This window comes from Vigna unguiculata, chromosome 3 (genome assembly GCF_037176805.1).
Source record: "Vigna unguiculata cultivar grain cowpea cultivar isolate G323 ecotype 2 chromosome 3, ASM3717680v1, whole genome shotgun sequence".
In the NCBI taxonomy this organism is placed as follows: Eukaryota; Viridiplantae; Streptophyta; class Magnoliopsida; order Fabales; family Fabaceae; genus Vigna; species Vigna unguiculata.
Window position 1 is genome coordinate 30248773 of NC_140794.1, and position 72089 is coordinate 30320861.

Sequence of the window (72089 nt, forward strand, 5' to 3'; positions counted from 1 at the left end):
TGCGTATCTAGTTTCGTTCTCCTTGTGAACTGCTGTCTGTGGTGGCTGCTGTCGTGCGACGTGATTTCCAGCGCGTTTCTGTGGTGGCAGCGTGAGAAGAAGAAAGGCTGGCCGGCGTGGAGGATGGTGATGATGGGGTCACTGGTTGTAGGATGAAGATGAGCGTGGTGGCTGCAGTTGCGGACGGTGGTCGCGCAAATGACAAGGATGGTCGCGCCGCTGCTTCTTTCTTGCGAGCGTGATGAAGGATGGAGCAATTGAAGTGAGCTGCCATGGCTGCGTGAAGGTGCAGGTCTGTTCCGGCGAGAGTGGCGAAATGAAATAGAGGAATGGAGCTGCAGGTTGTTCACTGCGTTTGCATGGTGGTGTGGCTGCTAGGGTTTCTAGGAGAAGAGGCTAGGGTTGAAGACAATGACGTGGTAGCCTTCCATTGGACAGCTTGTTAGTGCAAGGATTGTTGCCACGTGTTAGCATATGGTTGGCCTGATTTGAAAGTTGGAGATTGCCACATGGCATGATTTGAGTGAGTTGGGTTTAAGTGTTAGGAGGGGTGTAAATAGACATATTAGGGAGTGCAGAATAGGTTTTTGGTGAGACCCATTTAGAAAGAGGGGAATGTATAAGTAATGTATGGGGTACAAAAGTGATTTTACCCTTATTTAAAAGGTGTTTGTAATTTCAATCAATTTATTTTCCCACATTTAAATAAGCTTAATCTTAACTTCAGCTACATCAACAAACGTTAAAATATCCAAAAATAATTTATGCAGCTAAAAATCACTTTTTAAGACATTTTTATCACACAAGTTCAAATAGCCTAATTATCAGAATTGTCAATTACATCACTCTTTAAGCACACAAATTCAATTAAATACCCAGAATTAAACACTAAATAAGGGCAAAAATACGCACTCATCAAGCACGCCATTACAAGGCTACGCTAGAAGCCATGACAACCTTGAAGATGAATGGATGTGTGCCGCCACTTGCTATGCAAGATAAGGCTTAAAAATGTTCAACCCTTTTACATGTCTAAGAGCACCCATTATATAGAAGAGTTTGTGGGCCTCTAAGCAAATAAAAGACACCTAAGGATGTCTCTACAAAAACCTAACCCTAGAAACTAGGTCAAATAAGGTTACAAAAATGAGAGACAAAAGAGTTAACTATGGTGTGTGCAAGGCTAATTTCGTTCTAGCATAAAAGGAGACAAAGAATGTGGCCAAAGTGTGCTAAAAACAAAGGAGACCAAATGGTGGAGCTCCAAAGGTGCGGGAAGAACTCCATGGGCAGAGGAAATGGGATGAAGGAATGAAGGCAAGTTGGAAGGCACTTGTAAGCAATGGAAAGTGAGAGAGGTGATAGGATTTCTTAATCTATGCTAGCCTAAGGAAGGTGGCTAGAGGTAGAGAGAGAAAATCTCTAGAAAGGGGTGACTCTCAAAGGCAATAAAGGGAGGAGTGCTCTCAACTCAAGTTACATTTATTGCCTAAAATTTCAAGAGTGTCTACAAATGAGTGAAATTTTGGCTTTTATATGAAGCCATTTACATATGAGAAAGGAGAGCCATTGGATGGAGTGGGCCTTGATCTTGGCCCTTAGATCAAGCTTGGAGAAGGAGGCAAGATCACGCCCCTTGGATCTTGGCTTGAAGAACAAGAAGGATTCTTAGCCTTTAGATGTGATGACCAACCTTAGTCAAACCATGAAGCAAAGGAGCCTCCTCGTCTTGATAATCTCGGCCCTTGTATGAAGAGAATTGGGCCGAGCCCAATTTGAAACCCATCCTATGTTCCTTTCATGTCTTATGTATTATTGGAAAGCAAAGCCCAAACAATGGCCCAATTTAAATCTACACTACTAGATTTACACGCACTTCTTCAAGTCTTTGTGATCTCTTTGGTCCATGTAAAGAATGTGAGAAGCCTATTGAATTTGTGATCATCTAATGGGAGGCCCTTTTGAATCTTCTTCATCATTGATCTTGTAATTGGGCCTTTTAATGGGTTTGGGCTTGAAGGTGCAATTACGCTTGGTGGGGTCACATCACCAAAGGTACATAGGTACACTTGCTTCATGCCTTTTACTTTATGCTTTATGGCTTTGCTTTACTCTCTCCTCCACATCATTTATGCTCCCTAATCATCATCCGCCACCTAGCATTGCTTTCTTACTCTTAATTAACCTACAAAGCAAATAAACATAGATTAGCATGTTGGCTTAATTCAAGTCAACTATAGTTAACAAGTCAAACCTAGTCAAAGGTCAACTAGTCAACTAAATTTGAATCAACTAAGTCAACTTTGGGAATCAAAAATAACAAACACAAATGAAAGGGATGAAGGATTAGTGAACTTCCTTTCTAAACATGCTTAGTCTTCTTAAGCATGTGCCTCCATCCTTGGTTGGGGTCAATTCTTCATCATAAATTATTCGTGTAAAGATGAGTATTGTGGTTGGGGGTGTTTGGGGGGTCGCAAAGGGTGCAAGAGTGATATGTTAGAACCTAGATTGCTAAGCACAGCTTGGCGGAGCCTGGACTTTCGCTAGGCGACACCTTAGTGCAGTAGGATACCTTGAGTTTCATTTGTGATGTGCGTTATTGGGTGTTTGACTGGTAAATTCATAACTGTATGATTAAAATTGAGCAAGTAGAAGAATGTGGCATAATAAGGACTAAAAGAGGTTAAAATAAGTAAAAGTTGTGATGTGTGATGTGGGGTAGTGGTTCTTTTCAAATGTTAGGTTGCGTGTAATAAGTTATAATTCAGATTGTATGTTAATTGGGTAATAAGCGTGAGATTGATTTATATGATAGGGTATGGTTGGTGCATTTTTCTAGACATGGTCCTTGTGGTGGTGGTGGTCATATTATTAAAGTACATGTGTAATATTGTCTAAAATGTGGTGGCATGAGTTATATAAATATTAGACGGAGACTTGGAGTCTGTTGAGTGCATGTGGCATGTTTAAAGTAGTAAATGAAGGAGAGAATATGGCATGATAATAACTGAGTTGATCGCGTGATTGAATATGTGCATTGTAATCAAGTTATAGAACTTGAACTAGAAATCATACTTGTGCTATAATTTTATGTATTGTATGATTGGGGGTCCCTTGGGACCTGTTTAAGTGCCAAAAACCAGTAGCATTGTGCTACTAGTATGGTGCCTGACGACGTGGAGCCAGCCGCCAGGCGGTAGGGTCTCAAAAACAGTGGTAGTGGCCACTGCCTGCGAGTGGCGCCTGGCGGCAAAGTTGGGTCCGCCAGGCGGTGACGGAGCGGCAAGGCTTTTGTAAGGCGCTTGGCGCCTGGTGGTGTGAGATGCCCGCCAGGGGGTCTAGAACTAGGTTTCGCCTAGCGACACGAGAGGCGCGCCTGGCGGTTTTGGTGTAGAGTTGGTGCGCGCAGAGGATTTCTACAAAGCTTTCGGTGATATTCATGATGCGATGCTTTGGCTGGGGCCCAATTACAAGTGTATCTTGTTTTGGGGTAACACGTGACCACTCTAGGTTGTGGCCTGGTGGTTTAGGAAGTCCAGTGGAGTGTGCGAGATCGTGGCTCATACGGCGAGGTTTCAGATGATTGCTCTCTTCAACGCATCTGATAGAGTTTTGGTAGTCTGGGAACAACTACAAACTCCTCTTCATTTTGGGGAACTCCACTTGGTGTCACGGTGCGAGTCTGTGGCAAATTTATTCCCAAGTGTAGACTATCAGGTGGTGGCCTATAGTCGAAGGGGCGAGTAGAAACTCATGCAGCAAAGATTGATCAGTGGACTCACCAAAGGGTGTAGAATCAATAGACTCTAACGAAAGAGTTGAAAGCCGAGGAACTGAGTAAAAGGGGAATTTGCTTACACGTTTTATAGTTTTAAGATGCTTTACTTAATGTAATGTCTTAATTGTTTACTTTCATGAGCTCTATGAGATCCAGGAAATTTATGAAAAATTAATAATTAATGGAATAAAGAAATGAGGGGTTGAGACTACCTTAGGAGAATTCTTTGATAAAACCTAGACAAGAAATAATGGGAACCTAAGCGGTTTGGAGCACTTAACTACGTTGAAAGGACTTGGGTTCAAGTCCCGAGCAGGCCATTAGTAAATTTAATTAATTCTGTTTTATTTGGCAATTATATTGTGAATGTAGCGGCATAACTTAGGTGTATGTGAATGGGTAAATTGACATGAGTAACGTGATGGCTTGTTGGTTTGCATATGTTGATGGATTGGAAAGTTGTGGGTTCAAATCTTGACTAGAGTAAGTAGGCCATTTATATTTTTATATTTTGGCTAAGTGATGGAAAAATCTAGAAACTGTAGAAATCCCCTGAGAAACCAGAGAGGTAGCAGTTGGTGTGCAGTAATAAAAAATAATGGTCATAAAACCTTGAATTTAAATTAATTTCGTTATATTATGTGTATTATTTATTTTGGGCTGAAGTTGGGGGGAGAGAGAGAAGAGTGAGTGGGGAAAACAAAGAGTCATAGTGTGTGTGTCAAGTGAGGGCTGAGAATTGCAATCCAGAGAGGGAAATTGGAGTGGAGGCAAGGAGGGGAGCTTTGGGAATAAGGAAGAATTCATTGGAAATTGTTTGAAGCTAAGAAACCGGGTAAGGGGAGCTGCACCTAATTGATTAATTGATTAATGTGTGAATAATTCATGTTTTGGTTGTATGTTGAATGCATGAGAGCCTTTTTCTTTAATTTTTGATGTGAAAATCATGAGATTCACATATAACTGTGTGTTATCGGGATCGCGTGATTAAACTGTACACGAATGAAATCTGAAAGCATAATTGTGGTCTTTATGTGCAATTGGGGGATTGGGTTGAATTAGTGGTGCAGCCTGGTTCTTTCCGCATAAACTGATGTGGTGTTAAAAAAAACATATATGTGATCTATTTCGTTTTGTATGTTCTTACATTTTCGTTGGTGGCACTGTAAGGGTAGAATTAAATAAATAAGTTCTTTTCTTTAGTAGGTTTAAGACAATGGTTATTTTGATGGGACACTTTCACCTAACCCTTGGTGCTCTCTCCAATTTTACGTGTGGTGACTTATGACTTGCAAACCTTTTTGGTTTCAAATAAAGTAATCAAGCAAAATCATTTTAGTACACCAAAGTGGGGTCTATGAATTTTCCCATGGAAAGTGTCAGTACGTGTGGATTCCTTTTGTGGTCATGAATCCAAGTTCTTTCTTTTATTCTAGCTGCGGGTCCCATTAGTGTTTAAGATGCATTAAAGTAGTATTATATTGTCCTTGGTATTTGTGTGGTTTATACCTTTTACAATGCATATACAATTTACGTGATGGATGGATTACGTGATTTCAAAATGGAAGTCATGGTTCACTTTGATTAAAAATGGTATATTATAAGTATTATTATTATAAGAATAATATGATTGAGTGGTAAATGATTGAGTGCAGGAGAGTAGTTTTCTGTGTGGACAAAATAGATTATAGAATAGTTCTATTTTGGTTGTTGTTTGGTTTGCTGCATGATACGAAATTATTATTTTTATTTTATGACCATTGGAAGAATTGATTTTGCTTAGATGAGTTGCAGCTTGAAAAGGAAGTTCCTTGCTTTGTTTCCGCTGCATTATTTTTATATGAGATAGTTAAAAAAAATGCTTTCAAAGTGTTAATCTTAGTTAATTATTTTTTTGGTTATTTTGATATTTAAGGTGTTTGAGTCCTTTAATTATTATGAAATCAGTGATGAGTAATTTTTGGAATCCTGACAGTAATATAGTTAGGTTGGATAAGTAAACCAAAATGAAAGTTATATTAAAGTTTACGTGTAATATAATTTGTATAAAGTTAAATATATCATAGTGTACAAGAGTTAAAAGTTAGATGATCTAGTGGAGTAAGAATATTTTTGGGTGTCTTAAGTTTTGGTTTACGGGTAATGGATTCTTCTTCCAAGGTGCAGTAAATGTTTTTCTTATATTATTTTATAATCGTATAATGTTGATAAAATATTATATGAATATAAAGGTTAAAAGATTAATTTATTATTTTAGTGGTTGCGATTATAAATTTAATTATTACATGCATTTTTTCTTTAATGGGGTATTTAAATATAGACAATATAATATAAAATTTTGAATTATTATATTATTTTAAGATAATATAATAATATTAGGTGATTACGGTATTGTGGGCTAAGTAGTTGCAGCCCAATTTTTGTCTGGCGGCGCTTAGGCAGTGTCAGGCGATAGTGTAGGAGTAGGGGTCCGTTGAAAATGGATTTGCATGGATGGGCTTGATGGCTTGGTCAGGGACATGCTGGATTAGTTACGAGCGGGGAGGTTCGTAACAAAGATTTGAGATGCGTGATTGATGCGGGCGGGAAGGTCCGTATCTGTTGTACTCTTGTGTGGGGATACGAGCAGGTAGGTTCGTATGTTCCGTGCTCACACTTGAGGCTACTATTGATGAAGGATTCCAACCATAGATGGAGACAAATGCTTAAGAAGACTAAGCATGTTTAGAAAGGAAGTTCACTAATCCTTCATCCCTTTCATTTGTGTTTGCTATTTTTGATTCCCTAAGTTGACTTAGTTGAATCAACTTTAGTTGACTTGTTAACCTTTGACTAGGTTTGACTTGTTGACTATAGCTGACTTGACTTAAGCCAACATGCTAATCTATGTTTATTTGCTTTGTAGGTTAATTAGGAGTAAGAAAGCAATGTTAGGTGGCACATGGTGATTGGGGAGCATAAATGATGTGGAGGAGAGAGTAAAGCAAAGGCATAAAGCATAAAGTAAAAGGCATGAAGCAAGTACCTATGTACCTTTGGTCTCCTTTGTTTTTAGCACACTTTGGCCACTTTTTGGAGACATATGAGACACATTCTTTGTCTCCTTTTGTGCTAGAACGAAATTAGCCTTGCACACACCATAGTTAGCTCTTTTGTCTCTCATTTTTGTAACCTTATTTGAACTAGTTTCTAGAAGCTAGTGTTAGGTTTTTGTAGAGACATCCTTAGGTATCTTTTATTTGTTTAGAGGCCCCTAAACTCTTCTATATAAGGGGTGCTCCTACACATGTAAAAGGGTTGAACATTTTGAAGTAAAAACACTCTTGTGTCTCAACCATTTGTGAGAGTTTCCTCCCTTGGGAGTGAAACTTTTAAGCCTTATCTTGCATAGCAAGTGGCGGCACACATCCACTCATCTTCAAGGTTGTCATGGCTTCTAGCCTAGCCTTGTAGTGGCGTGCTTCTCACATTTTTACCATTTCTTTCCTTTTCATTTTATGTTTTCTTCTTCCTTTAATTGTTCTTGGTTTTCTATGGTTTATGTGCTTTCCATTTCCTTTTCATTTTGAATCAATCCATCATCTTCTTCTCTTGAGCTTTGTGAAAGGAACCTTCACATCTAGATAGCTTGCTATCTTAATGTCCAGTGGGGATTTCACTTAGCTTTCTTAATCAACTCACACCATATTCAATATTCTTAAAAAGGAACAAGATAATCCTTCATCATTTGGTATCAGAGCCTGGTTATCTTGAATATGGTGTTTTTCGTGTGCTAACCTTGTCTTGTTGTAGCTATCTTGGTATGGTTCAAATCCACTTCCATGACACACAAAAACAGTGCTGGCAGAAAACGTGACGATTTTAAAACATTAAACTGCACCAGCTCAGCGCTCCAAAAATTACGTTTTTGGTGTCAAGAGAAAGCTCTTTGAGTCTAGTTTCCAGAAAAAAAAGAAGCAACGCATTTGGAGTTCTATGGAGAAAGTTATGATCAAATTAGTGAGCAAAGGTTAGATCTGCCAAGAATACGTGAATCAGCGTTTTCAGGTTTTGTTGGGGCAGTTTGACTACGGTTTTTGCACCTCTTTAAGCTCCTAAATGTGGTTGGGTAACATGTCTTTGGATGCTTAGTCTTTGAGCCTCAAATCCATGAGTTTAAATGCATGATAGCTACATGTTTGTGTCTTTGTGTATGTCATGTTGAGTCTTTAAATGTGTCTAACTTTTGCTTGAGTCATATGTCATATGCTTCTTTGAGTTTTCTTATTCTTGTTTCTAAGTATTTGAGCTATTGCATGAGATCTATGCCTTTTGTTGTAGCATGCTCCTTGAGATTGATTTTGACCTAATTTTTAAGGAACTAAGTGTTCAAGACACCTTAAAATATCCTTCTCATCATCTTAAGTACCTAGTTTTGAAAAGAAAAATTATTTTCATGACCAAAAACAGTTTGGCCAAGAGCTAATGTGTTGCTTGGTGAATCCATTTGGCCATTGTTACTAGGTGTTATGCTACCAAATTTTATACTTGGATTTTGGGTGATATTAGCAAATTAGTTCCATGCTTTAACTTGGTTATGATCTTTCTTGGTGTATGCATAATTTGAGGTATAATCTTGGCTTGTTCAAATGCTTTCCATAGAGTCTTTAAAAGTGTTTTTCATTGCTTTAGTCTTGTTCAAGTTTTGTCTTTAAAACAAAATTTCCTTAGAAGTTAAACTTTCTTGTTTTTGTGTTTTTCTTGCTTGTCACTAGGTGTTCTTTGTTGTGTCTTAATAGTTTTCTTTTCTTGAAACTCTTGGGATGTTGTGGCCGAATCACTTGTCTTGCATTTGAAAGGTTTTGAACAAGTTTTTAAAAGTGTTTGCTTCACTCCTTTGGTGGATTTTGAGTGCTAGCCTTGCCTTGTTACTTTGGGAGAGTGATCTAAACACTTGGGTTACAATTTGGGTTGGATTTGGTCTCGGTTTTCATGTTATCTAACCTCTAATCCATTTATTTTGTCTCGAATTTGAGTGTTTTTGTTGTAGGAATCATGGCAAGTTCATCAAATGCACCTACACCAAACAAAAACAATACATTGATGAGATTGGTTCGGGATTTGGAGTTGTCTAGGAAGGAGGCCTTTGAACAATTGAGAAAAGACAAGGAGCAAAGTGACCTAAGAATCCAAGAGCACATTCAAAGGCTTGAAGCTAGGGAGAAAGAAAGAGAGCCTAGGAAAAGAGGGCATTCTAGACGCAACCCATCACAAGAGAAGCAAACTCTAAAGATTCCTAAGTTCTATGGTGGAAGTGATCCCAAAATCTTCCTTGATTGGGAAGCTAAAGTTGATCAAATTTTCAATGAAAATCATATAAAGGATCAAGCACAAGTTGATCTAGTAGTTTTAGGATTTTTGGAGTATGCCAATACTTGGTGGCATAAAGTTTGTAAGAATTATGACCAAGGGCCACCTGCGGCTTCTTGGATGGACATTAAAACTCTTATGCGCGCTAGATTTGTTCCTCCCTCCTATAGGAAGGAACTTCTTTTGAAGCTCCAAAGGCTTCACCAAGGTTCTATGAGTGTGAGTGAGTACTTTAAAGAATTAGAGTCTCAAATGCGTAGGGTTGAAATAAAAGAAACTAACAAAGAGAAAATAAAAAGATTTGTGAGTGGTCTTAGGAGAGACATACAAGACCAAGTAGAGTTGTATGAGTACTCCACTCTTGAAAATGTTTTCACACTTGCCCTTGGGATTGAAATTCAATTGAAAAGAAAAAGAAGGGCAAGGAAGAGTTACTCACCCAACCACTACTTTAGTCACTCATGGAAGGGAAAGGATAAAAAGAAACATGATAAGTTCCCTTCTAACTCTCATCAAGAACCACCAAGTAAAATTAAGTCACCAAGTGATCACATTCACCATTCCACTTCTCAAAGATCAAGTTCCATTAAATGTTTTAAATGTTTGGGTTATAATCACATTGCTTTAAATTGCCAAACCAAAAGGACCATGTTCTTAAAGAAGAGTAATGATGTTGAAAGTGAACACTCATCTCCCCATTCTCTTTCAAAAGAATCTTCTTCCTCTAGTAAAACTAAAATTTTTGAGAAAGACCCTATGTTATTAAGGCGCATGATAGGTCAAGATCAAAGTGAGCTTGAGCCAACTCAAAGAGAAAATAGTTTTCAATCTAGATGCAAAATTAACAAATGGGTTTGCTCTCTAATTATTGATGGAGGAAGTAGTACCAATGTAGCTAGCACAAGGTTGGTGGAAAAGCTTTGCTTAGAGACCATTCCTCATGCTAAGCCCTACAAGCTTGCTTGGATAAGTAAAGAGGGAGAAATAGATGTCAATAAACAAGTCCTAATTAACTTCTCTATAGGAAGCTACAAAGATGAGGTGCTATGTGATGTTGTTCCCATGGAGGTCACACATATCTTACTAGGTAGGCCATGGCAATTTGATAAACAAACTTTACATGATGGCCATACCAACCAATACATTTTCTTCATAAATGGGAAAAAGACCACTTTACTACCTCTATCACCTCAAGAAGTTAATAAGGATAGAAATATAATAAGAAAAGATAAAGAAGAAAAAGAAAACGGGCAAGCTTTCACCAAGGTGTTACTTGCCTACAAAAAAATTCTTCCAAAGCAAGATGTACATCACACTTCCTTCTCTTCCCAAGCCAAAAAGGAAGGCCCAAAGCAAAAGCAAAAGAGGAAGAATAGTTTAGAAAATAAAGATGGCCTAACCAAAGCTAGGGGTAATACCCATAGAAAGGATGGAACAAGAGCTCATAAAAGGGAGATGCAAATCCTCCCCCAAATCAAGTCAAGATCCATCTACAAAGGCTTAAAGAATTTGTGGACAAATTCTCTCCAAGGAGGGGAGGATGATGAAGGATTGACCCCAACCATAGATGGAGGCAAATGCTTAAGAAGACTAAGCATGTTTAGAAAGGAAGTTCACTAATCCTTCATCCCTTTCATTTGTGTTTGCTATTTTTGATTCCCTAAGTTGACTTAGTTGAATCAACTTTAGTTGACTTGTTAACCTTTGACTAGGTTTGACTTGTTGACTATAGTTGACTTGACTTAAGCCAACATGCTAATCTATGTTTATTTGCTTTGTAGGTTAATTAGGAGTAAGAAAGCAATGTTAGGTGGCGCATGGTGATTGGGGAGCATAAATGATGTGGAGGAGAGAGTAAAGCAAAGGCATAAAGCATAAATTAAAAGGCATGAAGCAAGTGTACCTATGCACCTTTGGTCTCCTTTGTTTTTAGCACACTTTGGCCACTTTTTGGAGACATATGAGACACATTCTTTGTCTCCTTTTGTGCTAGAACGAAATTAGCCTTGCACACACCATAGTTAGCTCTTTTGTCTCTCATTTTTGTAACCTTATTTGAACTAGTTTCTAGAAGCTAGGGTTAGGTTTTTGTAGAGACATCCTTAGGTATCTTTTATTTGTTTAGAGGCCCCTAAACTCTTCTATATAAGGGGTGCTCCTAGACATGTAAAAGGGTTGAACATTTTGAAGTAAAAACACTCTTGTGTCTCAACCATTTGAGAGTTTCCTCCCTTGGGAGTGAAACTTTTAAGCCTTATCTTGCATAGCAAGTGGCGGCACACATCCACTCATCTTCAAGGTTGTCATGGCTTCTAGCCTAGCTGATGAGGCCATCGGCGTCATTGATCGGCGGCAACGTGCTCCGTTCGTTGGAGAATGGCCTCCAAACGTCGAATGTTCGGTGGAATCGACGAGGAAAACGCAGCGGAAGATCGGATTGGAAGTTAACGCTCGATTCTCTCAAGCTTCTCACTGGAATGGTATACCCGACGAGGTGAAACCTAATTTAGGGTTTAGGGTTTGAGCAAAGATGAAAGGTGGGAGTACTCTCAACCAATATTCTCATTCATCCAAGCTGTTTTTACAATCAATGGATTGCCCCTTTATAGAAGAGAGGCAACCGAAAGAAAAGGGAAGGAAAGAAACGATGGTTGCAGTCTAACAGAAGGTCCTAACGGCGAATAAGAGAAACCCTAATGGAGCTCTAGGTCTGGAACCGTGACTGGACGGAACATATGCAAAATGAAGAGCAGCTCCTTCATCAACCCTAACGGCTTGGGACAAGTGCAGGTGGAAGGCGTGAGGCTCGTGTGTTGGTGAACATTGAAAACCCTAATTAGAGTAGCTCGCGTGATGTGTGATGATGAAAGAATGTTGGGTGAGAAATGCTGGAACCCTAGCTGTGAATGTGGTGAAGACCGAACCCAATTGTCTGATGAAATTGGGCTGGCAAAAATCCATTAGACAGAACCCCGAAGCTCACGAACTAGGCTGGTCTTCCATAAGTAATTTCAGAAGCCCCAAATCACATTAAAGGCACGCTGTAACAGATATCCTGAACTTTCCACTTGATCACAGTAAAATCCTGGACAATTGGGCTCGGCCCAATTTGAGTGATGCGGAAGTTTGATCAGCTTAAGGTTTCTCGCGTTGCTGATTTTGGAGACGCCTAACAGCAGCTCTCACTGATGCGTGATTCTGAAATGGTGCAGATTGGGCTTCGGCCCAATGACGCTGAGCATTAGAATTGGTTGCTCTAGATCAGCGTTGGTGTTCAGATGAAACAATTTTGAAGATGCGTAATTGTTGGTGTAAAGGAAAGTTGGGCCGCAGGCCTAATGTCAACTCTTCATTAATTGGCAGCGTAGAAAAATAGGCTGCATTTAGCAAACAAACCCAATTAGAGACCTTTATTTAATTAAAATAAAAGAAAATAAAAGAAATTAAAAAGAAATTAAAAGGAATAGGCCTAGGCGTTGGCCCAATGCTATAAGCCTTATTGGGATCACATCATCCCCTCCCCCTTTAAAAGGATCTGTCCTCAGATCTAGAGGGTTATTAAAGGCTCACAGCAACCAAAATAATGGTACCACCAGGATCAAAAACAAATCTGCAATAGTCATCAAATAAAAGTGAATTAAAATTATAATGACCATGGAGTAAAATTGAGTGGGGACTATGTGAAAATAGGCTTATAAATTTTGAAAAAGTTGGTGTTAGGCCCACTTCACAAAAAGAATTTTTGACACTTTGACTAAGATGATTTTTGAAAAGAATTTTAGAGTCAAAGTGTGTTGGTACACAAGATGTTGAGGAGGATGAAATAAGGAAATGAGATGGAGAACAAAAATTTTGAGAAGAAAACAAAACAAAAGATTTAATGAAAAAGTGAGTAAAGTTTAAAGTTGGGAAAACTCCCTTTGAAAATGGGATCTTCATGTAAGGAATTAGTGAAGAATTGATCACCAAATCCCTAACACAGAGTTCTTTTTGCTCTTTTGAAATGCACTTTAACTCTACCACTTGTGATTGTATTTCAAGATTACTCTCTTGTTTCATTTTCTCTCTTTCCTCTAATTCTTTCCTCTCATTCTCTTCTTTTGCTTTTCTTAGACTCTCCTCTTTAGCCTTTTCTTCTTCCTCTCTTGTTTTCTTCTCATTTATCTCTTTGTCCTCTTGTTCTCTTTTAGCACAAAGCTTCTCAAGCTCTTCTTTTTCTCGCTTCTTTTCAAATTCTCGAAGCTTTTGATGGTTAGCTTGCTCTCTCTTGTATTTTTCTCTCTTTCGTTGTTTACTCAAGAGCAAGTCTAAATTGTGCTTAAAGTCTTTTTCTAGTCTAGAAAACTGAGCAATATTTTGGATGAATGCATCCCCAATGTCAATGAAGTCTTCTATCCTAGCTTGTTGTGCTTTAGTGATCCTAAATGAAGGGGGTATGAAATGTTTCCACATGCATGTTTTTAATTCATAAAATGTATTGATGTATGATGTTCTCCCCTTTTGCACTAGATATTGCCTCTCTTGCCACCAATCAAATGCACTTCCTACAAATCTAGATGTAACATGCCTAAGAATATCTATATGACTATATTTACTGAACAAAGGTTGCACCAATTTTTCAGTATCCCACATCCAATCTTTAAATGATATTGGTCCTATATCTTCCCCAAAGAATGGAATGTCACTATGAATGGTATGATGCAACTCATGACTACTATGTCTACCTAAATGCACACTATTATGCCTACCTAAATGCACACGGCTAGAAGAAGAAAAACTCATTTTGAAACACTTTTGACAAAAACAAAAGTTGATGAATTTCTAAAGAGAAAGTAGTGGAAAAGAATTCTAGACAAACTCCCGGGAAAGGGAGGTGAGTCACATGGACAAGCTTAGAACCCAAGCCTTTCCTAGCCAGAGATCTCTAAAATGCTTTCACAAAATTTCTCAATAAAAATACAAATGAAACAGATGGGTGAAAAACAAATTGACAACGTGTGTGAAAAGAGTGAAAACTTAAAGACCAAAAGAAGGTCAACTAGGTGTAAAACAAATGGCACCTAGATATCACGGCGACCTAAAACAGAAATTGCAAACACACAAATCCTGGGCATTAAAACATAAAACAAAAAACATAAAGGCGAAAAACTTAAACTAGACGAAAAATCCTAAGTGAAAATTCAAGTGGCCGTTGGAACCCCTTGAACATCACACTAAACGCTTAAACTATTACAAACTTGCTAAGGATGGGATTGCGCTAAAGCATTTTCCCACCTAAGCCAAATGAAAGGAAAACACTGAAATCTGAAAGAAAATTTACACAAAATCCCGTGACATCAAAAAAATAGCAAAATCTAAAATAACAATATGCTATGTCTCTCTCTCGGCTAGCCTCCAAAATATATCACCCTCAAGTGTGTGTACTCCTCCTTGAAGGTCCCAACTCACTCCTTTTTCCTCTCGGTGGCCACTCAAACTGTTTTTCCTCACCACAGCTGCACCTTGCAGAAAAGTATCACCTACAAGGCTACCAAAAATAGTGAGTTCAAGCCAAATGAACCAAGAGCAAATGAGCAGTCAGCCACTTTTGAGAGTAAAAAGTAGAAAACAATAAAAGTTCAAATTTGAGACAAGGACAACATCAAGTGATAGATATAATGACAAACCCAAAGGATAGCCAACAAAGACAAGCAAGAAAACAAGCTATGAAAGAAAGGAGGCACACAAAAGAGAACCTAAGGAATAGATCTAGATTAAGATGAACAAAACCAAAAGCAAACAAAGACTCAAAATAAGTTGAATCAAGAGCATGTGCACATGAAATTGAACATAGTAGTAGGAACTTTGTGAACTGTACAATACAACTTGTATTTTGCTGAAACAAATAATGTTCTCAAATTCAATAAAGATTGTAACAATATCTTTCAGATGTTCTTTTTTTTTTCATCATAATCTTTTTCTTTTCATTGGACTTCTTTTTCTTTTTCTTTTCAGCTCTCAAAAACGTGTAGAACAGTGCACAACAGTATCAAAATTCTACCACCAAATCAATGAACAAATGCACATGGCAGACTGCAAGGATCCAACTCAAAAACAATTTGAAAGACACACACAAGGACAAATAGAAAAAGACTCAGCCAGGCAGAACAAAACAAAATCAATATGCAGCAGATTTGAATCAATCATCAACATAGATTACAGAAGGTGCAGCAGTGTATTTCATTTGACAATCTCAAAATCTAAACATGTGGAATTATAGAAAGTAACAGCAACTCAACGCAAGAACACCAGAATTGTGGAATCAAGTAATGAATCAGGCCATAACAGAGGCACTCAAAAGTAAATGAAACTTGATACCACTACTGCATTGAATTGGACCAGACAAACAGAAAAAACTAAAGCAGTTTTAATATCAATAAGCTTACAAAACAGCAGCTGCAAAGCAAATCCAGACCAGACAATGGGCTGCACTAAACAAGGTCAATAGTGTAATAACACAGACAGATGCAACAGATTTTTAAAACACTGATGTTGGCCAAAGTAGTCATAGACTACGAGAATCATAGCAGCACAGAGTAGCTACTGCAGAGAAACAAAGAAATCAATCTGGAAAACTCACAACTAAGGCCACGGTCAGTGCACACATATGTGATCCAAATGAATAAATTTGCCAATACAATCAAGGCAAAAATGAAGTTGCAGAAACATGTCAAAAACACCAGACACTAGGCTAATCACAGAGACAAGAATAGTGATATAGCAAACAAACGAAAAAAAATAGAGGCAGTTTTAAACTGGAATCAAGTAGCAGATACTGTGAAAATATTTATAAAACTGCTCCAAAAGCGATTAACTGGCCAGGCACTGATTCAAGAAACCAGACTGCACAAAAACAAGGTGCTAACATAACCTATGCTTTCAGCTAAACCAGAACCTCATGAGTACTCTGAACACATCCAGATTTGAATAACTCAGATGCAGTTTGGTAGCAACAATCATTGGCCAACACTTAGTTCAATATCAGACGAACATCAAATTGAATCAAGAGACAGCTTAGAAACAAATAAATTGGCAGCAGAAAACACATAGAAACAGGATTTGCAGATTGTTTGTTCATGATCTAAGAACAAATCAGAATTCAACAAAACATACACTAACAGAAACTAATGATTTAAACACAAAAAAGGAACTGAAAGAGATACGAATCAGTGAACAAAAACACATTGTAGGGACAACAACTATGGACTCAGTGACATAAAAGAACTAAACAATTCCTAAGACAAAACACAGATTCTAAAATTGTAAAGCTAGGTAATAAAAATTGAAATTAAAACGTAACAAACATGCATTAAGCGGCAGATTGAGAGAGCTAAGCATGAAATCATCACAGTATTGATTCAGAAAAATGAGAACAATTATTTTGAATCAATTTCAGCAAGGAAAAACACAACATCACCACGACACAGATTCAATCAGAGAAGCAATCAGATAACACTCAAACAGCGCATGAACAAGACCGAAAATCAAACAGAAACGAAGAAATAGCTGAGATGAGACGAAGAATACGTAACTCACGGTGGTCCAAGAACGAGTGGCTCTGAATACCACTTGATGAGGCCATCGCCGCCATTGATCGGCGGCAACGTGCTCCGTTCGTTGGAGAATGGCCTCCAAACGTCGAATGTTCGGTGCAATCGACGAGGAAAACGCAGCGGAAGATCGGATTGGAAGTTAACGCTCGATTCTCTCAAGCTTCTCACTAGAATGGTATACCCGACGAGGTGAAACCTAATCTAGGGTTTAGGGTTTGAGCAAAGATGAAAGGTGGGAGTACTCTCAACCAATATTCTCATTCATCCAAGCTGATTTTACAATCAATGGATTGCCCCTTTATAGAAGAGAGGCAACCGAAAGAAAAGGGAAGGAAAGAAACGATGGTTGCCATCTAACAGAAGGTCCTAACGACGAATAAGAGAAACCCTAATGGAGCTCTAGGTCTGGAACCGTGACCGGACGGAACATAAGCAAAATGAAGAGCAGCTCCTTCATCAACCCTAACGGCTTGGGACAAGTGCAGGTGGAAGGCGTGAGGCTCGTGTGTTGGTGAACATTGAAAACCCTAATCAGAGTAGCTCGCGTGATGTGTGATGATGAAAGAATGTTAGGTGAGAAATGCTGGAACCCTAGCTGTGAATGTGGTGAAGACCGAACCCAATTGTCTGATGAAATTGGGCTGGCAAAAATCCATTAGACAGAGCCCCGAAGCTCACGAACTAGGCTGGTCTTCCATAAGTAATTTCAGAAGCCCCAAATCACATTAAAGGCACGCTGTAACAGATATCCTGAACTTTCCACTTGATCACAATAAAATCCTGGACAATTGGGCTCGACCCAATTTGAGTGATGCGGAAGTTTGATCAGCTTAAGGTTTCTCGTGTTGCTGATTTTGGAGACGCCTAACAGCAGCTCTCATTGATGCGTGATTCTGAAATGGTGCAGATTGGGCTTCGGCCCAATGATGCTGAGCATTAGAAATGGTTGCTCTAGATCAGCGTTGGTGTTCAGATGAAACAATTTTGAAGATGCGTAATTGTTGGTGTAAAGGAAAGTTGGGCCGCAGGCCCAATGTCAACTCTTCATTAATTGGCAGCGTAGAAAAATAGGCTGCATTTAGCAAACAAACCCAATTAGAGACATTTATTTAATTAAAATAAAAGAAAATAAAAGAAATTAAAAAGGAATTAAAAGGAATAGGCCTAGGCGTTGGCCCAATGCTATAAGCCTTATTGGGATCACATCATCAGCCTTGTAGTGGCGTGCTTCTCACATTTTTACCATTTCTTTCCTTTCCATTTTATGTTGTCTTCTTCCTTTAATTGTTCTTGGTTTTCTATGGTTTATGTGCTTTCCATTTCCTTTTCATTTTGAATCAATCCATCATCTTCTTCTCTTGAGCTTTGTGAAAGGAACCTTCACATCTAGATAGTTTGCTATCTTAATGTCCAGTGGGGATTTCACTTAGCTTTCTTAATCAACTCACACCATATTCAATATTCTTAAAAAGGAACAAGATAATCCTTCATCAACTATGAGCGGGGAGGTTCATAGTAGGTGTTCATGCATGTTGGACTATGAGCGGGCAGGTTCATAGAGTTGGACTACGGGCGGGGAGGTCCGTAGAGTTGGACCACGAGCGGGTAGGTTCGTGGGAGCATGATAATCCCTAAGGACCAAGGTTGTGGATGGATCTTTCTCATATAGGTTATGAGATTGGAAGTATATTGTGATAACAAGATTGGGTAAGGGACAGTTTTTATTATCTTATGATTATATTGTTTTCTTCTCAGCTCACCCTTTCTTGTTTGTGTGTTTGTGTTTGGCGATGATCACGTGACTTGTTACGTGGGAGCAGATGTGAATTCAGGTGGTAATGCTGATGCTTAGCGATAGAGCGGGGCTACTGATGGGGGATTTTCATTATATTATGTTTTCCTACATTTTGTAATAGACATTATGATGTTTTATCTATTATGGACATGTAATAAAGATGGGATAGTATGAATGGATTATAGCGAGAAAAGTTTTAAATTTTCCCGCGCTTGGGAACTTATTATAATGTCTGAATTTCTTAAAGAAAATTTTATGAGAATAAGCTTTATCTAGTAATATCCATCTGGGGTGTTACAAGCTTACCCTATTTGTGTGTGTGTGGCGATGATCATGTAACTTGTTACATGGGAGCAGAGATTGATGCAGGTGAGCACGTGGATGCTTAGCGACGGAGCGGGGATAGCTTGAGAGTTTACATATTTTATGTTTTTGGAAATAAATTGTAATCTTTTATTACTCAAATTTTGGATATTTTAATAAGGTTTATAATTATGGTTGTTGGATATAATAAAAGTTTTAAATTTCTCGCGTTTTTGGAAAATGATGTTATATTAAATGACGAGTAATTAATGTTTTCTTTATTTTATTATTTAAACCCGTAATATCTTGACAGGATGCTACATTCTGCACCAAAATAATAATGAAACAACAACATTTTTAAACCAGCAACAAGACCATAATTAAAAAAATAGCAACAACAAAAACACTAAGTTCTATAGGTGACCAATGGATTTTTCCACAACCTATGGTCTTAGCTCTAGAATACAAAATGCTTGAGGATTTTTCCACAACTTGTGAATTTTGCTTGAAAATACAAAATGCGAACGAACGAGTTCTACAGATGACTTGTGAACTTTTTTCACAAACTTGTGGATTTGGCTTCGAACATACAAGAGTGAAAACAACGAGTTTCACAGGTGACCAGTGGATTTGTCCATTACTTGTGGATTTGGCTTCAAATATACAAGAGTCAAAAAATGAGTTCCACAGGTGACTAGTGGATGTGTCCACAACCAATGGATTTGACTTCGAATATACAAGAGTCAAAACAGCGAGTTTCACAAGTGACCAATGGATTTTTCCATAACTTGTGAATTTGACTTCAAAGATGCAAGAGTCAAACCAGGAACCAAATTCACTCAAGCATTGACACAACTCATGAATTCTTAATTAACACATAAATTTTTACTGCACCTGAACCAAATTAACAATAAACTTTGGAACCATACTCACTCCACAAACCTTACCCAAGACCTCAAATTTAACCAAATCATGCTACTCCAAGCAAACCACAATTTCATCATCACAAGGAAACATATCCAATCTCTATTGCACCATGGATTTCCCATATGCTGAAGAACAATCATGAAAACCATTTTATTCCATACAACATTTCACCTCTACTTTTCTAAATGACAAATTAAGTTCATCAAATACTTCAAACAAAATTTTCAATCAACTTACCTCCAAACGCCCTGCACTTCACAAAAATTCCATGCTTATTTCAACCATAATTAACACTCAAAAGAAAAATAGGTTCCATTTATTTACAACCATGGCTCTAACCTCAAATAAATTCATATGGTAACAAGATGAAGATCAAAATCTCTAATTTCCCCCATTGATTCATCTAGACCAAAAATTAAAGAAGTTAGATTAAACTTCTTAACCCCACCATTAAAGCGATTTTCCATCCATCTCATCTCATATTCACCACAAGAAACATTACAATAATCATAAAAACGAAATCTTTCCATACACCACAATATCTTTCCATACACCATAATCTTAATCCCATATGATACATTTCACACTACCACGACGAATTCAACCATTAAAGAAACTTCTTATCTTATTCCATCCCTAAGAACGAAATTACCCTTTTATAATTCCATATTTCAAAATGCAAACAATTCTCTATACATAACCACAAATAATGAGAACAAGGCTTAACACCACCCCCTTACACCAAAATCCACTAGCGTAAAATAGGCTTTTTATACCGGTTAAAACCGGTATAGAAAGTCCTCTTGGAAATGGAAAGTTATGTAAGAAAAAATGACTTACTATACCAATTATAGTTCCAACCGATATAAAAAATTACACATTTTACACCAAGTATGACCTCAACCGCTATAAAAAGTGATTTATAATTTTTTGATGAAAAAATCGTCTATGCTTCTTACCATATACCAAACCTGTATATAATTACACAAAACATCCAGAAAAAAAATCTCATTCAATCTAATATTTACGTGAAATAGAATCTAATGTTTATATGAAATATAATACTATTCCAAAATGAATTACTATATAAGTCATAAAATACCTAACATCATCTTATATACCGTATATAATTACCCAAAACAACCAGAAAATAAATCTCATTCAATCTTATATTTACATGAAATAGAATCTAATGTTTATATGAAATATAATACTACTCCAAAACGAATTACTATATAAGTCATAAAACAGCTAACATCATCTTATATATTGTATATAATTACCCAAAACATCCAGAAAACAAATCTCATTCAATCTAATATTTACCTGAAATAGAATCTAATGTTTATATGAAATATAATACTACTCCAAAACGAATTACTATATAAGTCATAAAACACCTAACATCATCTTATATAAACACTTAAAAGAAACGAAGTCCATTGCTCACGAACTTCCTTCAAGACTTCTTGATCCATTAGAGATGTGTCATTGAAAATCTACACAATGAATAGTTGCGTCAACAATCTTTTAGTGATAAATACTTAAGATTTGATTTATAAATTGTACATATTACCATATCCCATGAGTCAACAATATTTGCGGATATGATTCTATGCATGTGCCTCATGGTATAATATCCATACTCATAGCTTCCCGGTTGACGTGAGCACTACAAGTTAAATTCATATAATATCATAAATTTGATAATTGTATTTCAATAGTTTGAAGATTAACTACTTACAGTTGGCGCAATGAACTGCAACTTCTTTCTAGAAGTGAGTTGTTGTCCCTGCAACCTAGAATAAGCCTCAACCGCTCTGTAAAATTTAATGTATATTGAAATTGTGCCTAATATGGAACTTAGTAAAATTAAATTATATAACACAAAAAATAAGTTAATAAAAAAAAAACTTACGCTTGTAAAGTACTTTTAATTTTCAAAGTGTTTATAATGAACACAAAAGAACCACAACAAACTTCTGAGGAAGAATTACTAGGAACTGCCAGTGACCCCTACAGATTCAAATACCATTATATACAATTAAGTTTTACATGAATATAATTTAATGTATAAAAGACATTCTTACTGCTGCAAATAAGGTGCTAAGTACACTTCTTTTTTCCCAACATCAAATGCCTTTAATAGGTACTTTTGAACCTCTTCACTTTTATTCCCAACGCCTTGAATGGCAATAGGATCAATAAATCCATATATGTGATCATTCTTCTTCTCAGTGCATCTACGATGTAAATACCTTAAACATTGAAAAATTTGAACTCATCACACACCCACACTTATCCTTTTGCACTCTTGGGCAAAATTTAGCAATTTCACAACTTTTTTCCGAGGTCTTTTATTCCATATCTTCACTGGATTAAAGGAATGAATACAAATGGAAACAAATCAATATTCTAAAAATCATGTTGTCATGCACATAAAAACGGAAAGATTCTATTTTTCACACATGAGTGAATCTTTTGAGTTTACAAGATAAACAAATATGAAAGAGAAACACTCACGTTAAATGTATATTTTCTCACCAAAATTCGCTCAAGTGTTTTGGTTTGTGTTTCCACTCAAAATACCCATGCAAGTAAACACTCCCAATGCTTAGCAAGATTTTAATATTCCTAGCTTTCAGAAACATGCATTCAAAGATCATGAGGACTTTTCACAGGTTATAATCGGGCCAAGGCAAAGGTAGGAAAAACTTTAGGATTTGTGTGTTTTTGAAATAGTAAGGTAGAAAGAATTATGGAGCATAGTTTCAAAAACAATCCCTTTTGTCTTTTTTTTTTCTTTTATCCTTTGTTGCTCTTTCTCAGAAAGCAATAATTTTTCATTTCAACACTCTATCATCAACAATTTTTTTTCTTTTGCCATTTTTTTTAACTTTGTGGGGGAAATACTCACCCCCACACTTTATTTCTCAACTAATCTTTACATAATCCACTAGCTCCTTCTTTCTCCTTAAGGTAAGGAAAAAACTTGGTCTTTTTCTTTTTAAGGTTTAGCAATATGCTCAAAATAAGAAAAAGAGGTTTAAAGCTCAAAAGGTCTACCAATGGATCAATGTCATGGTTAGCTTATTTGGCCAAGTAGCTAAAAATAAGAAATGCCCCAGTCATATCAAATCATGCAAATTCACTTAAGATGCAAAACAAAAGAATCAAGCTAAGCATTCTTAGTATAAACAAAACATGAACAAGTCACACAAGAAAAATAAGAATGACACATGGTAGTCCATCCTTCACAATAAAGTTCAAAACTCACAAGGTCAAAACTCTTTCACAAAAGATTTATTCCAGAAACTCTCAAATCAACTCAATTAGTAAATCATAGAAACAACCACTCATAGCATATGACTTTTATTTTCCCAGAAATATGATTGTTTCAATTAGTGAATCAAATCCCAAAATCCAATGTCAATATGTTTTATTGAAAGCATTTTTTTATTTTTTTATTTTTTGTTTTTTTTTTAAGAAAAACAAACAGAAAACAAAGTTAGAAAAGAGAAAAAAAAACAAAACAAATAGAAAACAAAATCAGAAAAGGGGGAAAATAAATTTTCTTCTCACACCCCACACCTTATCCATGCATTGTCCTCAATGTATTCAATATTATAATGAAAAGAAAAAGTATAAAGTGTACTTACCTCCTCAAGGCGGAAGGTATGTGGGACAAGTCAAGTTCATCCCATCCATCGTCTTATTCACCATATCTTGATTTTCATTAAATATCCGAAGACGATGCCCATTAACTTTAAAAGTTCTTTATGAGGATTCTTCCTTGATCTCTACCTCCATAAGGGAAGACTTCTTTAACAATGAATGGTCCTTCCCAAGTGGAGCGCAACTTACCACTCATGTGACCAAGCTTGGATTTGTATAGTAACACCTTCTGGCCTACCTTGAGAGTTGCTATGTCAGTATCCTTCTTCTACTCCCTTAGGCCTGTTTATATAGGCTTCAATTGGACTTGGACTTTATCTGTCAGTTGCTAAAATATTTTATCTTTATTTAATTAATTAGCAACTTAATTTCTGTCCAATTTCCAATTCTGCCCCTCTTATTTGACCATTTTTGCAGTTTTGACCAGAGTTTGACCAGTTGACCTGTTGACCAATTTGACTGTGCAATGAGAAGCTGACACGTAACAGTGCATTTTCTCTTTCTACAATTAGGGTTTCTACAGATTGGAGATGCAATAACGGCTACTCCTCTATTGTCGGTGCTAGCTTGTGGTGGTGGCTGCCTTTTCTTCTCTAGCGATGGTGCGGTGGTGGAGGCGTGAACTTTGTTGGTCGCTGTTGGTTCGCGTTCACGAACGGTGGTGGAGTGTAGGCGGTGGTTGCTACCTGGATCTGGATCGCATTTTGCTACTGCTTCGCTGTGGTTTCGTGGTGTGCAAGGTGCTTAGAGACGCTACAATGGCTGCGGAAATCTGATCTGGCTCGCGATGCAACTATTGTAATGGAGGCGCGCCAGTTTACTTCGTGGAGGTGTGGCAGTTTCCATGGCTGTTCGCGGAGGATCTTTGTTGATTCAATGGGACTCTCGTTGGTGATGGTTCCTGTAGGCGAGAAGGATGGTCACGGTGGTTGCTGCAGAGATGGTGCGAGGTTGAAGGTGTAGGCGACGACCGCCGGTGGTGCTAATGGGATAGAAGAAACTGAGGGTTAGGGTTTCATGTGTGAGATGGAGGAGATGATGACGTGGCAAGCTCTGGTTGGTCAATTTGGTGAGTGGAGGATTATGACACGTGTCAGCATATGGTTGGACAGATTTAGAAGGTGAGCATTACCACATGGCATAATCTGGTTAAGTGGAGTTTAAGTGGTAGGAGGGGTGCAATTCAGTAAAAACTGAGGGTGCAAAATAGGTTTTCTTTTGTGGTCCACTTGCAGGAGTAGTGTGTAAATAAAATCTGGGGGTGCATTTAGCTCCTGATTTATTCTTTTCCAGAATTTCAAGATTTTGGACTTATTTTGTAACTTTGAATATTTCAAATCCAAACTTTTAATGACCCAAATTAAACTTCAGCTGCATTAACAAACACTAAAATATCCAATAATATTTTATGCAACTAAAATCAATTTTTACTCCATTTTTAGCTTACGTACTCAATAAATCCAATAATCACAAATCCTAATTAAATCAATCCTTAAGCACAAAAATTGTATTAAATCCCCAAATTTACACATTAAATGAAGGTAAAAAATTGAAATCATCAGTGATCATTCTTCTTCTTAGTGCATCTACGATGTAAATACCTTAAACATTGAAAATAAATAATATAAGAATAATGTATTGAAAATATTCAAACTTCATAAAAATAATAAAAGTTTACTTACAACAACCAAAGTTGTATTATTGATATACATAACATATCAGTGCCAGAGAGAACTTCAAAAATATCCTTTTGACACATAAAAAAAGGGGTGTTGAAGGTCCTATTTGTGGCTTAGGGAGGCATTTCTAATTGTATAGGTTGCAAGGCGATAGTCGCTGCCATTGCACCAAGTCGTTCTAGAATTGTCTATTGTGGTAATAATTCATTCACATCTTCCTTTTTTTGTACTTTAATCTGCTATACATATTTAAAGTATTAAATAACATCAGTATACATCGATGTAAATAAATGCATAATTATAACAAGTAAGGATAATTACCTCCTTTGCAATTACTTTTGCTAATCTAACTAGCCAAAGGATAAAATTTCCAAGGGCTTGCCCCATTGTCTTAACCTCTTGAGTGGGCACTGGGACTTGAGCAGTAGCATCTCGAACATCTACAACCACAACTCTCATCACATCATTTGCAATGGTTGCATGGTGTATGGTTGACTCCAATGCATACATTTTTTCTAAGGTAACCAAATAATATTTGTAAAATAAATAAGACAATATAATTAGGCTAAAACAAAGACATGCAAAACAATATAATTAGACAAATTACCTAAAGCCACCAAGGACTGTAGGAGATCATCAATGAACAACTCGTAATCTGTATCAACATTGAGAGAAGCCTCTTTAAGAGGAACATCACAACTCCCCTTTGTGCTTACAAAAATAAGAGAAGGTTGTTGAGGAGGATTACAAGGCTGGGCTGAGGAACAAACCACCCACTTTGACTTACACAAATGAATGGTCTAGCTTCCTGTACCTGGGAAATGTTAGCTAAAGCTCCGATACTCGAACGGTGGAACGCAGTAGTTCAAGGAGCAACTTTGAGAGCTGAAAACCAGTGGGACAAGGTTAGAACGAGTCTCCTAGGACAAGCTCTAGCGGGAAGCACAAAGAAGAAACGAAATGGACAAAGCTCGAGTTGGGAAGGACTTACGCAGAGTGGAAGAACGAGATTGAGCTTTCTTGGATATGGTGATTCCAAACCCTAGCAGAGGTGATGGCAGCAGGTCAAGGGAGTGAGAGTTCTGTGTTACAAAAAATGAGCACAAAGATTAGGGACAAAATAAAAGGGCCTTACACTTTACATATTAAATTAATTCATAATTAATAATAGAAAATTAAATTAAAGGTTTTGATTAGTACAAATTTTTTTAACTATTTTTTGTATTAATGTATAGTTAAAAATCATCCAACTCTATGAAGTTGGCAAGTTATTGTTAGGTGGATTTATTTGACACTTCTATATTTAAGCAACAGCCAAACAGTTCAGTATCGTAAACTAATACTGAACAAGATATGCCAACTAGGTTAACTAGTTCAATAATCCAATTATAGGTCACTGATTGATGTGATGAGATGAACAAGGAAACAACACGTTGAATTGAACAGTAAACAAACAAAAATTATTCATTACAAGAATAGTAACCACCGAACTGACCTTGAAAGGATGCACAGAAGATCGATATTACCAATCCCAAAGTCTTCCCAAAAATGAAAACCTCTACAAAACAAAAACAAAAACTTCTTCGAAACAAAAATGCTTCTACAAGAGCTCCCGGATCCTTGTTAGATATGCTTTTAAAGCCGACAACAACCTTGCCATATTAAAAAGTTAATGAAGTAAAGCTTCAAAACTTGTCATAACAAGCTTCCTATGATTAATAATGCAATAATAATAGGACTACTGAATGCTAGTATCTGAACAGACAGACTACTACCATTAGTTATTTCCAAGATTTTTAAGAAAACGTCCTTAAAATTTTAATACTAATAGTTAATATGGCAATTAACTGAGCTCAGTACTCGGTGATTACTTTATTCAATGTGAATTGAATTCACTACAACAAAAGTAGATTGTATTATAAGAACTTTTTTCAATAAATTTTTCAATAAAACCTTCATTTACAATGTCATGAGTTATTATTCTTGAAATGACTTTTATGTAGATTAAGGATTGGATTTTAAATCTAATTCAGTTTTACAATAGCTACTTGTAAAATGAAGTTTCTACTCGTTTATTTGTAAGTTTTTGATGTGGACTTTCAGCTGCTTATGAAAAAGATATTCAGTAGCTCAAAAAATAATTAGAGATTTTTTAATACCCCATTAAAACTTATTGATTGTTTCTTAATATACAAATAGAAAGTTGTAGATGGTAAAATAACATGGATGTTGGCTTTTTTAGAAACCAAAAAGTAGGGAAAGTGTAGTAAAATAGAATATTGTAGTTGTTTAATGATTTCATTTGTATATAATGGTGTGTTTAAACTTTAAAAGAGGCTTTTTCTTATGTAGGTGATGATTATGAACATGTGTTGTTTATTAAGACCTAAAATAAGTGGGTGGTGCATAATAATGTATAACTACTGCTAGACCTACTCTTATTGTGTATTTAGTGCAACTCTATAGGCATGTGTAGTGAGCATGCAAAGTTGACATTCTCTTTCATTGTTTATGATTAAGAATAAATGAGCGATAACGTTACTTGATTCTAAAGCCTAACTCTACGCCTTAGACGCTTATAGTCCTACTTACCCTATATATTCCCTCCCTTTAATTTTCCTCTTCTTCATGGACCACCCTTTTACTTTCTCCTTCTTCTTTCAATTACTTATTTACCCCATTGAGTTAATTTAATTAACTTCACCAACCGTAAAAAATTTCCTGTACCAGACTTAATTTGCTTTAGTTTCACTAAAATAAAGGCACAAAAGTATAGTGTTAGTGACAGTGAAGAAGCTAAGTTAATTACTAGCAAAATGTCACAATCACAGGCACAGAAAAAAGATATTATGCTTGACTTCAAAGTGTATATACATATAGGAAGCTACCTCAAGTCTTAATCTCAAGTGTTAATCACAACAACTTGTCATGGCTCTATACATGTTCTTTGGAAAGCACAGTGGGTATTATTGGGGGTGGTGTTTGTTTGATGAACTCAACTAACGGGAAAACGAGCAGTGTTTCTCTAAATTTGTGTCTGTGCTGCAATCTATCCCAATTTTTTTTTGAAATGTAGTTTTCATCATGTACCGAGAAAAAGGTAGGATGATGAATCTCTTGCTTCTAAAAAGACTTGGTCTCTATAGTCTCAATTTCCGTGAGAGTGAAACTCGGCAACACCTTCTCATTTTTCTTCAATAAATAAATCACAGAAATAGTGAGCCACAGTTGTTGTACTCATTGGATCCGATACAGAAAAGTAGTGGATACACATATACATATATACTAACTAGTTCTTGCTTAGGGTTTTCAGCATTTTTTTTTCTTTTGCCTCTCTTCCAACAAGTACCCTGTAGCTACCACTTCGAAATTATTTCTATCACTCTCCCCTAGACAATGCAGTGAAACTGAAACAGTCACACCCCTCTTTCTTTCTCTCATATAAACTGCATCTACATTCACATTGACAACAACTTGCATACTTATATATAAATTTTAATAAAATGTTGTATTATTATTCATTGTTGAAACCAATAGAATTGAACTAGTCTTTGTTTATATTTCTTTTTTTAAATGAAATTGTTTATTTCTAGGCAAAGGCTATTTCTACCTATTCACTATCTTTCAATATTTCTAGAGTTAGGATTAGTTTTCCCACAATTGAAGTTGGATTTGAGCATCTGAATACTGAGGCAGAAGCTTATGTTGGCAGCAGCGCCTTACCGACATTCTTTAACTTCATTCTTAATACAATAGAGGTAAATCATGTATCGATTTGATACTTTTTTTCCCATCAAAACTATAGTTGCATTTTGTTTATCTTTGATCTACAACTAATTATGATGGATTTGATCTTTTAGAGTTACTTGAACTATATGCATATTCTTTCTATCAAAAAGAAGCACGTGACCATCCTTAAAGATGTTAGTGGAATTGTAAAAGGACTGTTATACGAACATAATAATATCACTAAAGTGTATTTAATCAAAGACTCCCCACTACTCCTTCAATTTTTATGGCCCCTTACACAATCATGTTTAACCAAACATCATACTATATCTTCCTCAAAACCTTTGGTTGTGCTTGTTTTCTGTTCCTTTCAACCCTACATTGATTTCAAATCTCATGAGTACCCGTTTTTGGTTACTCTATGTCCTTTACTATGTCAAAAGTTTATGTGATTGACAAAACTGCAGCATATCTTAGGAATATAGTGTTATAGTTACCTCAACCTGAAGCAACAACATAAATTGCAGCAAACCTTAGGAGTGGCGTAAGAACTATCCCCATAAATTAAAAATGCATATTTATTGCAGTTTGTTAAAATCTACAAAACTACCAAACTCATCATAACTTGACAATATAATTGAATGTTCATCAGAACAATGAAAATATGATAGAACTGCTGAAGATTCAAATGGATAAATGTGACAGTACTAATAATGTAAGCAGAGTGACTCATTGAATCAATTAACCAATGAATTTGGAATGCAATAATGAATGGACCATTCATTCCTAAAAATGTTGTTGATAACAAGCAAGTTGACAAGCCATGAAATCTTTGGGACAAAGGGAGAAAGTGATCAAGGATTGACCCCAACCAAGGATGGAGGCACATGCTTAAGAAGACTAAGCATGTTTAGAAAGGAAGTTCACTAATCATTCATCCTTTCATTTGTGTTTGTTATTTTTGATTCCCTAAGTTGACTTAGTTGAATCAACTTTAGTTGACTTGTTGACCTTTGATTAGGTTTGACTTGTTGACCTTTGACTAGGTTTGACTTGTTGACTATAGTTGACTTGACTTAAGCCAACATGCTAATCTATGTTTATTTGCTTTGTAGGTTAATTAGGAGTAAGAAAGCAATGCTAGGTGGCGCATGGTGATTGGGGAGCATAAATGATGTGGAGGAGAGAGTAAAGCAAAGGGCATAAAGCATAAAGTAAAAGGCATGAAGCAAGTGTACCTATGTACCTTTGGTCTCCTTTGTTTTTAGCACACTTTGGCCACTTTTTGGAGACATATGAGACACATTCTTTGTCTCCTTTTGTGCTAGAACGAAATTAGCCTTGCACACACCATAATTGGCTCTTTTGTCTCTCATTTTTGTAACCTTATTTGACCTAGTTTTTAGAAGCTAGGGTTAGGTTTTTGTAGAGACATCCTTAGGTATCTTTTATTTGCTTAGAGGCCCCTAAACTCTTCTATATAAGGGGTGCTCCTAGACATGTAAAAGGGTTGAACATTTTCTTCTTCCTTTAATTGTTCTTGGTTTTCTATGGGTTATATGCTTTCCATTTCCTTTTTGTTTTGAATCAATCCATCATCTTCTTCTCTTGAGCTTTGTGAAAGGAACCTTCACATCTAGATAGTTTGCTATCTTAATGTCCAGTGAGGATTTCACTTAGCTTTCTTAATCAACTTACACCATATTCAATAATCATAAAAGAAAACAACATAATCCTTTATCAGAAAGGAAGCTTTCTTAATATGACTTTAGAGTAAAGAACATCCTAACCTCTTTGTTGAATGTGGATGAGTTGTTTAGAGTTTCTTAATGCAAAGTGCAAAGGATATGTGGGATGCAGTTGAAGTCACACATGAGAGAACTAATAATGTGAAGAGAGCTAGGAAGCATGCTTTGACATAAGAATCTAAGTTGTTCAAGATGCATCAAGGTGAATCAATTGCGGAAGTTCGAAAGAGGTTTACACACATTATCATTAGATTCAAATAACACTCCTACCTTCTCGTGTTATAATTGTGGTAAATAAGGACATATAAAAATTGAATGTCCAAACATTAACCAAAGAAAAGAAAAAGGTGTTGACATGAAAAAGGAGAACAAGCCCAAGGAAATACATGCTTACATTGTGTGGGAAGATAATGATGATTCAACAAGTAGCTCATCACAAAATGGAAGTGAAAAAGCAAACTTGTGTCTCATCGCTGGATATGAATCATCATCATCAAGCCAAGTAAGTTCTCTGTCATCAAAAGACAAGAATGATTATAATCAACTATTTCACAACTTTGAAGAATTGCATAGTAAAGCTAACAAAGTTGTTGTCATAAACAATTGGTTGAAAGGTTTAAACAATTGGCTAGAAAACATAGTTATATGTTAGAATTAGAATTAGCCGATTTAAAAGTTGATTTTGAAAATATGGTCATGATTTACAATAATTCAACCTATTATGAAAATTAGTTGGCTGCAAAACCCGTGAAAGTTGCATTGTTTTAAAAAATCATGTTAAATATCTCTTAAGAACCTATGCAAAATTCATAAGAGAGAAAACAAACCTAGAAGTTGTTATTGGCTATCAAAATTGTGTTTTTGGAAAGGTTGGACTGGGTTACAATTCTGGTTATAAAAAGAAAGCTAAAAAGTTTGTAAGTTTCTTTTCCACAAGTGAACCAAATGATATGCCATTTATTTCTTGCAATTGTTGTATGAGAAAAGTTCATGCATATAAGAATTGTAATATAAGGACATATGAAGTTCCTAAAGGATTTTTTAAATGGATCCTAAAAGAACCAAGAAAAACTTAACCTTGTTGGACCCAACCAATCAAAGGGTACTATGTAATATGAATCTTTTTTGCAAGTCATAACAGGTGACAAGAATGACTTGTGATACCTTGGTAGTGGTTGTTCATGGCACATGATAGGTGACAAAACCAAATTTGCAAAGTTGACTTGAAGGATGAAGGTTTCGTGACTTATGGAGATAGAAACAAAGAAAAAATACTTAGAAATGAAATCATAAGCAATGGAGCCTCATGCAACATAAAAATTGTGCTTCTAGTTGAAGGATTGAAGCTTAACTTGATAAGTATAAGCCAACTTTGTGATAAAGGATTTAAAGTTAATTTTTAACCTAGTCATTGTGTTATCTTTGATGCATCTGGTAGCATAGTGTTAATAGGGAAAAGAGTTAATAACATTACTTGCTTGATTTGCATAATGCATGAAATAACATACAATGTTTTCTTAAAAAGAGGATGATACATGGTTATGACATAAAAGGCTTTGTCACATTACCAAAACTCAAGTTTGAGAAGGATAAAGTATGTGAAGAATGCCAAAAGGGAAAAATAACCAAGGTCTCTTTTAAACCTGGAAATTGTGTTTCAACTAAAATACCTTTGGAGGTACTTCACATGGACCTATTTGGACCTTCACGAACAATGAGTCTTGGTGGAAACTTCTATGAATTAGTAATAGTTTATGAGTATTCTAGATTCACATGGACATTATTTTTCGCAACCAAGAATGATATGTTTCATGCTTTTAAAAGGCTTATCAAGGTTTTAGAAAATGAAAAGTGTTCTAAAATTGTTTCCATAAGAAGTGATCATGGTAGAGAGTTTCAAAATGAAAAATTTGAACATTTTTGTGAAAAAAACATGGTATAAAACACAACTTTTCAACTCCTAGAAGTCCACAACAAAATGGAGTAGTTGAAAGAAAGAATAGATAACTTGAAGTACTTGTTAGGACCATGTTAAATGAAACTTTGTCACCAAAATACTTTTAGACTGATGCAATCAACACATCTAGCTATATTTTAAATCATGTGTTGCTTAGGCCTATTTTGGAGAAAACCCTTTATGAGGTTTTCAAAGGTAGAAGGCATGTTTTGACTCATCTAAAAGTGTTTGGTTGTAAATGCTTCATTTTGAATAATGGAAAAGAACAACCTGGCAAGTTTCAAGCTAAAGTAGTTGAAGGTATATTTCTTGGTTATGATACAAATAGTGATGCATATAGAGTATATAATAAAATGTTAACGACTGTTAAAGAGTATATGTATGTTGTATTTGATGAATCTAACTTTAAATTGCAAGATCAAGTGTTAAATGGCGCAGATGAGGAAGATATAATCTTGGAAAATCAATTTGGAGCAATAAATGAATAAGTTGAAAAGGAAATTCAGTTGACTGAAACAATAGTTCACAACTACTTATCTAAGAACTGGATTGCTACTAAAGGGCTATCAAAGGACAACATCATTGGTGACATTAATAAGGGAGTATCCACTAGACACAAACTTCATTTTTGTGAATATGTTGCATTTGTTTCACAAGTTGAACCTAAGAATGTGAATGATACTTTAAATGATAGTATGTGGATTATTGCTATGTAAGATGAACTTAACCAATTCACTAGAAATGATGTGTGGTCTCTAGTTCCTAGAAGTGATGACATGAATATAATTGGTACTAAATGGGTGTTTAGAAATAAAATATATGAAAATGGCAATATAGTTAGAAATAAAGTTAGGCTAGTGGCTAAAAGGTATAATCAAGGGGAAGGAATTGATTCTGATCAAACATATGCACTTGTGACTAGGCAAGAAACTGTGAGGTTACTATTAGTATATGCTTGCATGAGTACTTTTAAATTGTTCCAAATGGATGTGAAAATTGCATTCTTGAATGGTTTCTTAAATGAAAAAGTGTATGTATCACAACCTACTGGTTTTGAAGATCACCTTTATCCTAATCATGTTTTTAAATTAAAAAAGGTCTTGTATGATTAGAAACAAGCACCACAACAGTGGTATGAAAGGCTAATAAATTTTCTTTTGTCAAAAGGATATGCTAGAGGTGTTGTTGAGAAAACACTCTTCATTAGAAAACATGAAATTGATATAATACTTATTAAAGTATATATGTTCAAGATATTATCTTTGGTTCAAGTGATAACACTGTGTGAAGAGTTTGTTGCAGCTATGCAGGTTGAATTTAAAATGACTATGATGGGTGAGATAACCTACTTTTTAGGACTGCAAGTCACAACTCGAGCAATGAACATTTTTAGGCTAGTTAAAATACTATTTTTACTTGTTGAAAAAGTTTGAAATGGAGACTTGCAAAGAAGCTTCCACTCCCATCTCCGCAGACTGTTACATGTACTAAATGAGGCTGGGCAACAAGTTAATTCAATGGAATATAGAGGGTTGATCGGTTCTTTGCTCTATCCGACAATAAGTAGGCCAAATATTCAATTTAATGTGTGCTTATGTGCAAGATTTCAATCCAATCCAAAGGAGTCAAGTTACAAAGCTGCAAAGAGAATTCTCAAGTATCTAAGAGGGAAAATCAATGTTGGATTTTGGTATCCAGGTAATTCTAAGATAACTCTTAATGGATTTTCAGATTCTAACTATGACAAGTGGAACCTGTCACCCACCTACTTCGCTCAAGTTTGATATCATGGAATAAGAAGAAGAAACTTTATATGGCACTCTTCACATCTAAAGTAGAGTATATAACAGTTGGTCATGGTTGTGCTCAAATCATAAGGCTAAAGCATAAACTTTTAGACTATGGTGTGAAGTTGGTAAAGGTACCCTTGTATTGTGATAACACTAGTTCGATTAATCTAACTAAGAATTCAATACAACACTCTAAAACTAAACATATTGAGATAAAACATTACTTTATTAGATGATGAAGGATTGACCCCAACAAAGGATGGAGGCACATGCTTAAAAAGACTAAGCATGTTTAGAACGGAAGTTCACTAATCCTTCATCCCTTTCATTTGTGTTTGTTATTTTTTATTCCCAAAGTTGACTTAGTTGAATCAACTTTAGTTGACTTGTTGACCTTTGACTAGGTTTGACTTGTTGACTATAGTTGACTTGACTTAAGCCAACATGCTAATCTATGTTTATTTGCTTTGTAGGTTAATTAGGAGTAAGAAAGCAATGCTAGGTGGTGCATGGTGACTGGGGAGCATAAATGATGTGGAAGAGAGAGTAAAGCAAAGGCATTATTAAAGTATAATGCAAACTCTAGAACAATCTAGAAAAAATCTAAGATAGAGTTATTGAAATGTAATGAAACTTCTAGAGTATTGGAGAAAAGCTTAGGATAGGAGAAAAGTCAAAAACATTCTACTATGTAGAAAGATCTAGAACTATTTGCATTAGTTCTAGCTAGGAGTTTCTAGAATAATCTATGGGTCTATAAATACCCATGTATCCTACCATTTGTAACATGAAGAATAACTGATACAACATCCAATACAACTACTCTCAACTACAAAATACACTTCTCCAACTACTACTTTCACACTCTACTATCTACACATTTTCTCTATCCCTTCAACTATCCCGTTCACAACCTCAAAATACTATCAGTGGTATCAGAGGCTGGTTCGGTCATCTACTAGGCATAGATAAATTTTTCAACTACTTCAAAAAAATTAGAACTCCATTCTATACTACTTCCAAAATATTTTCTCAACCTATGACCACTACCAATCAAACATCATTAATTCCAGTACCTATTTTGACCGGAGAAAATTATGATTTTTGGAGTGTCAAAATGAAGATATTCTTTCGCTCTTATGGGACATTATAGAAGAGGGATTCACTATTCCAGAAGACACTTCCACTCTTACTACAGCTCAGAAGAAGGAGTTGAAGGAAAACAAACAGAAGGATTCAAGGGCTTTATTTGCTCTTCAACAAGCAGTTGATGACACAATCTTTCTGAGAATAATAGGTGCCACAAGTGCAAAGCAAGCTTGGAACACAATACAAGAGGAGTTTCAAGGAAGTGATGAGGTACGCAATGTTAAACTTCATTCTCTAAGACGAGAGTTTGAATTAATAAGAATGAAAGAATCTGAGACCATTAAAGACTACTATTCTAGAATAAAGGAAATAGTTAGTCAGATGAGAGCATATGGGGAAACTATTCTTGATAAAAAAATCGTTGAGAAAATTTTAATTTCTATTACCCAAAAATATGATGCAATCGCAATCGCGATTGAACAAACAAAAGATTTGGCCACATTGTCAGTAACACAACTAATGGGCTCTCTTGAAGCTTATGAACAAAGATTGAAAAGGCATGAAGAAGACTCAGTCGAAAATGCCTTTCAATCAAAACTAAAATTACGGTCTCAGAATAAAGAATATGAAGGAAATAAAAGTAGAGGAGAAATTTCTAGAAATAAAGAAAATTTTAGAAGCTTCCCTATGACCCGTCAAGGAAAATATCCCCCATGTGGCATATGTAAAAAGATTGTTGGCATCATGGAAAACCTCAATGTCAGTACTGCAAGAAATTTGGCCACGTAGAAAAGTATTGTCGTAATAAAAATAAGCATCAAGCAAACTTTGCTAAAGAACATAATCAGGAGCAGCGCTTATTTTATGCCAATCAAGATTCTCCTAACGGAGGAGAAAGTTGGTACTTGGATAGTGGATGCAGTAATCACATGGCCAAAGATCAAAGCATCTTCAAAGACATTGATAAATCTGTCAATGTCAAAGTTCGACTAGGAAACGGTGCCATAGTGGAGTCTCAAGGCAAAGGAACTGTCATGGTGGAGACAAAGAAAGGTACGAAATTCATCAAGGATGTTTTACTAGTTCCCAATCTTAAAGAGAATCTTTTAAGTATTGGCCAAATGATGGAGAATGGATATTCTCTTCACTTTGAGAAAGATACATGCAAAATTTATGACAGTAGAAAGATAGAAATTGGCCAAGTAAAACTGGAGAAGAGAAATAGAAGCTTTCTCATAAGCTTCAAACTTGGAACTAATATTGCCATGAAGGCAGAAGTTGATGACTCGTGGCTTTAGCATAGGAGATTTGGCCACTTCAACACATATGCCTTAAAGCTTCTATATAAGAAAAACATGTTGAGAGATCTTCCATGCTTAAAGGAGAATAATGAATCATGCGAAGGATGTCTCCTTGGTAAACAACATTGATTACCATTCTCGACCGACAAAGCATGGAGAACAAAAGACTTACTAGAGTTGATCCATACTGATGTTTGTGGACCAATGAGGACGCCTTCACATCACAACAATAGGTATTTCATCCTCTTCATTGATGACATCTCTAGAATGACATGGGTTTATTTCTTAAAGACAAAGTTAGAAGTCTTTGGAATATTCAAGAAATTCAAGGCCCTTGTCGAGAAGCAAAGTGGAAAATAGATAAAAGTACTTAGAAGTGACCGTGGAAAGGAGTATACATCTCGCGAGTTTGACAAATTCTGCGAAGATGAAGGCATAGAGAGACAACTCACAGTCGCATATACTCCACAATAAAACGGTGTGTCAAAAAGAAAAAATCGCAGAGTCATGGAGAAGGCAAGATCAATGCTAAAAGAGAAAGGTATGCCTAACACTTTTTGGGCTGAAGCAGTCTACACTGCAGTTTACATTTTAAACAGATGTCCAACTAAGGCAGTAAAAGACAAGACTCCTATTGAAACTTGGAGTGGAAGAAAGCCATCAGCCAAACACCTACGAGTATTTGGATCTATTTGCTACATACATGTTCCTGATCAAAGGAGGCACAAGCTTGAAGACAAGACTATACGAGGAATATTGTTGGGATATAGCACACAATCAAAAGGCTATCGAGTTTACAACCTACAAACAAAAAAGCTCGTCATTAGTCGAGATGTTGAAATTGATGAAAATGCTTCTTGGAATTGGGAAGAAGAAAAAGTTGTTAAAAGCAGCACTTTAGTCCTAGTGCAACAATATCAAGAAGAAATTCAAGAAGAGGCAGAAGCTTCAGGTACGCCTTCTCCACCTCCATTAGAAGATTCTTCACTAGAGTCCACTCCAAGATGAGTAAGATCTTTGGTAGACATATACGAAACCTGCAATATGGCCATAATTGAGCCTAACTACTATGAGGAAGCATCAAAGCAAGAAGTATGGGTCAAGGCTATGGAAGAATAGGTTAAAATGATTGAGAAGAATAACACTTGGGAGCTCGTAAACTGTCCTCAAGGAAAAGACATCATTGGAGTGAAATGGGTATATAAAACAAAGTTCAATCCTGAAGGAACTATACAAAAGCACAAGGCCAGATTGGTCACAAAAAGTACTGCACGACAGAAGATCAAATTACAGATATCTTCACAAAGGCATTACCAAGACCAAGATTTGAACCACTATGCGTTATGCTTGGAGTTACCGAATTTGCATCAAGGAGGAGTATTAAAGTATAATGCAAATTCTAGAACAATCTAGAAAAAATCTAAGATAGAGTTATTGAAATGTAATGAAACTTCTAGAGTATTGGAGAAAAGCTTAGGATAGGAAGAAAAGTCAAAAACATTCTACTATGTAGAAAGATCTAGAACTATTTGCATTAGTTCTAGCTAGGAGTTTCTAGAATAATCTATGGGTCTATAAATATCCATGTATCCTATCATTTGTAACATGAAGAACAACTAACACAACATCCAATACAACTACTCTCAACTACAAAATACACTTCTCCAACTACTACTTTCACACTCTACTATCTACACATTTTCTTTATCCCTTCAACTATCCCCTTCACAACCTCAAAATACTATCAGGCATAAAGCATAAAATAAAAGGCATGAAGCAAGTGTACCTATGTACCTTTGGACTCCTTTGTTTTTAGCACTCTTTGGCCACTTTTTGGAGACATATGAGACACATTCTTTGTCTCCTTTTGTGCTAGAACGAAATTAGCCTTGCACACACCATAGTTGCCTCTTTTGTCTCTCATTTTTGTAACCTTATTTGACCTAGTTTCTAGAAGCTAGGGTTAGGTTTTTGTAGAGACATCCTTATGTATCTTTTATTTGCTTAGAGGCCCCTAAACTCTTCTATATAAGGGGTGCTCCTAGACTTGTAAAAGGGCTGAACATTTTGAAGTAAAAACACTCTTGTGTCTCTACCATTTGTGAGAGTTTCCTCCCTTGGGAATGAATACTTTTAAGCCTTATCTTGCATAGCAAGTGGTGGCACACATCCACTCATCTTCAACATTGCCATGGCTTCTAGCCTAGCCTTGTAGTGGCGTGCTTCTCACATTTTTACCATTTTCTGTCCTTTCCATTTTATGTTTTCTTCTTCCTTTAATTGTTCTTGGTTTTCTATGGGTTATGTGCTTTCCATTTCCTTTTTGTTTTGAATCAATCCATCATCTTATTCACATCTAGATAGCTTGCTATCCTAATGTCCAGTGGGGATTTCACTTAGCTTTCTTAATCAACTCACACCATATTCAATAAGCTTAAAAAGGAACAAGATAATCCTTCATCATTTGGTATCTAGAGCCTAGGTTATCTGGAATATGGTGTTTTTCATGTGCTAACCTTGTCTTGTTGTAGCTATCTTTGTATGGTTCAAATCTACTTCCATTGTACACAAAAACAATGCTGGCATAAACTGTTCACGATTTTAAAAGATTAAACTGCACTTGGTCAGTGATCCAAAAATGACATTCTTGATGTCAAAAGAAAGCTCAGTTAGTCTAGTTTCTAACAAAAAAAGAACCAATGCGTTTGGGGTTTTGTGGAGAGAGTTATGATTGAAATAGTGAGCAAAGGTCCGAGCTGCCGAGATCACCGCGAATCAACGTTTTTCAGGTTATGTTGGGCAGTTTTGGCTACTGTTTTTGTTACTCTTCTTACTCCTAAATGTGGTTGGATAACATGTCTTTGGATGCTTAGTCTTTGAGCCTCAAACCCATGAGTTTAAATGCATGATAGCTACATGTTTGTGTCTTTGTGTATGTCATGTTGAGTCTTTAAATGTGTCTAACTTTTGCTTGAGTCATATGTCATATGCTTCTTTGAGTTTTCTTATTCTTGTTTCTAAGTATTTGAGCTATTGCATGAGATCTATGCCTTTTGTTGTAGCATGCTCCTTGAAATTGATTTTGACCTAATTTTTAAGGAACTAAGTGTTCAAGACACCCTAAAATATCCTTCTCATCATCTTAAGTTCCTAGTTTTGAAAAGAAAAATTATTTTCATGACCAAAAACAGTTTGGCCGAGAGCTAATGTGTTGCTTGGTGAATCCATTTGACCATTTTTACTAGGTGTTGTGCTACCAAATGTTATACTTGGATTTTGGGTGATATTGGCAAATTAGTTTCATGCTTTAACTTGGTTATGATCTTTCTTGGTGTATGCATAATTTGAGGTATAATCTTGGCGTGTTCAAATGCTTTCCATAGAGTCTTTAAAAGTGTTTTTCATTGCTTTAGTCTTGTTCAAGTTTTGTCTTTAAAACAAAATTTCCTTAGAAGTTAAACTTTCTTGTTTTTGTGCTTTTCTTTCTTGTCACTAGGTGTTCTTTGTTGTGTCTTAGTAGTTTTCTTTTCTTGAAACTCTTGGAATGTTGTGGCCGAATCACTTGTCTTGCATTTGAAAGGTTTTGAACAAGTTTTTAAAAGTGTTTGCTTCACTCCTTTAGTGGATTTTGAGTGCTAGCCCTGCCTTGTTACTTTGGGAGAGTGATCTAAACACTTGGGTTACATTTTGGGTTGGATTTGGTCTCGGTTTTCATGTTGTCTAACCTCTAATCCATTTATTTTGTCTTGGATTTGAGTGTTTTTGTTGTAGGAATCATGGCAAGTTCATCAAATGCACCTACACCAAACAAAAACAATACATAGATGAGATTGCTTCGGGATTTGGAGTTGTCTAGGAAGGAGGCCTTTGAACAATTGAGAAAAGACAAGGAGCAAAGTGACCTAAGAATCCAAGAGCACATTCAATAGCTTGAAGCTAGGGAGAAAGAAAGAGAGCCTAGGAAAAGAGGGCATTCTAGACGCAGCCCATCACAAGAGAAGCAAACTCTAAAGATTCCTAAGTTCTATGGTGGAAGTGATCCCAAAATCTTCCTTGATTGGGAAGCTAAAGTTGATCAAATTTTCAATGAAAATCATATAAAGGATCAAGCACAAGTTGATCTAGTAGTTTTAGGATTTTTGGAGTATGCCAATACTTGGTGGCATAAAGTTTGTAAGAATTATGACCAAGGGCCACCTGCAGCTTCTTGGATGGACATTAAAACTCTTATGCACGCTAGATTTGTTCCTCCCTCCTATAGGAAGGAACTTCTTTTGAAGCTCCAAAGGCTTCACCAAGGTTCTATGAGTGTGAGTGAGTACTTTAAAGAATTAGAGTCTCAAATGCGTAGGGTTGAAATAAAAGAAACTAACAAAGAGAAAATAAAAAGATTTGTGAGTGGTCTTAGGAGAGACATACAAGACCAAGTAGAGTTGTATGAGTACTCCACTCTTGAAAATGTTTTCACACTTGCCCTTGGGATTGAAATTCAATTGAAAAGAAAAAGAAGGGCAAGGAAGAGTTACTCACCCAACCACTACTTTAGTCACTCATGGAAGGGAAAGGATAAAAAGAAACATGATAAGTTCCCTTCTAACTCTCATCAAGAACCACCAAGTAAAATTAAGTCACCAAGTGATCACATTCACCATTCCACTTCTCAAAGATCAAGTTCCATTAAATGTTTTAAATGTTTGGGTTATAATCACATTGCTTTAAATTGCCCAACCAAAAGGACCATGTTCTTAAAGAAGAGTAATGATGTTGAAAGTGAACAGTCATCTCCCCATTCTCTTTCAAAAGAATCTTCTTCCTCTAGTAAAACTAAAATTTTTGAGAAAGACCCTATGTTATTAAGGCGCATGATAGGTCAAGATCAAAGTGAGCTTGAGCCAACTCAAAGAGAAAATATTTTTCAATCTAGATGCAAAATTAACAAATGGGTTTGCTCTCTAATTATTGATGGAGGAAGTAGTACCAATGTAGCTAGCACAAGGTTGGTGGAAAAGCTTTGCTTAGAGACCATTCCTCATGCTAAGCCCTACAAGCTTGCTTGGATAAGTAAAGAGGGAGAAATAGATGTCAATAAACAAGTCCTAATTAACTTCTCTATAGGAAGCTACAAAGATGAGGTGCTATGTGATGTTGTTCCCATGGAAGTCACACATATCTTACTAGGTAGGCCATGGCAATTTGATAAACAAACTTTACATGATGGCCATACCAACCAATACATTTTCTTCATAAATGGGAAAAAGACCACTTTACTACCTCTATCACCTCAAGAAGTTAATAAGGATAGAAATATAATAAGAAAAGATAAAGAAGAAAAAGAAAAGGGGCAAGGTAGCTAGATTTGTGAGTGGGTTAAGGAGGGACATACAAGATTTAGTAGAGTTATATGAGTACTCCTCTCTTTATAAAGTTAATGGAGTCCATGCTTCTAAAAGTTGGACTCTAATTTGAAAGTGAAGAGGACAAGGTAGCTAGATTTGGGAGTGGGTTAAGGAGGGACATACAAGATTTGGTAGAGTTATATGAGTACTCCTCTCTTTACAAAGTTTTACATTTGGCCATTAAAGTTGAAACTCAATTGCAAAAAAAAAAAGAGGCCAAGAGGAGTGGTTCATACAATGACTATTATTCTAGTACTTGGAAAGATAAAGAAAGAAAACATGATAAATTACCACTCAAGAGTTCCCAAGACCCACCTCCTAGGAATAATTCATCTAGGCCTTCAAATGAAACTCCTAATTCTTCTCAAGGTACAAGGACAAGTTCTATAAAATGTTTTAAGTGTTTGGGATATGGGCACATAGCTTCAAATTGTCCTACCAAAAGAACCAAGGCCTTAAACCTTAAAAGAGAAGTAGAGAGTGAACATTTTTCTCCCTCTTCCCCCAAAAGTACTTCTTCCCACACTTCTTCTTCAAGTGAAAGGATTAAACCCCTTGAAGGTGGATTGTTAATGATAAGGCACCAACTAAGACAAGTTTCCAAGGAACTTGACCCTTCTCAAAGATAAAACATTTTTCATTCAAGGTGCCATATCAATGACAAACTATGTCCCCTCCTCATAGATAATGGAAGTAGTGTAAATGTGGCTAGCACAACGGTTGTGGACAAGCTTGGCTTGAAAACTATCCCTCATGCCAAGCCCTACAAGCTATCATGGCTTAAGGAAGAAGACATTAAAGTAACTCAACAAGTCCTCATTAACTTTTCAATTGGAAATTTTAAAGATGAGGTGTTATGTGATGTTGTGCCTATGGAAGCAACTCATATTTTTCTAGGTAGGCCATGGCAATTTGATAGAAAAGTCTTTTATGATGGCCATGCTAACACCTATGCTTTCTCCTTCCAAGGCAAGAAGTTCACACTCCTACCTCTCTCACCCAATCAAGCAAATGAGGACCAAAATAAAGTGAAAGATAAGAGAAAAGATGAAAAAGAAAAAGAGCAAGTTACCTCCAAAGTGTTACTTGCCTCCAAAAAAAGATTTCCAAAGGAAGATGGACATCACCATTCTTCCTTCTCTTCCAAGGCCTAAAAGGAAGACCAAATGTGCAAGCATGAGAGGAAGAATGGTCTAGAAAAGAGGGATGGCCTAACCAAAGCTAGGGGTAATACCCTTAGAAAGGATGGAACAAGAGCTCATAAAAGGGAGGTGCAAATCCTCCCCCAAATCAAGTCAAGCTCCATCTACAAAGGCTTCAAGAATTTGTGGTCAAATTCTCTCCAAGGAGGGGAGGATGATGAAGGATTGACCCCAACAAAGGATGGAGGCACATGCTTAAAAAGACTAAGCATGTTTAGAAAGGAAGTTCACTAATCCTTCATCCCTTTCATTTGTGTTTGTTATTTTTTATTCCCAAAGTTGACTTAGTTGAATCAACTTTAGTTGACTTGTTGACCTTTGACTAAGTTTGACTTGTTGACAATAGTTGACTTGACTTAAGCCAACATGCTAATCTATGTTTATTTGCTATGCAGGTTAATTAGGAGTAAGAAAGCAATGCTAGGTGGCGCATGGTGATTGGGGAGCATAAATGATGTGGAAGAGAGAGTAAAGCAAAGGCATACAGCATAAAGTAAAAGGCATAAGTAAGTGTACCTATGTACCTTTGGTCTCCTTTGTTTTTAGCACTCTTTGGCCACTTTTTGGAGACATATGAGACACATTCTTTGTCTCTTTTTGTGCTAGAACGAAATTAGCCTTGCACACACCATAGTTGGCTCTTTTGTCACTCATTTTTGTAACCTTATTTGACCTAGTTTCTAGAAGCTAGGGTTAGGTTTTTTTAGAGACATCCTTAGCTATCTTTTATTTGCTTAGAGGCCCCTAAACTCTTCTATATAAGGGGTGCTCCTAGACATCTAAAAGGATTGAACATTTTGAAGTAAAAACACTCTTGTGTCTCAACCATTTGTGAGAGTTTCCTCCCTTGGGAGTGAATACTTTTAAGCCTTATCTTGCATAGCAAGTGGCGACACACATCCACTCATCTTCAAGGTTGTCATGGCTTCTAGCCTAGCCTTGTAGTGGCGTGTTTCTCACATTTTTACCATTTTCTTTCCTTTCCATTTTATGTTTTCTTCTTCCTTTAATTGTTCTTGGTTTTCTATGGGTTATGTGCTTTCCATTTCCTTTTTATTTTGAATCAATCCATCATCTTCTTCTCTTGAGCTTTGTGAAAGGAACATTCACATCTAGATAGCTTGCTATCTTAATGTCCAGCGGGGATTTCACTTAGCTTTCTTAATCAACTCACACCATATTCAATAAGCTTAAAAAGGAACAAGATAATCCTTCATCATTAGAGATCATGTACTAAAAGATCATTGTGAAATTAAGTTTGTTAAAATAAAGAATTAACTAGCTAATTTGTTTATTAAACCACTTGCTCGTGATAGGTTTAACAACCGTATAATAGAATTAGGTATTCTGGATGTAGCATCACAATTGGATATTACTAATTTAAATAGAAATAAAAGTACAAATAATAATTAAATGTCAATCAATAAACCTTCTTCCTAAAAATGCGAGAAATTTAAAACTTTATTAACTCGCGTAATTCCAAAATTCACAATTTAAAACTTAAGTATTACAAGTTCCAAAGTGTAAACATCCTTCTTAAAGGAAATACAAGAAAAACAAGCTTAATTAAAACTATCCCCATGTTAGCCCTCACTTTGCCTCTACGCATCACCAAGAACGCCTAAAACATCATTTGTTCCCGTGTAACAAGTTACACGATCATCGCCAAACACACATAGAAAGGGTGAGCTCAATATATATATAAATATTCATAAATAATTTTAAACCCTCACCCAATGCATAATAATTTATCCCAAAACCCCTTCATAGAACCTTTCATTATGCCTTAGAAATCATGGCCTTCCACCATGTTCATCCAATTTCTACACACTTTGATAATGACCTTAAGATGGCACATGCTACCACGAGCTACCACTCGTGATCCAACCTCTACAACCCACCATTTGTATTCTCACAAAAGATTCCTAACATCAGCTACCACAACCCATGACTAACACTCAAGTGGAGCTAGCCAATGAGAGCCACAACTCGTATGCTCCCTCATGATTTCCAACATCACCGACCACAACCTGTGATCACCACGTGTTTACAATCCATTAAGAGCCACGACTCATAAGTGAGTCTCAACATGTCATATACCTAAAGCCTTTACCATAAGTCGTGTAAAACTCTCAATATCGTTAACCTGGCCTATACAAGATCAATACACACTTAACCTGGGATAAGGGATTCCATTGCTTCCACGAACCTATCCGTTCGTGGTCCAACTCTACGAACCTCCCCGCTCATAGTCCAACTTTACGGACTTCCCTGCCCGTAGTCCAACACTCGTGATCCATCCAGCTACAAACCTCTCGCACGTAGCAACTGTGAGCACAAAACATCGGAACCTCCCCGCTCGTATCCTCACCCGAGAGTATCATTAATATGAACCTCCTTGCTCATATTCATCACGCGTTCCATTACCAAATCATGAACCTACCCGCTCATGATACTGTCAAGCATATCCTACCCCAGGTTCGACATTTCAAATATGAAACACGGAACAAAACAACACATTGTCCTTACACATCGCCTGGCTCTGCCTAAGCGACACTAGGCAAAAATGTGTTATTGACCGCCTGACGTTCCCAGCTCACTATCAGGCACTATGCATTTCAGGGACTTCCTGTTTGTAGCTATCGTCGGGCGGTTCAATCCACACCACCAGGCACTACACCAGTAAAGTAGATTTCACTGGTTTTGGCAACTTAGAACCCATTTTTCACACCAATTATCACAATCACATATTCAGAATATTAAATTGCATATTTTCACTAACACAAAAAAGGCCTTTAACGTCACTCCAATAACGTCTGCTTAAAAAAAGCCCAACGTTAAAAATGCGCGGTGGCATTTTTGTAAATAATGAGACATTTTTAACGTCTGCCCGCTCCACGTCAGACGTTACTTAACGTCTGTTCAAAAATGCCCCGACGTCACTCAAAAAAGGACGTCGGCCCCCAGCTCGACAGACGTCAAGGGACGTCGGACCAGAGCGCGCCAGACGTCACTTAACGTCGGCCCCTCCCACCCCCGACGTCACTTAACGTCGGGCATAACACCCCCGACGTTAAGTTTTGCTTTATCTCTGCGCGAAACGCAGAAACCCTCGCGCTGTTCATCGTTTTCGCGAGAGTTCCCGCCGGCGACGCCATTTCCGACCCCCTCCAGGTGAGTTTCGAAAGGTTTTGGCCATCAAACTTGTTGGGGTTTAATTATGGGTTGATTTTACGCGTTTTGAACCGATTATTTTCCGTTTTCATCCCCATTTGCAGCGTTTTGAGATTCGTCCCACTTGCTCTTCGTTCCCATTTGGCCAGCAGTGTGTGGAGACCCTAGACTTCCTCTCAAAGTTCGTCTTTCAATTAGAGGAGGTTAGTTTTTCATTGTATGTATATATTTGTTCATTGTATGTATAGAATTACTTGTATTAATTTATAAATGTCATTATAGTTTTAGTCTTAGACTATTTTTATATTTTATTTAAAATTTTATAATAATATTTGTAAAATTAGTAAATAAAATTATATTTATTATTAGATATATGCATTTTAAATAATTCTCATTGCATTTTATTTTTGAATATTATTATTAGATATTATAGTATACAGTGAGCGAAACTTAGTTCCCGTTTGAGATTTAATACAAATGATTAAATTTTTAATCGTTTGTATTAAATCTTGAATTGTCCGATTGGACAGTTTGAAAGAATTATTTTTCATAATTTGCTACAATGTGTACATTGAGGTTTACGCATAAATTTCATAAAATTTCGATTGAGGCTAATTTGTGTTGTTCTCTGGATGCATACTTGATTGTGATCATGATTAATCACTTTCATTTCGTGTACTTCAGAGACCAATGCGAAATGCTGTCGAAATGTTGTGAAATTTATGATGTTTGACTTATTTGTACATGTGTTAGCAAATTATGAAAAATAATTTTTTCGAATGGGTAGGGCCTCACCTTATGAGGGTTAAAAGTTTGAGATTAATATTATACCTAACTGTCTTCTTGTAGGTACATGGACAAAGTCATTGTGGACCAAGGTCGATCTTCCGTCTATGGATTCATTGAACCTCAAACAATTCAACCTTCGGGAAACTCACCTGACCAAATCAAACTTTATTTGCAAACATGGATGGTTGAGTCAAATAGAGAGATCTACTTTGCGCCATACATTGATTCGTAAGTGTTTTTGCTAATAATATTTTGTGAAGTATTATTAATTATTTTGGCTAAGTACTTGTGATTGATGGTAGGTATCATTGGCAACTTTGTCTCATCATTCCAAGACAATGCCTAGTTGTATGGTTTTGTTCATGCCATAGGAAGATTCCACCAGCTTTTAAAAACATGTTACAAGAGTAAGTATTATTTTTTTTTCAATCCTAACCTATGTATCTACTTAGTTATAAAAACTTATATATGTTTTATGTTTCCAAAATTTCATTAGAATTGTGGGTAAACCTAGAGGCCAACAACTTAAAGTCATATATCCAAAGGTTAGAACTCATTCATTTTAAAGTTATTAATTTCTGTATGTCAACTTATGACTTTGACGTGTTTATTTTATTTGTAATGTTCAGTGTAACAAGCAAGAAGATTCATGGGAATGTGGATATTATGTCATGTCTTGGATAAGAACAATCATTCGAGCTGCAGTTAAAGATGAATGGATAGAGGTAATTATATATATCTTTCACATATTATAAATCATATCAAACTTTAAAGAATGATATTCATACATAATGAAATTGTATTACTTTTTCAGCGATTCAAGAATCCATCACCTCTACCAGATGACATTATCCACACACTAAGACAGGAATGGGCAGCATATCTATTAGAGAGATGGAGTTGATACCACATGAATTAGAACTCGTTTTAAAAACTTTATTGTACAAGAATTTCATGTTGAAACTTTTAGTTTGTTGTTATTTATATTAGTTTAGAATATATGTTGAAACTTTAGTTCTATTATATATAACTGTAACTCTAAAATTGTGCTGAAAGTTTTATGAAATTGTTCTGGGAATTTTCTGATTTTCAGGTGTGTGGATATTGTAAAAACAGTCAAATTTTTTTTAAAAAATGGTGCAGTTTGACGTCTGGTGTGCCCTGACAGACGTAATTTAACGTCGGACTGTACCAGGGCCGACGTAATTTAACGTCTGACTGTTGCAGGGCCGACGTTATTTAACGTCTGACAGTCTCTGACAGACGTTAAATTGCTCAGTTTTTTCCCTCAAAAATTGACGTCTGCTATTACTGGCCCCGACGTTGGATAACGTCGGACTCCCAAAAGGACCGACGTCAAGTGACGTCTGCTATTTTGCCGACGTTATTTTGACGTCACCCGATACGACGTCGGTGTTTGGGCAGACGTCAAAGGTCGAAAATGTCGGACGTTAAAAGGCTTTTTTGTGTTAGTGTTTGTCAATTTAATATGCCTAAAAAATCGCATTCTCATATCTCATGTTCATAAACCGCATATAAGTACACATACCTTTCCAAATGGAAACCATCCAACACTTAAATTGGACCAAAGATAAGTCATGCTAATAGGTAATATAAAACAACAACTGAGATTAATTTTATAAAAGATAAAACTACTAATGAGCTAATATGTTATTCAATGAAATAAAAATGTTGTAGTTTCCTACATGCAAAACCCTAAACCCTAAACCCTAAATGCAAAACCTCAAAAGCTTAAATCACGTGTATATATATATATATATATATATATATATATATATATATATATATATATATATATATATATATATATATATATATTTTGCCACTGCTGCATACCAAAACCACCATAATGTATCATCCCACCTAATATCACAACACCATAGTGTATCAAATATTTCCTTATACTCGTAAGTTAAGTTTCATGACAATAATATGAAATCAAAACCTTTTAGCTTTTATATGCATATAATACCAAAACCACCACAATTTTGTTTTCTTATTAAAGAACTAATAATATGTATATATTATACCACTCTCATATGCAAAGGTCCATACATCCACGTCTTACTAATATTTTTGATACGACTAAAAGACTTAACTTTCATACCTATACGTAAAGAAACTTAAAAAACACATCTCATAAATAATATTCATACAAGTTTACATATTATATACCTTAAACCATTAACACCTTTATAATAAAAAGCATAACCTGCACTTTAACCACACAAATATAGAATATATAGATTATTCCATGTAAAACAAGCAGTTGCGTAATTACTTCACTAAAACATTATTATTCTGATTTGGGTAGCCGAGATGACCTGACCAATAACAAAAACAAATGTCTTTTATAATAAATACACTTCTTAGTCAGAAGTACAACTTAGAATCTCTCTCACTTTCCAGTCCAAATCAAAAAGATGCCTTTTTTTTAGTGAGCCTTTGACACTTTCTTATAGTCTCTCCCTTCCAAACGGTTGGGGAACTGTCACACCTATCTTCTAGTCATGACCTATCTTTTCCTTCTATCTCTCTTAATAACTCCCGCATATCTCGGGAGGTCCAACTGCCAACTGTAAGATCTGAGAAAATTAATTATTAATTAAATAATTAATTAATAAATGCGGGTAGTTGGAGCCTTTATGAAATTTAATATTGATTGACGTGACGTGGAAAAATACTAGCTCAAGTGGTTGAGAGTACTTAATTGTGTGAGAGGACTTGGGTTCGAATGTTATGTATGTCAATTGTGTGTTATTTGATTTATTATTATTTTTAATAATATGCTTGATCATGTTGAGTGATAATATAATCATAGAATTATATTAATCATCACGAAACATGAATTAGTTGAGTGGTTGTGCATTAGGATGACATTGGCTTAGTTAAGGGTGAACCCAAATTAAATTTTCTTTTTGCCAAAAATTTCCTTTAGCTTGAAGGTGAAAAGGCATGGAGACCCTAGCTGGCTAAGGAGCAGCCAAAGGGGCTGAAAAACAGACTATAATGAACCATTGAATGGTAATTAACATTACCATTAAGCCTCATTTTCGTTTTTTATTATTAACCTAGCATTAAGGCACCATTACAAGGCCAATTCTAGGTTAGAAGAAGGGTTTTTCAAGGTTGTCATTGTGCTTAGAAAACAGAGTGTGAAAACTAAGAGTTTTGTGAGGTTTGAGTGAGGAAAGGAGCTGCATTGAGAGAGTCAAAGGAAGATCATTGATGATCAAGGGAGAACTCACAACAATTCCAAATAAGCTAAGGAAACCAGGTTAGGGGAGCTGCCATTTCTTTTTTGAATGATATTGTATGCAATTGTATTATATATTGATGCATGAAAGCTTTCTCCTGAACCAAAATTATGTTATCGTTTAACCTCTTGATGTTTATTGTATGTGATTTTAAATAGGATATAGGTATGCTTGTGGTTTCAATTGTATTGAGTAATCTATGTGACTCAATCACTACTATGATTATTATGATTCTTCTTCTTTTTTATATGACTTGCCGAGATGTTTAGAGTTTTCTCCTAAATGTGGCACAATTACTATAATTATCATTTTTATTGTTATTATTATTATTATTATTATTTAGGCTTAATTACTCGGATCATACCCATTTTGGTTCGAAAATTTCAAAATGGTACCCACTTGGAACTTTGTCTCAATTTAATACCCAATTTTGATTATTGCATCAATGTAGTACCCTCCGTTAAGTCTTCACAAATGGCGTTAACTACCTTGCCATGTGTCAGCCTCTAGATTTTTTAATTTTTTTTAATTTTTTTTTAAATTGTCACGTGTCAAATCCTTCATGTGACACGTGGCAAGGTATCGCCACGTGGCAAGGTACCTGACAAGTGTCATTGTCTTCATTTCAACTTAGTCTCCACATGTGTTTATTTGTTTCAATTTAGTACACATATATGTTTACTGATTTCAATTTAGTACCCAACTTATTTGTTTCAATTTTGTCTGAATATTTTTTTACAAAATAGAGAAATATTGTGTTTCCATTAAGACCAAATTTATAATTTATATAAATGTTATATTTATATTTGTTATTAAAAATGACTTATAAATATGTTATTCATGATTTTTACCATTAACTTTAATATAAATTTCAATACTTAATTTTATAACTCATTTTTAGTAACAAATATCAACATAACATTTATATAAATAATAATTTTTTTCCCTAAACACCTTTAGTACCCGTTTTTCTCTGAATATGGTTTCCACCCGTAGCAAAGCTGGAGTAAACAAGCAAGCGGATGTTGGTCCCTCTGCACCTCCTAGCATCACCCCTGATCTGGCCGTCATCCTAGACGGCCAAGCAAAGATGCAACAAGAACTCGCGGATTTGAAGAAATGCAGTGCTGAAGAAATGGAGGCATTGAGGCAAGAAAACTCTCGTCTCAGGCGAAGGATCGAGGCTGATCCCAATCTGAAGGGAAAAGCCAAAGAAACCTCCGAAGCTGTGAAGTCTCCCGCTTTCCAGCCTACAGAGGAAGAAAGTGAATACAATCCCACCCCTCACACCTTCACCACCACCCAATAAACACCCATTACCTCTACCCATCCCCATCACTTTCCATCTGGTCAACCGGGGCTTACCGCACCCCCAACCCCCGCCGCCACCCTTCCTACCACCCATATCTCCTACAACATACCCACCACCCTACACACCACACATATTCCACCCTATAACCCATAATACCTTCCCACAACCCACATTCCCCCTCACAACATCACCTCCACCTTTCCCGCTATGATCAACCACCCCGTTCCACCTCACATGCTCCCTCCTCACCAGCCCAGACGCCGTCAGCCATTCACGGACTTTATCGCCAACACCCCTCTCCCAGCCTAGTAGGAACCTTTCACCCTGGATCGCTATACTGGCGAAACCGACCCTGACGAGCACCTTAAAGTCTACATCACCCATGTTGCCTTGTACACATCCCAAGACGCAATCTTTTGCAAAGCTTTCCCCACCACCCTCAAAGGCCCTGCCCTAGAATGGTTCACAACTCTTCCGCCCTACTCAATCGACAGTTTCAACATCCTCTCCCACATGTTTTCCACCCACTTCGCCGGCAGCCGTCCCCATCAAACCACCACCATATCCCTCTTGGGCATCAGACAAGAACCTAACGAACCACTCAGAGCGTTCATCGATCGCTTCAGTAAAGCCGCCCTTCGTACACCACACCTCAACCAGGAGATGATTCTCCAGTGCATGACTCTTACCCTACAACCCGGCCCCTTTGCCAACAACGTCTATCTCCACCCACCTGCCTCCATGCACGAACTCAAGTTGCGTGCAGCCGACTATGTCCGCATGGAGGAAATGCAAACACTTCACACCAAATCTGCAACGACTACGCAGCCACCACCGCCAACCCCACCGCACAACCTAACCCACGCCTTGATACCCGCCCACGCGAACCCCGCCAACCTCGCTTCACCAGATACGCCCCCCTTACCGTAGCCCGTTCCCGCATTCTGGACGAAGCCCTCAAAGCCGATCTAATCCCTCCACCACGCAAGACAACCACACCCCCCAACCCCGACATGACCAAATATTGCCGTTACCACCGCAACCATGGCCACACTAAAGAAGAATGCAAAGCACTCCAGGATAAAATAGAAGAACTGGTCTGTGCTAGCCACTTTCACCGCTTCATCCGTAGAGACGACCATTCCTCCTCCTCTCGATCCTGTCACCCTCCGCGACCTGACCACAGACGCCCACCAAATGACTCCCATCACAACAGCCACCCCGCCCAACCCAACAATCAATAACCAGAGCCCGCCCGCACCAACATCACCCCTGTCGACCCCCCTTACGAGGCACCATTAACACCATCTCTAGTGGCTTCGCAAGCAGAGGCTCCACCTCTTCTGCCAGAAAAAGACACCTCCGCCTTATACAATCCATCAACCACATCACCCATTCCCAACACAAACGCCGTATGCCTCCTATTGTATTCACAGATGATGACTTCCACGGCCTTGACCACTAACAAGATGACCCCATGGTCATCACTGTCGAAATCGAGAATTATGCTGTTAAGAAAGTCCTTGTTGATCAGGGCAGCTCTGTTGATATCCTTTACTGGGCCACTTACCAAAAACTCCAACTTCCTGACACCGCCATGGTCCCATATGACGAGCCAATATACGACTTTTCCGGCGAACAGGTATCCACCCGGGATTACATAGACCTTCACACCGTCTTTCAGGATGGAACCCAGACCAAAACCATCCCAATCTGCTTCCTTATCGTCGATGCGCCAACATCTTACAACATCCTCATGGGCCGTCCTTCCCTCAATACCCTTGGCGCAGTCGTCTCCACCCCTCACTTGGCCATGAAATTCCCTGCCCCATCCGGCGATATCCTCACCATACACTGCGACCAGCGGTTGGCACGCGAATGCTACATGGCAAGCTTGCGACCACAACTCCCAATCCAACAAACCAACCATATCGAACGACCGCCTGGTTCCAGCATAGCCCTATCCGGCGAGGACCTTGACCCCAGAATAGGCCGGGATGTCCGCCTCGAACCAGTTAAGGACACCACTCCTCTAGAGCTTCCCAATGGTCACTCTATTAACCTAGGCACCGATTTAAACTCTGACGAGCGTGCCACCATCACACCTATCCTTATCAACAACACAAATCTTTTCGCCTGGTCGGTCGCCGACCTCCCTGGAGTAGACCCCCAGGTGGCATCCCACAAACTATCCATATATAAAGAAACCCGCTACGTATCCTAGAAAAAACGTAAGCTTGGTGAAGAACGTCGACAAGCGGCCAAGGTCGAAGCCGACAAGCTACTGAGCGCAGGATTTATAGAAGAAGCTCAATACACCACTTGGCTTTCTAACGTTGTCTTGGTGAAGAAAGCCAATGGCAAATGGCGGATGTGCGTAGACTACACGGACCTGAACAAGGCTTGCCCTCGCGACGCCTGCCCCTTACCCAACATTGATCGACTTGTTGACAACGCGGCAGGAAACAAGGTGCTTAGCTTTTTGGATGCATATTCGGGGTATAACCAAATCCCCATGGCCGTAGCAGATATGCACAAAACCGCCTTCATCACGGACGATGCCAATTACTTCTATAGGGTCATGCCTTTTGGCCTTAAAAACGCGGGGGCAACTTACCAACGACTAATGGACAAAGTGTTCAGCCACCTAACAGGGCACTGTGTCGAAGTATACGTCGATGACATGGTTGTCAAGTCCCCAAGTCATCACAAACATGATGAAGACCTATCAGTAGTGTTCTCCGCGTTGCGCCAATATAACCTTCGCCTCAATCCCGACAAATGCGTATTCGGCGTTGATCGGGCAAATTCCTTGGTTTTATGTTAACCCAACGCGGCATAAAGGCTAACCCTGAAAAATGCAAGGCTATCATCGAAATGCGCAGCCCCACTACTGTTAAGGAGGTCCAACGTCGCATCGACCATCTAACAGCTATCTCTCGCTTCCTACCCAAACTAGCCGAACAAACCCAACCCATAATCCAACTCCTAAAGAAATCCATCCGGTTCACGTGGATTGATGATTGTGAACAAATCTTCCAAAAACTCAAAACAACCTTAACCTCCCCACTTATCCTCCACAAGCCGGACACCAGCCAACCCCTGCTGGTATACATCACGGCCACCGACTATACCGTCAGCGCCGCGCTTGTTCAAGAAATAGAAGGCACACAACATCCTGTGTATTTTGTGAGCAGAACACTGCAAGATCTTGAAACCAAATATCAGATGGTAGAAAAACTGGCCATATCTTTTGTCCACGCGGCACGCCGCCTCCGCCCATATTTCCAAAACCATATCATAACCGTTAAGACCGACTACCCAATCCAAAAAATATTACAAAAACCAGATCTAGCCGGACGCATGTCATCATGGGCCGTTGAACTGTCAGAATTCAACATCCGCTATGAACCCCACGGCCCCATCAAAGCCTAGTGTCTTTTAGACTTCGTTAACGACCTACAACAAACACCCATTGAGGACCAGTGGACACTTCATGTAGATGGTTCCTCAAATCCAAGGGGTGTCGGCGCCGACATCGTCTTAGAAGGCCCCAACGACATCCTCATCGAAAAATCCCTTCACTTTGCTTTCAAAACGTCAAATAACCAAGCCGAATACGAAGCCATCCTCGCCGGCCTTTCCCTAGCCCGTGAAGTAGGCGTGAAGAAGTTAACGTGCAAAACCGACTCCAAACTCATTGTAGGTCATCTAAATGACGAGTTTCAGATTAAAGACCCCATCCTTCTACAATATTACCATCTGGTCCGTGCAGTTATTCAATCCGCCTTCGAACAAGTCCGCATCGAACACATCCCAAGAACCGACAACGTCAGGGCTGACATCCTTTCCAAATTAGCCAGCACCAAGCTCAAAAACCATAATTGATCCTTACTACAGTAAACACTATCCACACCTTCCATCACACACACTTGCCTAAATTTAACCTACACCCCAGCCAACAACGTCACCCCCTCCCAAAGCCAAAACTAGACCAACCCCTACGTTCAATACCTCAAAACTAGCAACCCCCCTCGACGCGGACAAAACTTGGCTGGCTAAGGCTGCTAGATACACCATGATAGGAGACGACCTCTACAAGCGCAGATATGGCCAACCCCTACTTAAGTGTGTCACAGTAGAGTAAGCCCAATATATCATCAAAGAGCTACACGAAGGAATTTGTGGTTACCATTTCGGTGCATGCACCATGGCTACCAGAGTCCTCAGAGCCGGATACTTCTGGCCGACCATAGAAGCAAACTGCCAGGATCATGTCAGGAAATGCAAGCCATGTCAGAAACATGGCAACCTTATTCACCAAAAACAAGAACAACTACACCATATATTGTCCCCAAGGCCATTCGCTAAATGGGGAATGGACATCCTTGGCCCCTTTTCACCCGGCAAGGGGCAGGTAAAATTTCTAATTGTAGCCGTCGATTGTTTCACTAAATGGATCGAAGCCAAGCCCCTAACTACCATCACGGACCAGCAAGTCCAACAATTTGTGTGGAAAGATATTATATGCAGATATGGCGTACCACATACCATCATTACAGACAATGGCCGACAATTTATTGACAAGGAGTTAGCCAAATTCTATACTGGCCTAGGCATCAAGCACATCACAAGTTTTGTAGAACATCCACAAACCAATGGGCAAGCGGAGGCGGTAAATAAAGTCATCCTCGTAGAGCTTCACAAGAGATTGGATACCGCCAAAGGCCGATGGCCCGAAGAGTTAATAGAAGTACTATGGGCTTACAGATGCACCCGCCAATCATCAATAAATGAATCCTCATTCAGCCTAGTCTACGGCGCAGACGCCATGATACCAGTAGAAATTGGCGAACCATCCCTGCGCCGAGAACTATACGACCCAACCCAGAACCACCAAAACATGGACTTACATCTTGACCTTCTACCCGAACTCAGAGAAAAAACCCAGATACGCAATTTAGCTACAAAACAGCGAGCTACCAGGAAATATAATGCAAAACTACATCCACGATCATTCGTCATCGGGGACCTAGTATGGAGAATGGCCAACAGTGCTAGAAAGAAGGATGGCAAGTTCTCCGCCAATTGGGACGGCCCGTACCGCATACGAGAAGATGCATGAGGAGGAGCTTATCGCCTAGAACAATTATCTGGGGAAGAGATTCCCAACACTTGGAATGTATCCCACCTCAAGTTCTACTTCAGTTGAATGTGTATTGTAATCGAACCAATACTTGTAACCCCAGGTGTACTCTTTTTCCTCACTTGGTCTTTTTTCCCTAAGGAGGGTTTTGGCCAAGGAGATTTTAACGAGGCACCCCTATTCAATAAATAAAAAAAAGGGTTCCCTACTTTATGACTTTCTACGTGTTTTTCCTTTTAATTCGTATAAGTTCCCCACCCTTACCCCAAGTAAGCGGTCTGGGTCGAACACCCTTATCTCATGCTTAATTCGTTTAAGTTCCCCACCCTTACCCCAAGTAAGCGGCCTGGGTCAAACACCCTTAACTCGTGCTTAATTCGTTTAAGTTCTCCACCCTTACCCCAAGTAAGCGGCCTGGGTCAAACACGATTAACTCGTGCTTAATTCGTTTAAGTTCCCCACCCTTACCCTAAGTAAGCGGCCTGGGTCGAACACCCTTAACTCGTGCTTAATTCGTTTAAGTTCCCCACCCTTACCCCAAGTAAGCGGCTTGGGTCGAACACCCTTAACTCGTGCTTAATTCGTTTAAGTTCCCCACCCTTACCCCAAGTAAGCGGCCTGGGTCAAACACCCTTATCTCATGCTTAATTCGTTTAAGTTCCCCACCCTTACCACAAGTAAGCGGCTTGGGTCGAACACCCTTATCTCATGCTTAATTCGTTTAAGTTCCCCACCCTTACCCCAAGTAAGCGGACTGGGTCGAACACCCTTAACATACAATCGATTGCGTCACACATACACCACATATAATCAAAAACCGACATACACAATAACATACAGAACCTTAATTGCATTTAAACATAAGTGCAAGAATGTACCAATGTAACAAAATGTACCAAATATTACAGACATAGGCTCATAATATTCTCGAATCAATTAAAACTGAAATCCTATTCTGCTGCATCAGCTGCTACCTCCTCGGCATCGCTCGCCTTCTTCTCGTCCTCTACCACCTTCTCCTGCGCCTCCTCTTTCCCACTCTCCTCATCCTCCTGGACCAACTTTCCGTCAACATCCTTATTTACATCAAACCTCGAATCTGTTATGTCCACATCTTGATGGAAAAAAGCCGTCTGCCGCAATCCCTTCTCAAAACCATTGATGTGCTCCTGTATGATGTTGTTCTTCAAATCATCAAGCTCACCAACAGCTCCATCATACTTGTCCTTCAAATCATCGTAGTCCTCTTCCAATTCCCCTATACGTTTATTCAACTTTTCCTCAGAGTCCAAGCAACGAACCCTCCATGTTGCCAACCTTTTCCTCTCCGCTTCCCAACCTTCCTTTGCCTTCTCCAATGCAGCCTTTTCCTCCTCCAGCTTATCCATCTTCCCCTACAACTCCTCCACCTTCTCCTGGCAACCCTCCTTCACTTCCCTCCTATAAAGCGACCCCACACGCCGGCTCAAGACTAAGGCCTTGCTTCCAAATTCGACCATTGTTCTCACAATGTGCTTCGCATCCATGTTGTCAATAGAATTGACGATTGTATCTGGGAGGGTAATTGAAATGTCCTTCCTCACGGATATCTCCGACAGCTCGATCAACCTAGCTTCCGGCCCCTTCTCTCCACTAGTCGACCCCGTTCCAAGCAGGGTCGCCTTTACTTTCTTCACATCTTTTCCCTTTCCAGGTCAAGGCGGAAGCTCAGCCTTCCTTTTTGTCCCGCCGTGCACGTGCACCTCCACCACCGATTCTTATAAGTTGGGAACATCAGTCTTCCGAGCCGCCTTGGCCTTAGCGGCCATTTCTTTCCTCAACGTTTGAAAGAGCGCCAGATTCTTCTTTCCAGACTGCGCCATATGCCCTACAATAACACATCACAACTCGGATCAAAACAACTTAGCATTATTGATGTGATCCCAATAAGGCTTATAGCATTAGGCCAACGCAGCCAATTAATTCATGTTGCTGCTGTCTTTTTGTTGTTGTTTCTGTGTTGTTTCCACATTTCCATTTCTGGCCAATGATTGTTGTTGCCAAACACTATCTCAGTTAGTACAAGCTGATTATGTTCAGAGTTATGCTGAGGTTTTGGTTTAGCTCAAAACATAGGCATGTTTAGTACCTTGTTTACTGCAGTATTCTATGCCTTCACAGATGCTTCAATTTTCGTTCTGTTCCAAATATTTGCCTCTGGATTAATATCCTTGATTGAGTTGAGTGCTGCTAGCTTCATCTATTTTGACAGAATCTGTTTTCTAATAGTTTTTCAGTGTTTTCAATGCATGTTCTGTGTTGATCTGATGAATTCTTGTGGCCATCTGAATCTAAATTATAACTGCATCTATTTTCAATGGTGTGTATGCTTAATCACATTTTGTTAATCTGTGATTAGCTTAGAGTGTGTCTCTTATCATCTAATTGCAATTTGATATACTTGCATAGATTGTGCAACAATTTTATTAATCTGGTTGAAATCTGTGTGCACAGATCAAGTCTATCATGTTTGCTTTGGTTGTATATGTTAGGCAGAACTATTATGTTGTCCATGTGCATCTATGCTTGCTAAAGGTACTTTATTCCTGTTGACTCATCTATGGCAGTTTGTCTATGGCACAATTTCTGTAAAATGTGATGCCTCATTCTGCTAGTCCCCTGCACTAGCCGTGACTCTCTTTGTTGTTTCTTTGTTGAGTATTGATTAAAATAAGATTCAAATGCATTGCAGTGATGCAGTTTTGTTTTATGTTGAATGTTGCTTCTTGGTGCATTACTGATTTTGGCCATATTCATTATCTTGAATCTGCATCAGTTTGTATCTATTATACAGCGTTGAATCTTCAGATCATTCTATTTTATCACGTTTTAACTCTTCATTCCAGTTTGGTTTTTGTTGATGCACTGGTCTTTGATTGATTCAAAGTTTGCTGCCTATTATTGAGTCTAATTGCACTGTTGTGCCTTGTTTCTTTGTTTCCTTGTGTGTCTCTTTAAAATTGTGTTTTTGAGTTGAATCATTTGCTTTCCATAGTCATATGTATCTGGTTGAGTTGCTTTGGGATATATTGTTGTGAAATTTTTGCGAAAGAAAGCGTATCCCACGTGACCTTGGACTGAAAAACAAGAATCAGTGAACAAAAGTGATACCTGAAACATCTGGAAAAATAGAAATTGATTACTGAATCAACTACTTTGAGTTCAAAACAGAAAGAAAGAAAGAAACGAGGTTAATTCACAACAGTATGTGTCACTTTCCATGTCAACTATGTTTTCATATGTTCTATTCTTGATTCAATTTGTTTTGAGTCTTTGTTTAAGTTTGGTTTTATTCATCTTATTCTAGACACATTCCTTAGGATTCTTTTGTGTGCCACCTTTAATTCTTAGCTTGTTTCTTGCTTGTCTTCTTGGATTATTGCATTCAGTTTGTCATTTAATCTTTCACTTGATGTTGTCCACTTCTTCCATTTGAGCTTTTATTGCTTTCTGCTTTGTTATTCTTATGTGGACGATTGTGCATGCTCTTGGTTCACTTTACTTTCAACTCACTGTTTTGGAAATCTTTGTAGGTAAAACCTCTTCTTGAAGGTGGACTTGTGAGTAAACCTGTTGGGAGGTAAACTGTCGAGGGAACACAGGAGTGAGTGGGACTTGAGCGCACCACATGAAGTTGGATGGAGTGCATCACGAGAGATTCATAGGAGTGAGCTGGGACTTGAGACCCTAAAAGTGGAAGCCATTTGAGGGAGACTTATTTGGAGGCTGGCCGAGAGAGAGACATAGCATAGCTTTCTTTTATTTTTGTCATTTCTGTTTTCATGTCACGGGATTTTGTGTAAATTTTTTTTTTCTTTTCCGATTTCAGTGTTTTCCTTTTATTTGGCTTAGGTGGGAAAATGCTTTAGCGCAATCCCATCCTTAGCAAGTTTGTAATAGTTTAAGTGTTTAGTGTGAGGTTCAAGGGGTTCTAAAGGCCACTTGAATTTTCACTTAGGATTTTTTTCGTCTAGTTTAAGTTTTTCGCCTTTATGTTTTCTGTTTTATGTTTTAATGCCCAGGTTTTGTGTGTTTGCCATTTTTGTTTTAGGTGCCATTTGATTTACACCTAGTTGACCTTCTTTTGGTCTTTAAGTTTTCACTCTTTTCACACACTTTGTCAATATGTTTTTCGCCATCTGTTTCATTTGTATTTTTATTGAGAAATTCTGTGAAAGCATTTTAGAGATCTCTGGTTAGGAAAGGCTTGGTTCCTAAGCTTGTCCATGTGACTCACCTCCCTTTCCTGGGAGTATCTCTAGAATTCTTTTCCACTACTTTCTCTTTAGAAATTCATCAACTTTGTGAAAAATTGTTTTTGTCAAAAGTGTTTTAAAATGAGTTTTTCTTCTTCTAGCCGTATGCATGTAGATAGGAGTAATAATGTGCATTTAGATAGACATAGTAGTCATGAGTTGCATCATACCATTAATAGTGACATTCCATTCTTTGGGGAAGATATAGGACCAATATCATTTAAAGATTGGATGTGGGATACTGAGAAGTTGGTGCAACCAATGTTTAGTAAATATAGTCATATAGACATTCTTAGGCATGTTACATCTAGATTTGTAGGACGTGCATTTGATTGGTGGCAAGAGAGGCAATATCTTGTGAAAAAGGGGAGAACATCATGTATAAATACATTTTATGAATTAAAAACATGCATGTGGAAACATTTCATACCCCCTTCATTTAGGATCACTAAAGCACAACAAGTTAGGATAGAAGACTTTATTGACATTGGGGATGCATTCATCCAAAACATTGATAAGTTTTCTAGACTAGAAAAAGATTTTAAGCATAATTTAGACTTGTTCTTGAGTGAACAAAGAAAGAGAAAAAATACAAGAGAGAGCAAGCTAAACATCAAAAGCTTCGAGAATTTGATAAGAAGAGAGAAAAAGAAGCGCTTGAGAAGCTTTGTGCTAAAAGAGAACAAGAGAAAAAAGAGATAAATGAGAAGAAAAAAATAGAGGAAGAAGAAAAGGTTAAAAAGGAGAGTCTAAGAAAAGCAAAAGAAGAGAATGAGAGAAAAGAATTAGAGGAAAGAGAGAAAATAAAACAAGAGAGTAATCTTGATATACAATCACAAGTGGTAGAGTTAAAGTGTATTTCAAAAGAGCGAACAGAACTCTGTGTTAGGGATTTGGTGATCAATTCTTCACCAATTCCTTACATGAAGATCCCATTTTCAAAGGGCATTTTCCCATCTTTAAACTCTACTCACTTTTCCATTAAATCTTTTGTTTTGATTTCTTTTCAAAATTTTTGTTCTCCATCTCATTTCTTTATTTCATCCTCCTCAACTTGTTTTGCCAAAACACACTTTGATATTAAAATTCTTTTCAAAAATCATCTTAGTCAAAGTGTGAAACATTTCTTTTGTGAAATGGGCTTAATACCATCTTTTTCAATCTTCAAAGGCCCATTTTCACAAATTTTCCATCCAATTTTACTGCATGGTCTTTATGATTTTAATTCAATTTTATTTTGTGACTATTGCAGATTTGTTTTTGATCCTGGTGGTACTATTATTTGGTTGCTGTGAGCCTTTAATAAACCTCTAGATCTGAGGACAGATCCTCTTCAAGGGGGAGGGGATGATGTGATCCCAATAAGGCTTATAGCATTAGGCCAACGCCTAGGCCTATTTATTTTAATATCTTTTATTTTCTTTTATTTTAATTAAATAAATGTGTCTAATTGGGTTTGTTTACTAAATGCAGCATATTTTCTAAGCTGCCAATTATTGAAGAATTGGCATTGGGCCTGCGGCCCAACTCTCCTTTACACCAATAATCACGTTTCTTCAAATTGTTTCATCCGCACACCAACGCTGATCTGGAGCAAGCAACTCTCATGCTCAGCGTCATTGGGCCTAAGCCCAATCTGCACCATTTCCAAATCACGCATCAGGGACAGCTGCTGCTAAGCGTCTCCAAATCTTTCAGCCAACGCAGCCAATTTTTCACGTTTGCTTTCCGCACAAACCTAATGCAATAACCTTTTGTCTTCATTGGGCCGAGAATCATTTCATGCGTGCAGCCCAATTATCTCTAGGGGTCATTTCCAGCACAACAATCCTCGCAGCGCAGCAAGGGATGCTCTTCTCACATTTCTTCCACAATCATGAGTCGTTCATTTCTTTCAACCTGTATCAAACCCTTAGCTGCTTGGGTTTCTCATCTCACGCGTCGCGCAGCTGGCTCTTCTCACCTCATGCCATCACCATCACGAACCTTGCCTTGTTTATCTTTTCTTTTAGGGATAACATCTCCTTGCCGTTAGGGTTTATTCTGTTAGGTTTCAACGTATTCCCCAACCCCTTTTCTGTTAGGGTTCGTGTACACGGCCGTGCTGCCGTTAGTTTCCTTCCATACCTTTTTCTGGTTGCCTTTTCACCTATATAAAGGCAAGCCAATCTCATGTATTAGTTAGCTTTGATGAATGAAATATTCCGGTAGAGAACACTCCCACATTCGTCAGCTCACCCTAAGCCCTAGGATAGGTCATTACCGACTCGGGTTGCCCAAACCAGTGAGAAACCAGAGCGAATCGAGTCTAATGTTCATTCCGCTGCGTTTTCCCTCGCTTTCTACGAGATTCAATTGGTAGAACACCGATTGGGAGAGGTTTCCAGCGACTACCGTGACGGAGGAGCCTCATCAATTATTAACACAGTTTAAGTAATAAACAGATACCTTCGATATCTATTATCGGATGCACCGAATTATAAACCCCAACTAAGCCCTTAGTGGACAACTTATCGACAAACTTCAACAACACCCCCACCACCTCCTTATCACCAGCCGACAACTCCTCCATCCCCATGTCTTTATACCGGGAGGGATTACTGGTCCAACTAAAGGGAAACTTGGTACTCCCATCCGCATTCAAAAAGTGAGCTTTGCCTCCTTCCTTGACGACGACCTTGAAGTACCCATCCTTGAAGTGCTTGAAAGACTGGGAGAAGGCATCCAGTCTGCTGATGCTAGGAAGACTTATCAAAGATAGCCAAGTAGCCGGCCACCGAGGTCTGGTGTCGTAAAAATACAAGAAAGCGTAAGGAGTGGGCTCCAAGTATAAGGACTGGCACAGAATGCGGAAAGCCTGCAAGTAGGCCCAACTATTCGAATGTAGCTGTGTAGGTGCCACATTCAACGCCCGCAATACGCCAATAGCAAAATCATCTAACGACAATCGCACATAAAGTTGAGAAAAGTGGCACATATACATGTAGAAACACTTTTCGGTAGCCGCCTCCTGCCCATGGCATACCCGGTTAATAGCACTAACCCTCTCCAGAGAAACAATACCCCACTGACACCCTTGGAGATAACAGGTGTGCAGTTCAACCAAGAGTTCAGTAGACGGGACCACCTGAACAATGATGATTGATCACGAACATCAGCAGCCACCCACCCGTAGCCGCCTTTCACCGGCCAGTTGCTCTCCTCCAACTCTTCGGGGGGATCCTCTCGAACCTCCCTCACAATCTCCATGGGCATCCCACTTGTAACAACCCCAGAACTCGTACCCTCGTCATGAAGTCGCCTATCTCTACTCCTCTCCGACTCGGTACTCTCACTATTACTAGACGTAGACATGCTATCACTACTAGGCATACCTGGTTTCGTTTTTACGGGAAGATGTCGGTTGATTTTGGGAATTAGTCGGACAATATAACGCGCACAAAATCTCTGAATTCAGGATTCTCACAAATGAAACAAGTAACCCCTCATCTGTTTTCAAATCCATATTTATAGTCCACGATCCCAAACGACGAAAACTCTTCCCGCCAAAATAATGCCCCAAACCAATCGACACCATCATTGTGAAGGATATGACACTTAAAAACGACGGCGCCAAAACTTTTTCGATTTTACCACTGACACCCCTTCAGCTACCTTCCAACGGTTACCACTTTTTAGCCTTAACATTGTTCACCACACTTAAAGGCTGGGGGACTGGTGTATCACACCTAGTCGGTTCCGCTAGCATACCAACACATATCACCCTTGACCGATAACCCACATCGGACAAGGCTGGGGGACTGGTGTACCACACCTAGCCAAACTCGACCAAATAAGTAAACAATGTATATATCAAGGCAGCCAAGTATCCAGCCTAGGCCGAGTTAGCCTAACTTGTACCGGTTTTAACCTATACATCTGAAAGAATGACCTACACCTCGTATAACCAATATAAGTCGTCAAGGTAGGTAGTCGGTCCGAGCCGCCTACTCTAGGCCGACAACTCTAATAGACTTAGTAAAATAGAAGCCCCCACCTTCAATAGGTCTTAAGGGCCTGGGTTAGGGCCCAGGCCCACTCATGGCCCAAGCTAGGACCCAAGTGAAGGCCCGACCCATGAGGTAATCAGACATAATTAATGCTCTATAAATACGCATGGACCCCAGTAATTAAAGTTACGCATTCATTAATCATTGATTTGACTCTCTGAGAGCTTTGATTTACTTGAGCTTTGGAGACTCTTCTGCAGGTAACCCCTCCTAAGTTCAAGCTGACATGTATCAACCGGGGAGAAACCAACCGAAGAGATAGCGGTCTACATGGTAAGGTGATGCTTGTGCCTAACTCATCTTATTTGTTCTCTGCAAGAACACAATATTTCTCCATTTTAAAAAAAAATATTTGAATAAAATTCAAACAAATAAATTGGGTACTAAATTGAAACAAATAAACATATATGGGTACTAAATTGAAACAAATAGACATATATGGGGACTAAGTTGAAATGAAGACAATGACACTTGGCAAGTACCTTGCCACGTGGCGATACCTTGCCACGTGTCACTAACAATGCCACGTGTCACATCAAGGATTTGACACGTGGCAATTTTTAAAAAAAAATTAAAAAATACAGAGGCTAACACGTGGCAAGGTAGTTAACGGCGTTTGTGAAGACTTAACGGAGGGTACTACATTGATGCAATAATTAAAATTGGGTACTAAATTGAGACAAAGTTCAAAGTGGGTACCATTTTGAAATTTTCTAACCAAAATGGATGTGATCCGAGTAATTAAGCCTATTATTTATGTATTATTATTAGTTATTATTATTATCGTATTATTAATATTATTACTATTGTTATTATTAATTTTATTATTATTATTTTTATAATTATAATTATTTATTATTATTATTTAGATATTATTATTACTAGTTATTATTATTTTTATTATTATTATTATTATTATTTTATTTACTTTTATTATAATGAGTATTTTTATTATTATTATTTATGTACCACACCTAGCCAATTCAACCAAGTAATAAAAATAAACGATCACCATATCTACACGCGAAGTTATTCAGGTAACCGGCATAGGCTAACCTAAGCCTAACCGACCTGAACCGATAACCTAAGACGCTAAAAGGAATAACCAACCTAGGAGAGCATGTGAGCAATGGCGGCATAAGCCGCCAAAGGGGGTAGTCGGCCTACGCCGACCACCCTAGGATACTCAATGAAATCAAAGCACCCATGTAATCTAGTAAGCCCACAACAGTCAAAACTAAGGGCCTGGGCCAAGGCCCGAGCCCACCTATGGCCCAAACCAAGGCCTAGCCCATGGAATGGGCAAACATAATTAACAATCTATAAATATACATGGACCCCACGAATTAAAGGTACGCATTCATTACTTCATTAATCACCTTATTTGACTTTTGAGAGCTTTAGCTGACTTAAACTTCAGAGTCCCTTCTGTAGGTAACCCCTCCCGGGTCCAAGCCGATATATGCCCAATGGGAAGAGGCCAACCGAGGAGATAGCGGACTATATGGGCAAGGTGATACTTGTGCCTAATTGATCTTATTTGTTCTCTGCAGGAACAATTGGTGCCCACCGTGGGGCACGAGATAACACTTTACTACCTGTTTTCTCCGAAGATGGTTTCAACCCGTAGTAGAGCAGGAGCTAACAAGCAAGTTGACGCTGGCCCTCAAGACCCGCTAACATCACTATGGATTTGGCTGCCATCCTGGACGGTCAAGCCAAGATGCAACAGGAGCTGGCTGATCTGAAGAAGCGCAACGTTGATGAGATGGACGCACTGCGACAGGAAAACTCTCGCCTCAAGGGAAAGATCAAGGACAATCCCACTCAAAAGGGAAAGGCCAAGGAAGCATCTGAAGCTGCAAAGTCCCTAGTTTTCCAGCCCACAGAAGAAGAAAGCGAGTACAATCCTACCCCGCACACCTTCACCACCACCCAACAAACTCTCATCCTCTCAACCCATCCCACTCACTTCCCCTCCACCCTCCCAAGACACGCCGCGACCCCCACCCCAGACGCCATCCTCCACACCACTCAGGTTCCCTACAACATGCCCACCACCCTACATACTACTCATATCCCACCCTACAACCCTCACTACCTCCCTACAACCCATATCCCCTCACCCACTCCCACCCCACCAACCCAGACGTCGTCACCCCTTCACCGACTTTATCGCTAACACCCCCCTTCCCACCCAGTGGGAACCCTTCACACTGGAGCGTTACACTGGTGAAACCAACCCCGACGAACACCTTAAGCTCTACATCACCCACGTAGCCTTGTACACTTCCCAAGACACCATCTTTTGCAAAGCCTTTCCCACCACCCTCAAAGGCCCCGCCCTCGAATGGTTCAGAACGCTCCCACCTTACTCTATCGACAGCTTCGACATCCTCTCATACATGTTCACAACTCACTTTGCTAGTAGCCGCCTACATCAAACTAGTACAATCTCCCTCCTCGGCATCAGGCAAGAACAAGGTGAGTCGCTTCGACATTTATTGATCGCTTCAGCAAGGCTGCCCTTCGCACCCCACACATCAACCAAGAAATGATACTCTAGTGTATGGCCCTCACCCTTCAACCCGGCCCCTTCGCCAACAACGTCTACCTTCATCCACCTGCCTCTATGCACGAGCTAAAGTTGCGTGCCGCTGGCTATGTTCGCATGGAGGAAATGCATACCCTCCACACTAAATTCTGCAATGATTATGCACCCACTGCTACCAACCCCACCACACAACCCTTCCGCCATGATCTGAGACCACGAGAGCCCTAGCAACCCCGCTTTACTAGATATGCTCCCCTCAATGTCCCTAGATCCCGCCTCCTTGATGAGGCCTTACAAGCCGACCTCATCCCACCACCACGCAAGACGACCACTCCCCCAAATGCTGATATGACCAAATATTGCCGCTATCACCGCAACCATGGCCACACTACAGAGGACTGCAAAGCACTCCGGGATAAAATTGAAGAACTGGTGCGTGTTGGCCACTTCCGCCGCTTCATCCGCAGAGAGGATCACCCCTCTCGATCCCGCCATTCTCCCTATTTCGAGCATAGACGCCCCTCCCATAACTCTCGTCACGATAGATGCCCCAACCAATCCACCACCCAAGACCCCCAACCGGCTTGCACCGATGTTACCCCTGCCGACCCTCCCCTACGCGGCACTATCAACACCATCTCCGGTGGTTTCGCTAATGGAGGATCCACCTCTTCTGCCCGAAAGAAACACCTATGCCATAACCAATCCATTAACCACATTAACCATTCCCATCACAGATGCTGCATGCCTCCCATCACCCTTACGGACGATGACTTCCACGACCTCGACCACCAACTAGACTACCCTATGGCCACCACTGTTGAAATAGAAAACTATGCAGTCAAAAAGGTCCTTGTCGACCAAGGCAGTTCCGTCGACATCCTCTACTGGACAACATATGAGAAACTTCAACTCCCAGACACAGCCATGGTCTCATACGATGAACCGATTTATGGCTTTTCCTTAAACAAGTTTTCACCCGCGGCTCCATTGACCTTCAAACCGTCTTTCGTGATGGAGCCTTAACTAAAACCATTCCCATCTGCTTCCTCATCGTTGACGCACCCACATCTTATAATGTCTTCCTTGCCGCCCCTCGCTCAACACCCTTGCCGCCATCGTCTCCATCCCTCATCTGGCCATCAAGTTTCCCTCCCCTTCTGGCGACATCTTCACCATCCATTGCGACCAACGCCTCGCACGCGAATGTTACATGGCCAGACTACTTCCACAACTCCCTATCCAGTATACCAATCACATCGAGCGGCCACTCGGCTCTGGGATCTCTCTGTCGGGTGACGACCTAGACCTAGAGTGGGCCGAGATGTTCGTCTCGAACCTGTTGAAGAGACCACCCCCCTGGAGCTCCCGAATGGCCACTCCATCAAACTTGGCACCGGGTTAGACTCTGAAGAGCGTGCCATCATCACACCTGTTCTAGTCGGCAACACAGACCTTTTCGCTTGGTCAGCCGCTGACTTACCTGGAGTAGACCCTCTAGTAGCATCCCACAAGTTATCCATATACAAAGAAGCCTGGTATATCTCCCAGAAGAAACGCAAACTCGGCGAAGAGCGACGCCTAGCGGCTAAGTCTGAGGCTGATAAGTTACTGAGCGCAGGATTCATTGAAGAAGCTCACTACACCACTTAGCTTTCTAACGTAGTCCTAGTGAAGAAAGCCAATAACAAGTGGCGAATGTGTGTCGATTACACGGATCTAAAAAAAGCCAATCCTCAAGATGCCTACCCCCTACCCAACATTGACCGACTTGTTAATGGCGCAGCTGGGAACAAAGTCCTCAGTTTTCTCGACGCATACTCCGGTTACAATCAAATCCCCATGGTCGCATCCGACATGAACAAAACCGCTTTCATCACAGACGACGCCAATTATTTTTACAGAGTTTTGATGGACAAAGTCTTTAGTCATTTGATGGGCAAATGCATCGAAGTATATGTCGATGACATGGTTGTCAAGTCTCTGAGCCATAACCAGCACGCCCAGGACCTCTCAGCAGTCTTCTCCGCATTACGCCAATACAACCTTTGCCTCAATCCCGACAAGTGCGTATTCGGCGATGACTGCGGTAAATTCCTTGGATTCATGCTAACCCAGCGCGACATCGAGGCCAACCTTGAAAAGTGCAAAGCGATCATCGAAATGTGAAGCCCCACTAACATCAAAAAAGTCTAACGTCTCATATGCCGCCTTACAACCATTTTCCATTTCCTACCAAAATTAGCAAAACAAACCCAACCCATCATACAACTCCTCAAAAAATCCGCCAGGTTCACGTGGAATGACGATTGTGAAAAAATTTTCCAAAGGCTGAAAACCACCCTTACCTCACCACCTATCCTCCACAAACCGGACACTCATCAACCCTTGCTTGTTTATATCACAACTACAGATCACACCGTCAGCGCCACACTGGTTCAGGATGTAGGCGACACTCAACATCCTGTTTACTTCGTTAGTAGAACGCTGCAAGACCCTGAAACCAGATACCAAATGGTGGAAAAGCTGGCCCTATCTTTGGTACACACAGCCCACCGCCTATGCCCATACTTCCAAAACCATAACATCATCGTCAAAACCGATTACCCAATTCAAAAGATATTGCACAAACCAGACCTGGCAGGGTGGATGTCGTCCTGGGTCGTTGAGTTGTCCGAATTTAACATTCGTTATGAACCTCATGGCCCCATTAAAGCTCATTGCCTCCTAGATTTCGTCAACAACCTCCATCAGACACCCACATAGGACCAATGGACACTTTACGTAGATGGTTCTTCAAATCCGAAAGGTGCAGGTGCTGGCATCGTGTTGCAAGGCCCCAACGATATCCTCGTTGAGAAATCCCTCCACTTTGCCTTCAAGACATCCAACAACCAAGCTGAATACGAGGCCATCCTCGCTGGCCTAATGATATCGCTGTCGTTAGGCGATCAAATTACCACTACTTTAGCAACTTCAGTATTGCCAGTTTGTAGTGAAGAAAATAGTTAGGGTTAAGATAACCCTGAGTCGTCTCACAACGAATACGGAATTGATCTCAAATATTTGATTCTCAAAAATGCAATAGGGAGGTTTTGATATGCAAAGAAAATGACACGGAAGATTGTAAACACAGTAATAGTTAATAGGTCAATTCCACTGCTTTTTCTAAATAAGATTCTTCATTGGTTATCTAGAGATTATTGTTAAATTAATTATTGTTGTTGATTTACAAATAAATCAATGTAAAGACTCAATTCATTTGTTGGCATCCTCACTTTTAATCAAAGTACAGTCTCAATTAAAAGTGAGAATTATTAGATTGTCCATAGTAAATTCAATCAAAGTACAGTCTCAATTAATTTTACTATGCCTAATCATGTCTATTCCTTTGTTTCTTTACCAAATAGAAAACTTAATTAATCAAAGTAAAGTCTTGACTAATTTTAGTTAAAGTAATCACCTCTAATCAAATTAAAGTCTCAATTATTGGCAAAAACTTATTTAATCAAATGAAAGTTTCTAAACAAAATCAAAGTAAAGTCTCAATTTAATTTAAAAACCTTTTAACTCATATGATTAGCATGCATGTAGATTTAAAATCATTATTTTCTATTCGATTGAGAAGCAAAGGACATAGATAAACAAAAACCACAACAATAATCAAAATAACAAAACATATAAATTCATCTAACCTCAGAATCCATTTAAGAAATTACAGTGGAATCAACCCTTAAAGCTTAGCCCTCCATGGCTTTGATGGAATACATGATGATATGAAAGAAAGAAAATAAAAGAAGAAAATGAGAGATGTGGTGGAGACGGTATCTGCCAAAACCAGAGAGTTCTAAGTGTCTAAGCTGTCAACTGTAAAAATGTCAGTCCCCGTTTCTGCTCCCTTAAGTCTCTTTATATAGGCTTCAACTGGACTTTGGGCTTTATCTGTTAGTTGCTAAATTCTTTCATTTTTATTTAATTAATTAGCAACTCAATTTCTGTCCAATTTCCAATTCTGCCCCTCTTATTTAAGCATTTTTACAAAATTGACCAGAGTTTGACCAGTTTGACCAGAGTTTGACCAGAGTTTGACCAGTTGACTGCCTATCAGATGCTGACACGTGGCAGTGCAGATTCTCTCTCCAGAATTAGGGTTTCACTCTCACACTCTTCTCCTTGGCT

General features: G+C 38.4%; 1 protein-coding gene and 1 pseudogene across 1 annotated transcript; one reads left to right on the forward strand and one right to left on the reverse strand.

Moving 5' to 3' along the window:
• Positions 1 to 21153: 21153 nt before the first annotated feature.
• On the reverse strand, positions 21154 to 34001 carry LOC146887694 (uncharacterized; annotated as a pseudogene).
• Positions 34002 to 47337: 13336 nt separating this feature from the next.
• LOC146887695 (uncharacterized) lies at positions 47338 to 48323 on the forward strand. Its single transcript, XM_085670716.1, has 5 exons — positions 47338 to 47504; positions 47579 to 47683; positions 47773 to 47821; positions 47906 to 48001; positions 48091 to 48323. The coding sequence occupies exons 1-5, from the start codon at positions 47341 to 47343 to the stop codon at positions 48178 to 48180; spliced, it is 504 nt and encodes a 167-aa protein (XP_085526842.1). The 5' UTR covers positions 47338 to 47340; the 3' UTR covers positions 48181 to 48323.
• Positions 48324 to 72089: the final 23766 nt, after the last annotated feature.

Excerpts from the sequence above, each read along its gene's own strand:
- LOC146887695 (XM_085670716.1), top strand. The coding sequence starts at position 47,341 with ATGGACAAAGTCATTGTGGACCAAGGTCGATCTTCCGTCTATGGATTC. Across the intron at positions 47,822-47,905 it reads TTAAAGTCATATATCCAAAG|TGTAACAAGCAAGAAGATTC; the intron begins GTTAGAACTCAT and ends TGTAATGTTCAG. Across the intron at positions 48,002-48,090 it reads TTAAAGATGAATGGATAGAG|CGATTCAAGAATCCATCACC; the intron begins GTAATTATATAT and ends TTACTTTTTCAG.